Source organism: Leiobunum rupestre, chromosome 4 (genome assembly GCF_980474605.1).
Source record: "Leiobunum rupestre chromosome 4, qqLeiRupe1.1.hap1, whole genome shotgun sequence".
NCBI classification, from domain to species: domain Eukaryota; kingdom Metazoa; phylum Arthropoda; class Arachnida; order Opiliones; family Sclerosomatidae; genus Leiobunum; species Leiobunum rupestre.
Window position 1 is genome coordinate 10240685 of NC_143387.1, and position 72089 is coordinate 10312773.

At 36.3% G+C, this 72089-nt stretch overlaps 4 protein-coding genes and 1 non-coding gene across 5 annotated transcripts; 3 read left to right on the forward strand and 2 right to left on the reverse strand.

The window, feature by feature from the left end:
• Positions 1-13236: 13236 nt before the first annotated feature.
• LOC149946289 (uncharacterized) lies at positions 13237-14854 on the reverse strand. Its single transcript, XM_090170712.1, has 3 exons — positions 13980-14854; positions 13771-13893; positions 13237-13711 (listed from the first exon to the last, which is right to left on the reverse strand). The coding sequence occupies exons 1-3, from the start codon at positions 14012-14014 to the stop codon at positions 13237-13239; spliced, it is 633 nt and encodes a 210-aa protein (XP_090026838.1). The 5' UTR covers positions 14015-14854.
• Positions 14855-15102: 248 nt separating this feature from the next.
• LOC149946290 (cholinesterase-like) lies at positions 15103-18265 on the forward strand. The gene is made up of 2 exons (XM_090172166.1): positions 15103-16611; positions 17991-18265. The coding sequence occupies exons 1-2, from the start codon at positions 15143-15145 to the stop codon at positions 18193-18195; spliced, it is 1674 nt and encodes a 557-aa protein (XP_090028292.1). The 5' UTR covers positions 15103-15142; the 3' UTR covers positions 18196-18265.
• A 16154-nt stretch (positions 18266-34419) lies between these two features.
• Positions 34420-36393, reverse strand: O-fut2 (O-fucosyltransferase 2). Its single transcript, XM_090171547.1, has 2 exons — positions 36374-36393; positions 34420-36315 (listed from the first exon to the last, which is right to left on the reverse strand). The coding sequence occupies exon 2, from the start codon at positions 36264-36266 to the stop codon at positions 34917-34919; it is 1350 nt and encodes a 449-aa protein (XP_090027673.1). The 5' UTR covers positions 36267-36315; positions 36374-36393; the 3' UTR covers positions 34420-34916.
• A 1563-nt stretch (positions 36394-37956) lies between these two features.
• Positions 37957-59397, forward strand: LOC149946292 (aldehyde dehydrogenase, mitochondrial-like). The gene is made up of 11 exons (XM_090170697.1): positions 37957-38037; positions 41167-41322; positions 45873-45977; positions 46079-46219; positions 50275-50354; positions 51201-51312; positions 51378-51723; positions 53153-53337; positions 56518-56682; positions 57400-57672; positions 58818-59397. The coding sequence occupies exons 2-11, from the start codon at positions 41188-41190 to the stop codon at positions 58848-58850; spliced, it is 1575 nt and encodes a 524-aa protein (XP_090026823.1). The 5' UTR covers positions 37957-38037; positions 41167-41187; the 3' UTR covers positions 58851-59397.
• Positions 59398-62954: 3557 nt separating this feature from the next.
• TRNAH-GUG (transfer RNA histidin (anticodon GUG)) lies at positions 62955-63026 on the forward strand. The gene has a single exon. It is a non-coding gene; the product is annotated as a tRNA-His (tRNA).
• The last annotated feature ends 9063 nt before the right edge of the window (positions 63027-72089 follow it).

The window sequence follows — 72089 nt, forward strand, 5'->3', positions numbered from 1 at the left end:
CTTTAACAACAACGTCGGGAGTGAATGAATGAAATAATATTTATTTTATCTGTAAACATAAATATCTTTTATAACAGAGAGGATCTTTTATAACAGACAGGAACCCAATTATTGGGTCCACGAGAGTATTAACATTAGTATTAAACTATGAAAAAAAAACGTCTGCAACGCATCAGTTCATTCCCGAAATGAAAATACTATACAGGGTGTTTCAAAAGTTATGCCAAACTTTTAAGGAGTTGTAGGGGGTGAGTTGAGAAGTATGCCAGTTTTCTCTACGATGAGTTAAAAGAGCGCCAGAGAGCTTCAAAGTGTGGCCTACTCAGAGGTGGGCAAAAAGTAAGAGCGATCGTTTTTGAAAATCCTCTCGAAAAGAACGAGAGTTTCACATTCAAAGTTCTGCTGCTCTTTTGAGCAAAGCCTCCTCGTGGCGAGAGCCGGGCAACGTATGGCTAATAACCTGCGGCTGATTTGCACAGGTACACTGTTCCTATCCAGTGGTTTGATGGGGTCACTGGAGCTCTTTAGGGGCTCCACACCCGGCGTTCGGTGTCGCGGGGCTCTCGGGGGCGGTCCACACCCGGTTTTCTGGGTCACTGGAGTCCTCGAGGAGGTGTCTCGTGATCGGGGCGCTGGGTCACTGGAACCTCGGGGGTGTTCCATACTTGGCATTCAATATCCTACTGGGGAGGATTTGTGTGGTGGAAGAGGAAGTCACTCTAGTCCTCAGCTGTGCGAGGGTGGGAATTAGGGCAGCCCATGGTGTCGCCTTTTGTTGGGCCATGATGGGGGCGTTTGTTTGCCATATGTGAGCCTGCCTTTATGGCTGTCTCACTGGCCGAACGTTTGTTTCGCAAAGTGCATTTTTGTCCGGCATGACTCTTTGTCTTGTGTGCCGCCGTAGTGCCCAGCGGAACGGCGGGGTACAAATACATAACCTTATGCTCTTTTGAGCGAGAGAGGCAGACCAAAAAATTTTCTCAGTCGTCGATTGTTCACGGCGCTTTGAGCTAGAGCGACCTTTCGTCGGGTTGGTCTTCTCACTTTTAAGAAATATTTCCCCCAGCGACGGGGTAGTCGGCTCAGTAGTGAGAACTGACGGCGCGCTGAGAGAGATCGGGCCGAGCGACAAAATGTTTGTTCATTTTTGAGAATCGTTGGGTCCAGGATCATGTTCACGGTGAGCGACGGCATAGTTTGATGAGTAGAAAGCGCTCACGTTGCGCTGAGAAAAAGTATCCCGAGCGACTGAATGTTGGTTCATTTTTGAGAACTGGCGGGGCGCGGTTTTTGATCACGATGAGCGACGGGATAGTCTGTTCCCCGAAAATCGCTCACTGGACGGCGAAACAACTTTCATTGCTAATAAATACTTATATTTTTTGTCTAATATTTTCTCGTCATTGGCCTATTACTAACCTTTATAATAAAATATAGGACTAAATGATTGATATTATCTTTAATGCTTGTTTTAGACTGACATTAAATGGTTTTAGTCTCCTTTAACCACAGTTAATATTTATACTAAAATTTAAAAATAAATTATTTAGCTGTACTTTTTAATTAATTTAAACGTGCTAAGCCTTCAACTTGTCCAAACTCGATGGTTTTATATTTAACCACTTTAGTTCCAAGACCTGGTAACTCGCCTTTTTTAGCCTCTTCCTTTAGTATAGAGGAAAGAGGCTGTTATTTTCGCTCCTGATGTAAGTGTTGGTGGTGAAAGTAATGAATACAGTGGAAGCTGTAGGTCCGTATAGTCTTTAGCTCCGTATTGGTCCCCGGGAATCGACGAATTCTTTTCAATGGCACTCGCTACAAATTTATTTCAGGCGTCATTGGATTGGTGTTAGTTGTCTCTATCTACCTAGGCCATTGCTGAGCCCCGGTTTTAATCAACGGGGTAAAATCAAGAGTGCTAAGAGGATTAAGAGGCTACTATTGTGGCTGTGCCATATTGTTTGCTTTATTTTGATTTTTAAAATAGAATTTCAACGCTTCATTTATATGAAAATAAATAAATCTCAAAGCTAAAATATAATTATTAAAACCAATATTTTTTAATTAAATTGTCAGTTTATTGTACCTGATTTAGAGGTAGCGATTTGATATAAAAATCAAATAATGTATAGCAAGAAGTAATAAAGAAGTGTGACGAAGTGGCCAGAAGTAATAAATAAGTGTGACTGTTCTGAAAGGAAACATTTTGTTTGATGCCGGAGAAATATTGGTTTTAAATTGTCACGTAATTTAAAAAAACGAATTGCTTAACATATTTGTTATTGTTATTGTTAGCACTTTTATACTTTTTACCTCTCCGAGGGGACTATGTAACCTAGGAGGGGTATTACAATTACCGTGTCTGTCGGTGTGGGTGTGTGTGTGTGTCTGTCTCACTGCGACCACGTTCGCATTTTCGGAGCAAAGTGTAATCTTGAAATCACCGCGTTCGCAGATTCTTGGAATTATGGAAATGGTTTTTCCAAAAGAGCCCTCTTTTTGTCATTGGGTGTAGTATAAATTTCTTTTGCGAATTGCTATTGTACGTGATGAATTTATGACTTATGGGACGGACCGAGTGCTGAGGGTTACGGTAAACGTCTCAACGTCCAAATGGCAGGGTTTCCACCAAATGTTCACGGTAAGCGTCTTTTAATCATTTTGCGATCGCATGGGGCGGGTTTCGAACCCGAGCCCTCCTGCATGACAGAACAACCGATACTTGTTACGCTTAATTGAAAATTAAATATAAGCTCAGCTTAAGCGGAAGAGTATATTAATAGTTTTTAAAGTCTTACATTTTTTACGTATGAAATGTTAAAGGTCAAATCTCGTTTTAGCGTAGTCAGCAGAGATAAGGGGGTTAAAGGGTAGGACCCATGGGTGGTCCACTTAGTTAGTTTTTTGTCTATCGGTACTTTTGAACCGTTAGGGGCCATTTATTAATACAATTTGAAGTGGTAGACGACGCGCTTTTTTCGTTTTGCTTACTTTACTCGAAACTTCGTAATTTATTTTACGTATTTTCTTATCGGCTTTAAATGTGTGATACATAAGAGAGAGGAAATAAAATCGTCTGCCGCCGTCACTCGCTCACTTGAGAAAGGTAATTTGAGAATTGTGAGTGTTCACTTTGGAAGTGGTTAAATTGAGAATGCCCACCTCTGTGCTTACTAGCCCCTGGAAGCAAGCTGCACAAGCACAAAATCACTGGACCACGGGAGTATTTAAATAACTGGGCGAAACTCGAGAAATTGTAGTGACAAGAGCATTATGATTAATTCTGAGCCCCAGGATACCATCTTCGTCAATAATTACCTCGTTCACTCTTTCACATTCACTCATTACATATGGCAAAATCGATACTTAAACACTAGCATCTCGCTAGTTGCAACCTTTTAACGGGATAGATCCCTAACCCTTACTCCAAGTTTGTTATTCACAGAGGCGTGGGAAGATGGCGATAGAATCAAATTAATGAGAGGGAGTTAAATAAAAAGGAAAGGAAAGAGGAGAGATTTGAATTCCGATTGGAAACCCTTTGTTTTTAGTCAATCACAAGACCTTTATTCAATATAAACAAAACCTATAAAAGCATAAAAAGTGGGATGAAACAATTCTCTTAATTATTAGGACGGGTGGGCCGTCTCATTTACATTTATTACTTAACACTCTGTCTAGATTCGTTAATTAAAAGTTTTCTTTACGATGTTCAATCGGATCAGTCCCAGTATTGGTAAATTCGGGCATCTTAGACTCGAATGAAGCGTGGAGGGGGGCAAAAGAATTTAAACACTGACAATAAATGAAATATACTACAACTAAAAATACTACAATTTAACTGGTGACACTTAAATTCTTAAAATAATAAACGCCACTAACAAATGATAAATGGCGAGGGGAAAACGAACGAGAAAAATACGGTACTCCTAACAGTATGAGTATACGAAATGGAATGAGCTCTGGACCTCGATGGGGCTTGTCTTAACCTTTTCCACGGCCAAAAGCGAGGGATTATACCTTTTTTTTCCAAAGAACGCTTCTCTACGTTTTAACAGTTATTTCAGATTTTGACTCTACAAGGGGGGGGGGGTGAATGATTTCTACTTATCACTGGATTATCTTCGTAGCTGCTCTTCGGTTTACGGGATTCCGGATTCCGGGAGCTTCCGGTGTGCGGACTATGCGAGACACACGAACACGTGGTTTTTATGGAGGACGTCAACGGGGTTTCTTGTCTCGCGGTGACAGTTCATTTCGCATACGGCACGGATTCCCGGATTACGGTACGGAGGTCCGGATTACGACGAAGAACTTCTTCGACAAGCTTGGCGAGGCGTAGGTACTTCGGATTTCTACCTGGAACTTCTGGTTAGGCGAGGGAATCGATCTTTTTCATGTGGCATTCCTCCTCGGATGTGTGCGGTACTCGGTGTCCAACAAGACGATGTGGTTGCTTTCGTTAGAATCTTCCTGTTGAACATTGTGGATGGATATCATCTAGATGTTTAGCGAGGGATCGTCCGGTCGCAATATTGCGCGAGGTTCCGGCGACGGTTCGTTTCGCGGCACGAAAATCGGAATTCTTTACATGGTTTGTCAACGCAGTCGGAGAATCAGAAATCTAAACTTTTACATGGATAGCACATTCCGAATTCTCATTTTTGAACTCCGTGGTCTGGTTTTGTTCCGTGGATTATTAGGCGGAGTTGAAAATAAAAACAATAGGTGACCTCATATTAAATCGGGATCATTGGTTTCATTAAATCTTATGACCTGTGAGGTGGCGGATGGCATGGGCTGGATTATCGAAAGTCAATCTTGATTGGGTCCGCGTGGTTGCGGAGGGGTTAGAGAACCAGAAAATTACTTTTAGGTTCGTTTTCGAGTGGAGATTTCGGTTCTCACGCAGGACCTTGACATTGGGTACAAGAGGGGGAGAGCGCTGAAGCCGGTAGTATCTATTGTCTCTGCTAGAGACGTGGTCTACCTTGTAGAATGGGAAAATCGCGATTTTGGTTGTAGTCTCTTACCTGGTAGTTGGGATAAAGCCAGAAAATCCGATAAGGGTCCAATGGAAGAGTGCTGGTCAAGTATGGAAAGTTTTTTGGAGACTCTAGTATGGAAATGAGGGAAGGCGTATTGGCACGCGACTAGATGACGCATCGGGAAATACTTTTAATTCACCCATAGTGCGAGGGTAGCTTTGCGGAAGGCAGGGATTTTGTTTATAATTTATTATAGGAACAATGTTTAGTTAATTACCTTAATTACATATATTAAAGAGAGGGTAAGTCGAATTCTATTATCTGTATAGACTATATTTATTTGGTATGTAGTATTTAAAAGTTATTTAAGTTTTAAGTTAAGGTTAATCTTAATTATCTGTAACTGGCGGGGGATGATTATAAGGTATTAGATTTTAGCATTATAAGACTTTTGGTATCTTGAACGTTAGGAATGATCGAGAATAACTATAACAATTAGCGAAATTAATACAATATAGTGAGAGCGCATGGTGATAAATTGTTCGAAATTGGTATAAAGCTCTGAAAATTAATATACACGTGCTTTCAACAATACTCTCGACTACCTAAATCTTATTTTTCAAAAAAACCGACTGGAAAAACTTTTATAAGCAAAAAACGCCATTGTTGCCGAGGCCGCGCGCATCTTAGTTTAAATTTGTTTTTAAAGAAGGTTTTAAGAAGTACTGTGACACGTATCACCATAAAAAATTTCATAACTTTTCCACCTTTACCACCCGAGATACACGCGATTTACCATTTTTCCCTATGGAGAAAAATGAAAAATGGTAAAAAACGTCAAGTAAAAAATACCTCGATGTGGTTCCATATCAGATTTTAAGAAGCACTGTGACACGTATTACCATAAAAAAATTCATAACATTACCACCTTTACCACGCGAGCTACACGTGATTTACCATTTTTTATTCCTAAAGTTGCGGCGAAACGGTGCAACGTAGAACATATATTTTAAAAACACAATTAAACTAAGATGCGCGCGTCCTCGGCAACAAGGGCGTTTTTTTATTATAAAAGTTTTTCCAGTCGGTTGTTTTGAAAAATAAAATTTAGGTAGTCGAGAGTATTGTTCAAGGCAAGGCACGTGTATATTAATTTTCAGAGCTGTATACCAATTTCGAACAATTCGGGTATAATTTGTAACCATGCGCTCTCACTAAATATATACACATAACAATATGGTCAAGACCAGGTAGAGTGTAGTCTTCGAGGACGTCTAAATAAGCAGTCAAAGTGCGAGGGGAAGGTACGATAGTTGATTATAGACATATCTTGTCTGGAAGCCCAATCCTTGATGCTTCAAACTGTAGAATATTCCCATCCATATAAGTCGTGAAAATGGCCATTCAAGTCCTCAACAACATACTTAGGAGAAGTATTACCAGGATTCAAGAAGGCATGATCTTCCGAGAGACAGCGAAAGTATTCCATGCTTTTACGATTTAACCAGTAGCCATATACACGGCAGTTCCTCGACGTTCGAGAAGAAACATTCTTTAAAATAGTTTAAGCGCGCTTTCAGTTCACTGGCTAATCTAATCAAAGACGTTTGCAATCGAATTTTAACAAATTGTACAGCTTTCGCTAACCCAGGGTACACGAAGAATTAAAAATGTCTTTTAACCGTAGTACAACAGGCTTTATGTAAGGGTATGAGACTATGAGTGGTGTCCGGGTGTACCGGAAATGTCTCTCTTTGTGTACTCTTACTTATTTCGCCAAATTAGTATTAGTTCTACAAGGCCTAGGAGTATTTACATTCCAACAAATATTTAGGCTTTTTAACAAATCGGCGGCTAGATAAATAATAAGTTGTCATAACTCTGTCTCGATTTCTTGAGCTGGAAAATTTTAATTATCGGTATTTTTATTTTAACAGAATAAATATATTGCGATCTGTCACGTAAGCAAGATTCAAGATTATTTTAATGACATGTAACAGAAAAATACAGCCTTTTTGTAACAGGGCGGCTCACCTTTTTAGTTAGGGAGCTCAGTCAAGCAAGATATCATACAAGAGACATATAAAGTGTATTACACTATAAACAAATCTATATTATAAGGAGCGCTTGGTACGTTGGTCGTACGTCCCAGCTTTCAGGAATGTGTGCTTAGTCTGTCACAGAGCCGGACTGGCTAGTAGTTGGCCCCACCGGCTACGCAGTCGTGTTGGCTCCATTTCCCATTAATTCCAAGTTTTTCCTATTTGGCCCCCAATTTGAGTATGCCCCGATCTGACCGGCGATCGCCGGTTAGCCGCCCAGGCCAGTCCGGGCCTGGTCTGTCACGAAGCCAAAGGCGGGGCGGCGAGGAAAAAGCGACCTGCGGAACAGAGGGAAACCAAGACTGCCTTTGGCTTCGTTACTGAGGTGGTTCAACAATCTATTTTCTCAAAATCTGTCGCCCCTGAGAGTTGAGCCGTGTTTTTTGACTTCCGCTTTTGACGTCACGTTGATCCTCGGAGACTCAGCGGAAACATCGGCAGAGCGAGATGGTTTTTCCGTTGCTCATCGGTATAGTGACGTCATTCGACAAAGTTAAAGGAGGGGTAGCAGACGATATTACTACAACTTTTAGTTTTTCTCCGTTGATAGTTGTTGAACGCCGCCCGTGGCTCTCTCGGCGTACGTTAGTCCCGTGGCCTTTATGCATCAGCCATTGGATACCGGGTGTTTAAAGGGGTACAGGGGTGGGGGGGGGTTGGTACGACTGCGAGTTTGAGTTATTATTGCGGGGAAAAGAGTACCGTGGAAATTCTCGCGTTGGAAAGGGGGAGGGGAGTTCTACGGAAATTCTCGCATGGATAAAAGGGGGAGAGGGTACCACGGTAATTATCACACAGGGTGACCAAACTTCCTATATTTCCTATATTTTTAATGCCTTCCTATAAATTCCTTTATTTTCACCTATTTTCCTATATTTTCCTATAAGTTCACGATCTTTTGAAAATGAGATAATTTTTTAAGTACGTGTCATAGACCATGTAGTGAAAAACTGCCACTTTCGAACAAAATCTTGAAATCCACTAAGTGATCCAATAATGCAAGAAAGTAGTGTCCAAAAAATTATCAATATTCTAGGTGATTCGAGTCCAAGTAAACTGATATGCAGTAATTACCTTATTCCTATATTTTCCTATGTTTTCCTATAATTCGCTTATTTCTATTCCTATATTTTCCTATAATTCGCTTATTTCTATTCCTATATTTTCCTATAATTCGCTTATTTCTATTCCTATATTTTCCTATAATTCGCTTATTTCTATTCCTATATTTTCCTATAATTCTCCTCTAAAATTCCTATTTTTCCTATAAGTTTTCCCAGCCTTTCCCTGGTCACCCTGATCACATGGGAAAAGGGGGAGAGGGTACCACGGTAATTATCACATGGGAAACAGGGGGAGGTGGGTACCACGGTAATTATCACGTGGGGAAAAGGGGAAGGTGGGTACCACGGTAATAATCACATGTTGAAAGGGGGGGGAGCTGGGTACCACGGTAATTATCACATGGGAAAAGGGGGAGAGGGTACCACGGTAATTATCACATGGGAAAAAATGGGAGGTGGGTACCACGGTAATTATCACATGGGAAAAAGGGGAAGGTGGGTACCACGGTAATTATCACATGGGAAAAAGGGGGAGGTGGGTACCACGGTAATTATCCCATGGAAAAAAGGGGGAGGTGGGTACCACGGTAATTATCACCTGGGAAAACGGGGGAGGTGGGTACCACGGTAATTATCACATAGGGAAAAGGGGGAGGAAGGGACTTACTGGGATACCCCGGTAATTATCACATGGGGAAAAGGGGGAGGAAGGGCCTTACTGGGGGTACCCCGGTATTTATCACATGGGAAAAAGGGGAAGGTGGGTACCACGGTAATTATCACATGGGAAAAAGGGGGAGGTGGGTATCACGGTAATTATCCCATGGAAAAAAGGGGGAGGTGGGTACCACGGTAATTATCACCTGGGAAAACGGGGGAGGTGGGTACCACGGTAATTATCACATAGGAAAAAGGGGGAGGAAGGGACTTACTGGGATACCCCGGTAATTATCACATGGGAAAAAGGGGGAGGTGGGTACCCCGGTAATTATCACATTGGGGAAAAGGGGAGGAAGGGCCTTACTGGGGTGGTTCGACTATGGTGAAAAGGTTGCCACGGAAATTCTCGCATGGGTAAAAGGGGGAGGGTGCCTTACTGCGGTGGTTCGACTATGGAGAAAAGGGTGGCACGGAAATTATCCCATGGGGAAAAAAGGGTTGGGGGGGCGTACTGGGGTGGAGTGCCTCGAAACACACAACTAGCTGAGGGCCCGCCTGTAAGGAGAGGAAAAAAAGGTTAAAAGAGAAATGAAAGAAAAAATGAAGGGGATTTTTTTTTATTTCAAACGTGACCTTTATTGGCGTCGAAATATTACAAAGTAAAACAGACAGAGCAGTATTTTGCTTGTAAAAAATTAGTGGTTACACAATAGCCTGGATGAGAAAAATGGCTGCAAGTGACGAGCCGGGCGAATACAAAAATATATTAAATTATATGATAGACTTAACAAACATTGTGAATGAACGTAAGCAACTAGAATAATTGAGTACGCGAACAAGTTAATGAGAATATGGCCGGAGCAGACACAAAAAATCCAATGATTAATACAATTCTACTGTTGAATCGAAAGTTAAGGTCAGAAATTGTATATTAGGCAGCAAATGGCGAGCTGTAGAGCGAGTTGAGAAGATTGACAACCAACGAGAGAAAGGTGACAGGTAGGATGATTGCCTAAGAATCTTGAAGGTGGCTTGAGACAAGACAGCAGCTGTACTGGAAAACAAATGCTGCAACCGCACAAACGGTTCATGCCGCTGACCAATCACAAAGCACAAAGCACCGTCAAGTGAACCAAGCCGAACTGCATTTCCCAGAGTTAGTATAGGATGAAAAACAAGTGGCATATATTGCAGACTAATCATTGAGTGATTCAGGCGCCTATTTTAGTTTTATTTACGGTAAGGCTACGTTTTGATGAAACATCATATTTTCACAGTCGCTCGGCAGCGTTGCATACTTAATTCTTTTGTGACATAAGTGGTTCGCTACAGTTCAGTTTTCTAGGATCCCCTTCAAGTTCCCTGGCCATAAATCTTATCCAGCTATTCCACTCTCCTGAGAAATGTCGTTTTGAACTTCTGATGTCGGTCTGGTACATCGCTCTAAACAGAATATTCAGTAGCACGTTGGGTGGCATCAGCTTGAATTGACCTAGGTACTTCAACTTACTCATCACCTCACGTTTTCTCATTGAAATCCACCCCAATTCGCCTTAAATGACCGCAGTTTCCGAGAAGCTATTGCGCTGCGTCCTGCTTCTCTTTAGGCATAGTCTAGTGCTGTGAGAGTTGTGTGAGCCTAAGCTAGTACCTCATTGGCATATGTCAGTGTCAGCACAGCAACGGATTTCCGTAGGGTAAGGCCTACTGAGTTTTTCACGGTCCAACGGACCCTAGTGGCTTTTGAGATCAGCTTCCGCTCTTATCCATTAGAGTACCTTTCACCCTACGTAGAAAAAAGGATCCCGAGGTATGTGTACTCTGTGGCAATATCAATCCGGATGTTATGTAGAGTACAGTTTTCAATTTCTCCTCTGTCCAAAAAAGTACTTTCGATTTAACATTGCCAAAGCACCAAATGTCCATCGGGCTGTCTCAGCACTTCAGTCTCCAAGTTTGTTATATATTCTTGTATGTGGGAGGCCATTGCTTTTTCTTCAGAGAGAAGGACGCCAGATTTCCCTCGAAAGCCCCTCAAAATGGATGAAGTAGGTACGGTATGTACGGTATGGTTATTAGGATCGGCAACTTTATAGGAAATTTGACAGACTAAAATTTTTCGCTGCGACGACACGCCACCTGTTCGTCAGTTAGGGTACTATGAAATCAATTATTTTTTTTTATCATTTTACCGCCGGCTAGGAATTTTAAAAATGGACGGCGCTAGGAAGTGAAAATGGTTATTTCAGAAATTAGCTGCTTATTTTAATTTAACTTATATCTTCTCATAGAACCATTTATGGTAAATTACTATCATTATTAAATAATTTTTGTGTTTTTTTTACTAAAACAACTAGGCCTATGCGACTTTATAAAATAATGTGCCAAAGGTGAGTGGAGAATTCTGCAGAAAAATCATGTAGTAAAAAATACAACATATTCAGATAAATTATATTTATGAAAATAAAATGTTTACAATTAAAATCTTCGTTGATGAAATCTTTACAAATGTAGAACTTTTGACAGTTTACGATTTCTCCTTTCATCTCTGTCATTAGGTATATTAGTAGCTCTGCAATTTCTCTTGGCAGCTTTTTCTTCACTAAGTTCTTCATTATGAACTGTAAGCATTCGACGTATTTTACATTTTAAAAATAACTGTCGGGCTTTGGTTTGTATTTCTTGGCACATAGAATTTGGAAAAGGAATTTCGCTTATTTTATGATCTAGTTTCGTCAGCAGGTTAATTTTGTGCATAGTGAGACCAAAGAACTGATCGAAATACACATCAAACTTCATAATTGCTTCAGCAAATTCACGAGTTGGCATTTTCAACTTCCCGCATTCTTTCTCAGGATCATTAACATAAGATCTTAATACGATGAGCATTTCATTGTCACTGTCTATTTTGGTACTTTCTTTCAACATTGCTGTCGCACAGTTTTTACAATTTGAATGAATTTCAAGCATTTTTTTTCCTATGTATCCAGCGACATTAGTTTAAACATTTTTACGGGCAAGTTCTAGGTAGTTAATCGATGTAGGTGGTTGAGCATGACTTATATGTTCACAGAAGTCTATTTCTTTATCTAGTACAACACTTTCATTTAAATGAGTGCCGATAAGTTCAGTTAACTTCACTATATATGTCTCTTCAACATCCTTACAGTTGGATAAGTCTGATTTTGAAAAAAGTGATGAACACATTAGCTTGCGGAATGTAAAACGGAACTGTTGACAAGTCGGATTATCGTTGCTGCCACTCAAAGACCTAGCTTTGGAGAAGAAATTTTCGAGGACATCTTGGTTAAGATTAGAAGTCATGATATATTTCAACTGCTCATTTTCTAAAAGATCTGTACTTAATTCCAATAAACATGATATTGCAGTCCTCCAACCCTTCAAACATGGTGGTTCTCGTTTATATTCTAAAACTTTAATTTTTTTAAACCAAGCTTTCTTCTCCTTTAAAAATTCAATACTCGGACAGTTCTTCACTAGAGGTTTCCTCGAGTCCTTATCTGTTTTGAGATTACTTGAGTTAAATATGTCGAAAATTTTGTCTATTTCCTTCAAAAAATTAGCAGTAGCTAGGCATTCTTGGTCCATCTTCTTCATCATGGTATACATATAAATACCCAATATGTGACACGCACGTTTGACAGACATTTTTTGGAAATTGTTCGGATTAATGTCTTTAGGTGTTAATTTTGGTGCCATGCGAAATGATTCAACTGTGTCTAAGCCATAAAATTTTTCAATATGATCCAACGACACGGTTTCTCCAGCTACCTCAAAGTCATATTTTAATAACATATTACGAAGCGATTTAAGAAGGTGTGGTGGATCTGGCATGAAAAATATTTTTTGATTTTTGAATATGGCATATGGTGAGTCTTCGTTGATGTTAAGTCTTCTAAATAATGCCTGATTGTTTGAACCTTGATCACAAATTACCACTTTAACTACAAATACAATGTCAATTAAAATTTCCACCGTTTCGATTAGAATATTATTAAGAATATTTTGATTCATTGAGTTCCGGACGAAGTAATATGACAAAGGTTGTTTCCAAGAATGGGTCAAACTGGATAGCATAAAAACTGCGGCATGGTTGGCATATTCGGATGTTCTTGATTGGCCTAAGTCTTCAAAGCCATCAATTGTGTCAGATTTTGCATCATATTGTAGACATTCCTTTAATGCCATTTCATCTACAGTAAGTACTGTTAGCTTCTCTTGTTCTGACATATTTTTCACTCTTAACTTCAGCAAATCAATAAGTTCAGATGAAAATCCAGTTTTACATGGGACGTTTTCCAGCCAGGAGTTTAGTGTTCGAGGAGCCGGTAGATGAAACATTTTCCTTAACTGTTTATATGCTTTTGGTCCTTGGAAATGCAGCGCCAGGCACATTTGTTTTTAGAAATTCGTAAATCTTCTGCCTTTCGCAGCTTTATTATTCAGCCTTAACTGCATTTCAAGGAAGAGCTTCCCATTGGCTGGCAAGTTTGAAAAATAAGTCTCAATTGGATTAAATTTTTGAAGTTCTCGATTTAGTTTATCCACTTTCCTCGTGAGAGTTTGATTCTTATTGTATTGAACCTTCAGTAAGCGTTTAGCTTTTAATATTTTTCTCTCATTTTGTGTGTTATTAATATCAGTACAAGCATCTTCTTTGTTAGTTTCCGAGAGCTCTTCAGGTATTTCAATATTTTCAACATATGGTTCAAGATTTTCTTCTGGTTCATCCAGTTCTCTGGTGCTAGGAATGTTGGCCGCAGTTATATCAATTTGGCTGTATTCGTCTGCGTAGTCATTTGGCTCATCTTCAAATAGAGCTATTGCAGGAGGTTTTTTGAAAAGTGACGGTACAGCATTTTTCACCAACAGATTCCTATAAGGAAAATTAATATAATGAATGATTGACTTTCCCAAATCATTATTAAAACTCACTTTTTAAGAAAACAATGTGGTTCAAAATGATCAGGGCACGAAGAAATGGAAGATGATTTGTGTAATTCCACTTCACGTCCAAACAAATCCATCCTCCCACAATTCTCAATCCATTTTTTGCACCTATAAAGTGACATAGCTAGGCTTAGTGGTTTGAGTGGAATAAAACGCGTAGAAAATTATTTAGTCGTGAAATTATTAAGAATTACCTTAAATGATCTTTAGGGAAATGGAAAAAAGGCATTTCTGGCGTTTTAGTCCGCGAATTGTGGCATAAAAACGCCGCGCACTTGCGAAAACCGCTTTTTTTTTTCGCTAGAACCGTCCATCTTTCTTTCCTCGAGAAAACGATAAAAAAAATTCTTCTTAGTACCCTAACTGGCGGGCAGGTGGCGTGTCGTCTTGGCGAAAAATTCTACTCTGCTACTTCTAACATTAACGCTCCTATCCTAATAGCCATACCGTACACACTTCATCCATGCCCTCACTCTCTGACCGGTAGTAAAATATTTTAGACATGTTCTTCGAGAATTTACGCCCCATAGCCTTACCATCCATAAGCTTATTAACCAACTTGATTTTCTGTCCACCACTTCCTTCACTTATTTTTTCTTTTGAAGAAATACAGTCCATTAAAATCAAACAGCCTCCTCCCAGGTCTTCAATGCCGCTTCAATCTCTTTATCTTAGGGACAAATTCACGTTTGAGAGCCTTTGGCGGATCCTTTTGTTTTTCGGGTTCACCCCTAAATCTTTTTAATCACTGCCCCCATAAACTAACAATACGTGGATGTAGTTTCCCTGCCAGAGACCCACTCCTCCATCGCCATAGGATATCCTCTGATCATCGTCAAAGTTCCAGAACGTCTTCGACGTAGCACAACTGTGGTTAACAATATCAGTCTCCTCTTTCTGTTCTTGTATAGTCGTAGGATAAAACTGTATCTGCCAATTGTTTATTGAATCCTGTACCGCTTCAACTTGTAGATTAAACGCCTTCTTTGAGTTCATTTTGTTGCTTCTCCAGAGCATTGTAGCGTGCCTGACTTATCCTATCCCTTTTCTCTAGTTCGTTTAATAGCGTTGTAAGGCGATATAAGTTTCTTATTGATTTACGAGATATGACAATAATACGACACAAATTATCAAGGGGCGTTATGATAATTGTAAATTGTCAACCTAAGAGAACAATGGTATTTGTTAACTAACAATAGCACGATAAATAAAATATATCTGAGCTCATGAAAAGAAAAAGTATCCAGCCGATTCGGCCTTGGATATGTTTTTTTTTTAATTTATTACAAGAGTTAGTCTTAGGGACGCACCTAACTTTACAACTTCCTGTCGCAATATTTGAGCAAAACACGTAATTATGTGGGCATTCATTTTAATTTCTTGTTTGCTCTTTATCGGAAATTCTAGAGCATCGGTCATCCTCGAAGAAAGTGGCACAAAAACAGTAACTACAACTGAAGGCGATATTGTTGGAAAGACTTCGAGGATATTAGGTATCACGCCACGAGGGAGTGAAAACTTCGCTTTAAGTTATTTTTATGGAATTCCGTACGCTCAACCACCTGTTGGCAAATTACGCTTGAAAAAGACGGTGGAGCCACAACCGTGGGTTGGGAAGAGGATGGCGTTCGAACAGCCCAAAGCTTGTCTGCAATTAAATCCTACCGAACTGAACATTTCTAGTCTCGATAACGCAACTGTGTCGGAAGATTGCCTCTACTTGAATGTCTGGGTTCCGGAACCTGTTCCCAAAAACGCCGCTGTGATGGTTTGGATTCCAGGAGGCGGGTTTTCCTTCGGTTCCATGGCTTTGTACGACTTACGATTATTCGCCGCCAAGCAGAAGGTGATTGTCGTCGCGATGAACTACCGTGTGAGCTCTCTCGGCTTCTTGTATCTAGGTACCGACGACTGTCCGGGTAATATGGGACTGTGGGACCAGCAAATGGCCCTGAAGTGGGTCAACAAAAACATTGATAGATTCGGAGGCGATCCAAAAAAAGTGACAATTTTCGGTCAAAGTGCGGGGTCAGCTGCTACCGCGCACCATCTACTGAACCCGGACACTCAAAAGTACGTTAAAAGGGTGCTCTTGCAAAGCGGATCTCCTTACGGCCCCTTCGCTGCTGAGAGTAAAACTGTGGCTTTAAAGAAAGCCCATGAAGTAGCAAAACTGGTCGGCTGTTACGATACCAATAGCAACCAAGTTAGCAGTTGTTTGCACAATACTGATCCAATGAATTTGATAAAAGCTTCGGCCAAACTGTCTGGAGTACTTCCCGTGTATCACACGCCAGTGTTCGACAATCAATATGTTTTTGACAATAGACGAGAGACCTTAAGTTCTCTTCGAGATAAGCAGGTTCTGTTGGGGGTCAATAACCACGATGGCGCATTTCTAATATGGGCCTTGCTTGAATTGGCGAGAATTGAACCAGGAGATATATTTAAAGAGACTGTTAAGTGGTTTGTTGGAGACATAAGTGACGAAGTACTTAGATCTATACGGTACTTTTACAAAGACCACTGCGATCAGGTCAAAGAGTTCGCCGAAGAATTAGCTACGGCGAGGCTTTCGACTGATTTCTATTTTCTGTGCAGTACAACCGACTTCGCGAACGACTTATCAGACGTTGGAGTTAATACTTTTATGTATCAGTTCAATCATAGACCCATTAATTCACATTTTCCAAATTGGATAGAATGTGACCATGGATCGGAATTCCAGTTTCTTTTAGGTGTTAAATCACCTTCTGCTGTCTCAACCACTGAATACGAATTGTCCGACAGACTGATGAACTACTGGAGTAACTTCGCTAAAACTGGGTACGATATTTTTTCATGTTTTATTTTATTTGAAAGTTACGAATACAGATTGTATAATTTTTGAACCGAAAGTTTAAATAACATAACTTATTCTAATCTATAGAACGATATTGGGGTTGAGTTACTTGACCTTGGTAAACGATGAAAATGTCAGAGCTTATATTTTACTATAAGTTTATAACTATTTATAAGTCTATCAGTTCGCTATGTTCGGCGAGTGCCATGTATAGTTTATCTTTTTTGGTATGACGTCATTTTACTTCTAACTGACACAGATAATTGTAGATTTATGTTCTTACTAACGTCGTAAGTAAAGTAGGTGATTTCCGTATCGTCACCATGGTAAAGATATTTGGCACGGGTGCTACACGTCACTTCCAGGAACAATGCCTTCGTTGCCATATTTCCAGTTTTTTTTACTGAATTTTCCCTGATGGTTTCAGATTAATATAACCTTATACGAAACTATTTACCTGAAAATGCATAATAAATATTTTGAATTTCCCGCTCAGTCGATATCAATTAACATCGCATAATTGCTGTGATATTCTACTTATCCCTTTCAATTTATAAAAAAAATTGTTTAGTTAACTTTGCAAATTCTAAAAGCAGTAGGGATTAACTACCACTCGTTCACCCGGACCCCTAAGATTAAACCAGGGATAAATACCTTAGGATTTTACAGAATCGCTCGGAAAACTCTCAGAAATCAGACTGGTTTTTCACTCTTCTATCTATAATACACTGGAGCGCCATCTAGGCAACCTATTTATTAACTTTGTTAATTGCAGTGAGTAAAGATAACCATTATTTTAAATAAATATTTACTGAAAATATTTATTACAATCGTTAAAAAATATGAATTAATTCATAATTAATGGAAATCACCATTGTTTTCTTATTGTTACACGAGCTTCTATTTATCTATCATAGTGCTTACCTTCAACCAGGTGGTGGGAGAAGAAAGCCTGGCTTATTATGTGACATACTTTTCTATTCTGGCATAGCGTCGTAACCCCGCCTCTTAATGTTGAAAAAAAATCGGTTTGAGCTTGTTTATGAGCCGAACCCTTGCTCTAGCTTCGTATCGTCCACCACCCTATCTATTTTTTTCCATAAAATCCTCCCAAACTGTCCTCCTCTGACGAACAATAATTGCTGCCTGAACTTTGACAGCAGCTTTGGAAGTTTAAAGAAAAAAACCTGCAGTGAGGTATTTTATGGAAATATCTATTCCGGGCCCTTAGGATAGATACCTATTTTGAAGTTATACGAATTTCTGATTTAATGTAACGTTTATTTATTTTTATTTAACTATTCTAATATATTTTTTACATACGCAAAGGACATTTTTTTGATTTTCATTTATTTTTTCTCAGTGATCCTAATAATGCAATCTTGGAGTTAAGACGTTCCGAAAACAATACAACAACCATAGACAACTGGCCACCTTACGCCAAAGAAAACAAAGCACGGTTGGAAATCAACATTCATTCGTCTGTTCGGGCATTCGGAGAGATTCAGGAAGACCAATGCATATTCTGGAGGCATGACTTTCCCATCTTGTCGAAAGGAGGCTCATAAGAAATCGTTGTCCTACCATTTGTGATTAACAACATTTCAAAATAAAGATATCAATATTTTTTCCATATAAGTGTCATTTAATTGAAATGATATGTGAATTTAGATGGCAGAACCTGCTCAGATTTCACTGTGTTTTAGGCAGCGCCTAAAGTGAACTTTCTTTGAACTAGATCTTGCCAATTTTCACGTTTCGCCAGTGACACGGAGCAATTTGAGCAGATTTGGCCATTTATTTTTCCCCATCCACTTTAAAACTTAGAACATACAAGAAGGCCATGGTAGAAGTTCGCAGACTAATTTATTTCTGCATGCTGTAAAAGTATAACTTCATGGCGCCCAGCATTGACTTTTATAAAGTTTTTAGGTAATTAAACACTTTCTTAATATTATGTAAAGAATCTTAATATTATATAAAGAATCTTAATATTATATAAAGAATCTTAATATTATATAAAGAATCTTAATATTATGAAAATTATCTTAATATTATGAAAAGAATCTTAATATTATGTAAATAATCTTAATATTATATAAATAATCTTAATATTATGTAAAGAATCTTAATTTTATATAAATAAACTGAATATTATATAAATAATCTTAACATTATGTAAACAATCTTAATATATTATGTAAATCTTGAGAGATAAGATCAAATATAATATCATTCAAAATTTAGTTTAGTCATAATTAGTCGCGATTACAAACGATTATAACGTGATCAACTCAAAAATAAATGTAGCGAAACGAATAGCGACCTGCCCATTCAGCGTCAATGTCTGACCATCGGTTTTTAATAGTTGATTCATCATCTAAACCAAACGTTCATTAGTTTTTCATGGAAAAAGTAATTAACTTTTGTTTAGACATCAGCAGAATAATAAATTGGACTTGGTTACCAGAATTTTTGGATCCTTGTTTGCACTTTTCCAGGACAACAACCGAAATTATCTCTAAAATATTGGCCAAAGGCCATACAAGGGCATCCACCTCTGGGACCTTTATCATTTCTACCACCTTCGGTGATTACCGTCGCGGCTCAAGGACAAGAGTTTCGGCACTTACAAGGTTTTCAAGTAATTAACCGCTTGGCTAATTCTAGTGCAAGGTCCACTATTTCTTCCATTAAAACACTTAAATCTTGTTAATAAACCAACACAGCGATTTCTGCTTCTCTGACTCGTGAGTCAACGTTAGTCCAGGTTTTTCCCAGAATTAGCTGTAAATCTAAGAAATGTTAACTATTTAAAGTACAAATTTAAGTTTAAGTCATGTACATAATAAAGGTTGGTCCCCTATAGTCATTTTAAAGTATAAAGTCCCCAAAGAACTATGTGGCCTGAGTTCCCAGACGATAAATGTGAGATCCCCATTAAGTTTTAGTCAAATATTAAAGTTAAATGTAAAGTAATGTAGATTAAGCCTTGAAAAGTATAATAAAACTTCCAAAAACCGCCCTAGCATAAACAATGCTTTCGAGAGAGAAACTCCGCTTAACAACAAGTCAAGGACACCTCATGTGATCACAGACCCCAGAAACAACGTTATCGGAAACGACCTAGTCACGTAGACCCGAAAAAGCATGGCCGAAGGCGTAAGCCACCCCCATCCGTCCCAAATACCCAATGCCCAAGAAGAGCACCATCATTAAGTAATGATGGACAAGACCGTGGGCATAAAAGAAACCCGCACCCTCGAAACAGAATAAGAAAACAGAAGAGAAACCCGAAGAGACTTGCAGGCGGAAGCTCCGCTCCGTCATGGCCCGACCCTTCATTTAGAAACTTTAAACTTTAACCCAAACTTAGAAACTTTAGCGAAGTCTAAATGAAATTAAGAGAACCCCTAGCATTAAAACGTCAATCCCTGATGACATCCAGCGAGTCCCCTGACGTATCCAGCTATGAAAGTCAATGAGTCCAGAGAGAAAGCTAATCCCAATCCAAAGAGAGCCAGAGACGTAAATCAGATCCAGAGTCCGAGAATTCCGTTCAGGTCCGAAAGAGTTATCCCGACGAAGACTGCTGAGAGCCTACTTGCGTAATCCGGAAATCCCGTAACCCGGAACCCCGTAAACCGAAGAGGATACAGCAGAGTCGTCATATTCCAGAGAAAGAGTCCTCGCCTTCCATAGCAACTTCGGGTCAAGCGACGCATCGTGAATCAGGAGAGAAAGAGGGCTCTGGGAGCCACTACGATCTGCTGCCTGGATTCATCCCTTTCCGTTCGGGGAACGTGCAATCCTTTCCGCGTGTGTTTCGACGAAGTGTGGTGACTGTTCGCGTGAGCCCCCCCCCCCCCTAGCCCATATCGGACTGTCGGAACGAGACGGACCCGGATGTTTTTACCCCACCGTTTTGACCTCAGTTGTTTCGCCCCCGCCGTTTTGACCCGAGGCCAGTTCGGCCCCGACCCTATCGACCCCGACCACTTTGACCAAGTCCCCTAACCCTACGTAAAGTTCCATTTTACCTGTGAGTTTACTGGTTTGAATACACAATTTGATGATGTGCAGAAAGCTACATTGTTAACGGTGATGGGAACTGCTTGCTTCCGGGTTTACCGAGATCTACCTTTATCAGCCTTGCAAACAGCGTCAGTTACAACTATTATCACAGCAATGGACAGCCATTTTGCTTCACTACGAAATGTGATTTATGAACGTTATATCTTTCATACAGCATTTCAACAACCTGCAGAAACCATCCAACGTCTGCGAAAACTTGTAAAGACTTGTGATTACGTAACTCCACCAACTGGCCCTGCAGCACAAGCTACCGCAGCTCGAATAACTTCCTCGCAGATTGATGACTTCGTACGGGATCATTTCGTCCTTGAAATGTTAGATTCCCGATTTCAAACTCAACTACTAAACAAACCAAACTTAACGTTGGCCAAAGCTTTAGAAATGTGCCGCACTAAATGAACTCACTTGCAGACAAGTTCAACAACTCGGGAACCCTGATAAGAAGGATGAAACTAAATCCATCCATCACTTGAACAATCACTTAAACAACAATCATCAAAAGGTACACCTAAAAAATAGAAATGCTTGCCCAGCTTTTGGCAAGACTTGTTGTAGCAAGTGTAAACAATTCAACCATTTTGCAAAATGTTGTAAATCTACCTCGAATAAGGGCAATTATGCAAAGACTTCCTATAAGAAGAAAAATAGAAAACAAATCCATATTGTTGACGAAGCTAATCCACCGAACTCTGACGATTCGTGCTACTCTCTGGATTATGTTGCAGTTTCCAAAACTACAAATGGAAAGTACTTTACTACACTGATCTTAGGAAATTTCAACTTGATTGTGGTTCGACATGCAACGTTATTGGTAAGAAACTCTACGATTCCTTACCCATTCACAAGAAGACCTTGGAAGTACACAACTCTCGACTTAATTGCTATAACGACTCCATTATTAAACCTATTGGAATTGCAATTATACGTTGTAAATACAAGAATAGAGAATACGATATTGAATTCCAAGTAGTCAAGAGTGACAAGACTCCTCTGCTCTCACGAGAAACCTGTGAAAAACTAGGTTTAATTAAGATCAACACTAAAACCCCAGATTCTACCTTAGAAACTTCGTCTTCCGAAATGACCAAAAATAAAATCGAACCTATCACACTATTCAGTCCCTTAACTAAACAAAAATACTTGAAGACTGCTCTGACGTTTTTGAAGGCCTTGGTTGCAGTAGCGTAGCCAGGATTTTGTTTCGGGGGGGGGCACACCATTGAAAAGAAGTAAAAAAATAAAAATATTTGTACGTACGACCATACGTTTCGGGGGGGGCATGTGCCCCCTGTGCCCCCCCCCCCTGGCTACGCCACTGCTTGGTTGTCTTCCAGCATACTGTCACTTGGAAGTTGACAAAGATGTTACTCCAGTACAACATCGTCCAAGAATGGTTCCGGTGGCACTGAAAGACGCTCTTAAATCTCGTATTGCTGAACTAGAACAACAAGACGTCCTTGAAAAAGTGACCGAACCAACGGACTGGATCTCAAGTATGGTGGTCGTACGAAAACCCTCGAAGACAATGCGAATCTGTATAGACCCTCTTGATCTCAACGGCGCACTTTAACGACCAAAGTATCCGTTACCAACCATCAAAGAAGTATTACCACGACTCGCTAAAGCAAAGGTATTCTCCGTCCTTGACGCAAAAAATGGGTTTTGGCAAGTTCGTTTGGACGAGGAAAGTACCAACTATACGACTTTCTGGACTCCTTTCGGCAGATACAAGTGGAAACGGCTACCATTTGGCTTGTCAGTATCACCCGAAGAATATCAACGATGATTGAACGAGGTGCTAGAAGGTTTATCAGGAATTGAAAATATAACTGATGATATAATTTGCATTGGTTGTGGCAACACTATTGAAGACGCAATTCAAGACCATGATAAAAACCTCATAGCACTCCTTGAAAGCTCCAGAAAATGTAACTTGAAGCTTAACAAGTCTAAAATGAGACTGCGAATACCTGAAGTACAATACGTTGGCCACCTCTTAACTTCACAAGGCGTTTGTCCCGACCCTGAAAAAGTCCGGGCAATAAAAGATATGCCTCTCCCTCACAACGTACAGTCGCTGCAAAGCTTCATTGGTTTCATTACGTATCTCGCAAAATTTCTCCCCAAGTTATCAGACTATACGGAACCTCTACGACAAATCATACGAAAAGAGACTCCTTGGGTTTGGGAGCAGATACATTCCGCTGCTTTTGAGGCAGTCAAGAACCTAGCATGTACAGTCCCGGTTCTTCGATACTACAATGTTGAAGACGAAGTCACAATCCAATGTGACTCCACCGAGTTTGTATTAGGTGCTACTTTGCTTCAGAACGGACAGCCCGTTGCCTTTGCTTCCAAGTCGCTAACAGACACTGAGCGCAGAAACGCTCAGATAGAGAAAGAGTGTCTGGCAATTGTATTCAACTGTCAGCGATTTTATCAATACCTGTGTGGTAGAGACAAAATCACAGTGGAAACAGACCATAAACCTTTAGAAAATATTTGGAAGAAACCACTACTGACAGCACCAAAATGTTTACAAAGCATGCTACTTAAACTTAAAAATTTTAATCTCTCAGTCTGCTACAAAAAGGGCTCGGAGATATACATTGCTGACTGCCTCTCCAGAGTTCCTTTACCCTTGGATAAATCATCTAGCACTCAAAAAGATAACCTCATATTTCACCTCGACTATTTTGAGGATATCAAACACGAAGACTAGTTACGCGTCTCCGTTGACCGATTGGCTAAAATTCGCAACTTTTGGAATTTCCGCGATTAATTAACAGTTGATGATGAACTTATTTACAAAGACTCTCGAGTTCTAATTCCCCGAGCCATGCAACAAGAAATGATCACAATCTTACACTCAAGTCACTGCGGTGTCCAAGCTTGTCTCCGCAAGGCACGTGAAGGGGTCTATTGGCCTGGAATTACCGATCAGATTAAACAAGCACTTAGACAATGCACTATCTGCAACGAATTTAGCGTGGCTCAAGCTAAAGAACCTTTATTATCCGTCCCTCTTGCTTCGCTTCCTTGACAAAATACTTAGTTATGGTCGATATATATTCCGACTATTGGGAGGTTGACCCCTTACCAGACTCTACCGGTGCAACAGTTGTCGAATGCTGCAAACGCCACTTCAGCTGTTTTGGCATTCCCGAAGTGGTCATATCGGACAACGGCCCTCCTTTTAATGGCCGTACTTTTCAAGAGTTCGCTAGAAACTTCGTCACCTTATCATTCACAAGGGAATGGAAAGGCGGAATCAGCCGTAAAAATTGCGAAAACTATGTTGCAAAAGTATGAACGCTCCAAAGAAGACCTACACATGGCTTTGCTTGATTGGCGAAACTCTCCAAGAGAAGGCGTTAATTCTAGTCCTGCCTTCGCTCCCGATTACTTTTCACGGATCGCCAACTTAAACCACAAGTGGTAAAGGACGTTATAAAACAACAAGAAAAGAAACGACTTAAAAGTAAAGCGCAATTCGATTAACACACTACACCTTTACGAGACTTACAACCTGGTGAACTCGTATGGGTTAAGCCGAATCCCAACTTAACACAGAGATTATGGAAGGAAGGCGTGGTACTCAAAAGGATTTCTGAACGTTCCTACATGGTACGCATTGATGAAAAAGACTATAGGCCCAACCGAATTGTTCTCATGACCCAAAAATGTGAACAGCACCAATTATCAATGAGCCCTTACAACGTTCTATGCCTTTGATACCACATCCTGTACCTTAAACGGTACAAAGCTCCAACCAACTTCAATCACCAACTGTACAATCTGAACAAACTACTAGCAGCAATATTCCTTCAGCTGCAGTAACAGAAAAGAAACAAACCACCTCTGACACTTCCGCTTGAGGCTATACCACAATCAACAAATAGTACTCCAGTTAGAGAGTCACTATCTCGAACGAAAATCAGAAAGTTACCAGCTATTCCTGCCACTCCTAAGTCAACGCGCACACCAACCTCACTGCCGCGCCAAGTTACTCGTACAAGAAGTGGCAGACAAGTGAACACCCCAACTAAGTTCAAAGAATATGTCCGACAGTGATACATTCGGTATAGTATAGTATTACCCATTTAAATGTGTTCCTTTGATGTACAATATCTCACAATATTCTTAAATCTTATATAACTTAACAACCTAAATAACATTCAATTAAAAAAGGGATGTTTCATATTCAGATTTTCATAGTTACCGCCTGTTGTGTCGTGAGTTGTAATAAAGCTCTGATGGTTGTTATAAACTAAATACTTTTTATTAACAAATAGTGAATAAATGAACTTATCTACATTCTTCTCTCCTAACTCTGATCTCTCTTGTTTTTGTTATATATTTTTGTTGTAGTGACCCTAACTCCCTCTATTTACCAAAATAGGAACTACTTATATTTACGTGGGAATATTTGAATGGGTATTACAACAGATGATTATTTACATGACTACATAACACCGCCTTACCTTTCAAATCTCCCGCTTTAAAGGGGCTTCAAAGTTCGGTGGCAAAATGTGTGTAAAGTCAGTACAGTGCGAAATTTATGGTTGACTCTGCCCGCCTCTGCCAAGGCCGAGTGAGGGGTTGGGGGGAATGAAAAGCATGCTCAATTTTCTTTTTTTTGCCACCGATTTTTAGAGCCCCTTTAAAGTATTAACACTCTAGTCCCTAAAATTCAACCAAATAAAGCCAGATGTTATTTTTGTATAAACTTTCACTGTTTGTTAATTTACTTTAGAAAGATAAAACAAATACGAAACATCTATCACCTTGAGTTTTCAACGACTACGATATATCTGCGTGATTATTTTGCTTTTTGCCGACGATTCGAAGCTTTCCCACAAAATTAGATCGCGTTCTGATTCTCTCGTGTTGCGGAAGGACTTGGATGCGGTGGTTGGCTGGGCTGATTGTCACGGGCTCTCCTTCGACAATACTAAATGCTCTGTTCTTCATTTGGATCGCAATAATCCTAATTTTTTTTTACACTACAATGGTACTCCCATTAATTCCACGCTCTCCGAGCGTGATCTGGGGGTCATTGTTGACCCTCACCTTAAATTTTCCGCTCATACCAACAAGGTTGCAAAACGGGTTCATTCGGTGGCGGGGTTGATTCGTCGTAATTTAAATTTTCGGAACCCTAAACATATTAAACAGCTTTACAATTCTCTCACTCTCCCCATCATTGATTTTTGTTTCCCTGTTGGGACTCCGCATTTATCCACAGATCTTACGAATTTGCAAAAGGCGCAAAATCAGTTTACTAAATTGGTTACCAATTTTGATAAGCTCCCTGCTCCCTCCCGGTTAAAAGCCCTCGCTATTCATTGTACTCCTATTCGACACAAAATTAATAATTTAAGTCTTTTGCACAAATTTTTTTATAATGACTTAGTACTTAATTTTTCCGATTATTTTTCTTTAAGCGAAGAGTCCAGAACCCGTGGTCACTCGCCCAAAACTAAAACTTCCGTCCGTTTTAATTTCTTTTCGAGTAGTGTCATTAATGTATGGAATTCGCTCCCAAATGAAATCGTAACTGAAAAAACGTTATTCTGTTTTCCGCTCAAAATTAATAGCCTTCTTTGATTTAGAGAATTGATTGATTGATTTTATTTTTCGCTTTGTGGTTTTCTATATTTTGATCTTTTATTCCTATCCTTGTATTATGTTTTTCTGCGTACAAGTCAGTTTTGGCTTTGCAGATATTGTTTGTTGTATAATTAAATAAATAAATAAATAAATAAATAAATATACTATAAGCATTCCTCCGCTGCAGCTTTTCTCGACGGACCATGGCTTCGTACTATAGGTGAAATTTCAGACTGATTTTGACTATACAGTCTCAAATTCTCGCCTCTTCTTTTGGGAAGGCGCTACCTTACGGTATAAGAAAATTGTGAAAATTCAGACTAGGTTATCCGTCCTAAATTGGGTGATAATGTACCTTTAAGAGGCTTCTTTAAGTAGAGTATGGTCGGAAATTGAACAGAAATATTAAAATGACATATTGGACATTGAAATGCCACAAAAGCGATTAAACTTAAGTGATTTTCGGCCAACTCGTAAAGCTGGTTGAAATTATGTTTATAAATAATTTCTTAATTAATTAGCAGAATATCATTTATTAGTTAAAATTTTTACAGGGCTAGGCTAAAAGGAAGCAAAAAGTAAATGTTTTATAGTGCATTAACGAATTTCACGTTTTTGCCGTTAGGGGCGCTCTTGACTTTTACTTATAGAGTAAAAGTTCTGTAAGAATATTATCAAGATAAAATAGGGGAGAGTGTAGCTCTTCGCCGAACGCGCGCGTCACCTTGTTTGAGGGGAACAAATCCTCAAGAGTAGTTGTCGCCCCCCCCCCCTCCCGCAGAAGCCTCTTCACATTTTCATGAGTATCTCGTTTTTTTTGTTACCAAAAAAAAAGTTCGTTTTTAATTTTAATTTAAAACCGAGCTAACGGTTTTTTTACGATATATTTATGTTACATTATATTTATAAACAAAAGGCGTGTTAAAAGTAAATTTATATTTTCAATTACGAAATTTAGATCAATGGGATATTTCGTCACGTCTGCTAAGCTTTGTAGTAGTCTGCCTGCCTAAAGTTTTACAGTTTATGTCAAGTCAAAATGGCAACGCGAGGAATCATATTAAACCCAGTCAACTCATTTTGATATATAATTTTGTGTTACAGGAGCATAATAGAAAACTACAAAACAGTGGTGCGTTAAAAAAACTTTGTAACATTTTGTGCATTATATATTAAGTTCGTAAATATTAAAAGCCATGAAACCAAGGGTTAAATTTCTGACATTTTAGCGCGCTTTTCGTAGAAAACGAGATATAAACGTATCCCAGAGTACCTCGGCCAGCACTATATTCCCGAGAAGAATGACGTTGGGGTCCCATGACTTAAGCGCGTCTTTATTGCTTCTCGCTCGCGGGAGGGGGGAGTTTGAAAACATTGAGCCTGTCCAACAGGTTGTATACTATTGGACCGAATCCCGTTTGACCAAATCCCATTGAACCGAAAAGTATTTTCGTTTATAGCCCAACATGGCGGGATTCAGTTGAATGGGAAATTTAAATCTGGTTTGTTTTCACTTCGGGTAGGTTAGTTCAGGTTGGGTTAGGTTAGGTTAGGTTAGTTCATGTTGGGTTGGGTTGGGTTAGGTTAGGCTAGGTTAGGTTAGGTTAGGTTGGGTTGGGTTAGATATGGTAGGCAACTATTTCACATCGGGTCTTATCAAGGTTATTTTCCAAAATTAAACCCGGAAAATATCAAATTTCAAGGTAAAAAGGTCTAAAAATACACGTCGGTACGAAATAATAAATATTTAAGACATAGTTTAGCCCAAATTAGATATACTATCGTCACGTAACCTACGATATATAAATATGTATCATTAACGGTATATTGAATGAAAACCGCGCAAAACGCGGTTTTCGGTCGATTGGAATTCGGTTGAATGGTACATTCGGACGAATGGAATTTCGGTCCAATGGTCTACAATCCTCCAACAAGGTAGCAAGCGAAGGGAAAGGTCATTTTTGTTTTAAGAGCTACACTCTCCCCTATTTCTCTTGATATTATTCGTTCAAACGGATTTTGCAACACCACTCACTGCGTAAACTTAAGGAAAACTGTGATCATAACATGCTTATTTCTTATAGACCGATTCCAAATGACAGTGAATTAAAACTTTGATCCCCTTCTACGTCATAACGTCGTCTCATCTTCGTCTACCAAGCTTAAAGGAAGGCGACGGCACAGACGACGTCATGACGTAGAGGAAGCGCTAATGAGTCTCTACAAGTCGGAGGAAGCAGAATTTTAACTTAATTAAGGGCCAAACAACCGTTTTAATAAATATGGGTTAAAATCAAGTAGCTCCTCTCCTTGATAGCTGATCCGGGCCATTAAATTCTGCTATTTTTCTAAAACCAATTCCGGAGTTCGCGTCGGAAACTAGGAAAATCATATGCAACATAACATCCATAAGCAGTGGCGTAGCCAGGGTGCACATGCCCCCCCGAAACGTATGGTCGTACGTACTATTATTTTAGTTTGTATACCTTTTTTTTTCAATGGTGTGCCCTCCCCCCCGAAACAAAATCCTGGCTACGCCACTGTCAATAAGTATGACAATTAGCAATAATTATCACCGAACTAATTATCAGAGTTATTGCGTAATAAATATTTAGTTCAGCACAGAGTATCCTAATGTGTAAATATGACGGTGAAATATACTACTACCAACGACAATAATAAGCTACTCAGTTCGGTTGCTAGTTTAAGTCCAAGCTGGGTGAGAGGGTCGGTGTTGAAAAATGTTCAATAAAAAAATAAGCAATAAAGCAATACGAAAGTGTCATATTTAATGTTATTATGTTACTTATGGTAAAATTAAAGGGCCACATCGGCGTTTAACAAATTCAGCCCGAAAGTAACACATGGTAGCATATACGACCGATTCTACTCTAGAAACCAGTGCATTAAAGGGGCTCCAAAGTTCGGTGGCAAAATGTGTGTAAAGTCAGTAAAGTGCGAAATTTACGGTTGACTCTGCCCGCCTCTGCCAAGGTCGAGTGAGCGGTTGGGGGAATGAAAAGCATGCTCAATTTTTTTTTTGCCACCAAATGTCGCTGTGGCCCTTTAACTGCTTTTTTGAATAAAAGTGACTGTACAGGTTGTGTTTTTAACTACAAATATTTAATTTCTACGATTACACAAATTTTCATAAGTCCCTGAATTTTCCCCTGACGTTGTAGGCCTGCTCTTTGAAGTAAATAATGGAATTCACCCAAAGATGGGCAAAAAATCATTTGGCGAATAACGAATAAATTACTAAATAACAAAATATCTGATCATATTTATTCGTCGATTGACAGGGCTAAATATTTTAGGTATAGTTATTTAGCAATTAAACAAATATTTTGTCGTGGTCTTATTTGGTAAATAATTTAAAAAATAATATTTTCGACTATTATCTGGAAAATAATATTTTACGAGTATTTCATGAACATTCATTTGCTAAATTGTTTTTAACAAAATATTTTCCGTCATTTATTTCGCGGAATAAAAAAATTGAAATATTTTCTTAAATTTAAATAACGAATAAGGATTAAGGTGACCTTTGTTCTTTTCGTTTTAGTTAATCGAGTAAACGCAAGGTTCGTAAAAAATGCTTATCGCACTATATGGAGTAAACTGTGGCGGGATATTTGACTTCTTGATAATGGCAACGTTTAACGCTAATGCCACCGACAAAGCGCCTCCAGTTTGAAGCTTTGGACGCAGTGGCGTAATGACAAATTTCGAGCCCCTCGCAGGATATCAAAAGGCCCCTTTGTAAAAGAAATGTATTTGATATAAATTATTAGTAGTGTCGTATTTAATGGAATGCAATATATTATATGTCTATTTAAATTAAAAACCGCAAATTTCATTTACTGAAATTTGAAAATTAAAATATTATATTCAAAAGCTTCCTTTAGATATTTTTTGCGATTTCTACCGTAGGATATTGAGTCAGATTGAATTTTAGTATTGTTTAAAGGCTGTCTTTTATTCGTCCCGTAACCCATTTTTCTCCATTTTTACAAGTTTTCCTTGTTAAAATACTTAAAACGAAAGGGCCCCCTAGTTTGTGAAAATAAAAAGCCCCCCCCCCGCGTTCGCGGGGTCTGCAGGTCCTTAGTTACGCCACTGTTTGGACGATGCTACGTTAATTATGGGGTCGGCAGTATTAGATTAATGTTTTTATTAATTTACTGCCCTTCCGTAATTTTTGCCTTGGGTAAACGATACCCCTAGCTAAACTGGAACCCGGGGCGGTCAGTCCTTCCCCCATTTTCCGCCACGGCTACAATTCTTTTCTCGTGATCTACCATTTCAATCTTGGAATGTCATATTATCGCGTAAAAAAAAATTCACGTATCTTCGTAAGGTTTGTGTATATAGTAAAGGTAAATGATGCTTTCAAGTAAAAATTAGTAGCATTAATTAAATAATTAATTTTTAGCTACAGTGGTGTAGCTATAGGGCCGGCGCTAGAACAGGCGAGCGAGGCGAGCGTCTAGGGCCTCGCACTAAGCGACACGTTTTGTGGTCCCCACACCTAAGGGCACTTTTGGGAGTCCCCTTACTTAGCGGCACTTATTTGGACCCCTCATTTATTCCATCGCAAAACATGTGTGTTGTGAGAAGGGGCCTCACTCACATGTCGCTGCCTCCCCTCCGACAGGTCTGCTGTGCCTTCGCTGTGACATTAAATAGTGACCACCATTGCTGGGTAATATTGATACTCTTTGTTAAAATAAAAATGGTGTCGAAAATTGTAAAGTCTTTGGAATTTGTATTGTATTTTCTTACAAATTGGCCATATATTCAGTTATTTTCCTTGAGTCTAGCTGTTTCAAATAATTCGTTATGTACTAAATAAAAAATAAACGGAAGCTATTTTTGACGATCTATTTGTAAACCACGCCAACCCGAAATATCTGATGACAAAATAGTTCAGTCTTCTTTATTTGCAAAATACATTTATTTCAAATGATTTATTAAAACAGATATTTTGGCCTTTTTATTTATAAACTTATTTTATTAAAAAACATTTTCCTATATTTATTTAAAATATTTTTCTCTAAATAAATTAATTGTAACGTTATTTATAAATAACAACTGACACGAAAAAAATTTATTCGTTATTCGCCAAATGATTTTTTGCCCATCTCTGAATTCACCATATATTAATATTTTACACGTTTTTGTAAATACAAAAAATATTTATTTGTCATTTCAAAATATAACTATACAAAATATCCCAAATAAATAAGTTGATACAGTGTATATCAAATCCGGTATTTTATCGACTATGGTCACAGTTAAAAATATGCTAATATTAAGTTCTAAAACAAATTCAGCAGTAACATAAAATTTTAATTTTACTTTCAGTATTTCAATTTTTCGGTATAATTTAAACAGCTTAAACGGTTTGAAAAATCGGTGTGAAAATAGAGTAGCTTCTCGTCTTTCGTACCTCAGTGCAGTTGAGGATAATCATATTCTTGAATTTTTCGAGCCCTATTTACGGAGCTCGCGCAGGAAACTGGCAAAATTCACACTCCATAGCCGCGACCCTTTCAAAACTCACAGAACCTTTGAATTTAGAGGGTAGGACTAAAGCTTCACAAGACGGAAAGAAAGAAGCTACCTGAATTCAACCCGAATTTTTCGAAGTATGCCTATCCTTCGAGCCATCTACTTTAATGCCTGTCAACTTAATGTGTGAAGAAATAGCAGACAACTTTTGAATAGGAATGTTCTTTTATAGCGTTTTCCATTTGATTGCTCAAGATTCGCTCAGAATCTGTCTCTGACGTCATAGATCTCGCCCCAATCGACTAGAGTAAAACCGCAAATAGAACATTCCATGGACATATTCCCGCGCTTTGTTGTTTTTCGTCTGCTAGTAATTAGAATTTTCGCGTCTTGGTCTGCCATTTTGCCAAAAAATCTAAAAGGAACACGCGAAAATTTGCTCCGATCTCGATCCGTTGATCTGTCGAAATCGGCAGATCGGTTTTGGGCGATCTCGGAGCACCCGAGAACACGCGAAACTAATTGATCGGAGCAGATCCGAGCACGCTAATGGAACATAAAATGTTGATCAGAGCGATCTAGAGTGCTCGAGAGCAGTCAAATGGAAAACGCTATAACTGAAGTGTTCATCCTTTACATCAGAGATAATTTTGAACGAGCAGACAGCTTTCACACATTCGATTTAAAACTCAGTCGGTAGGCGGCGATACTTCTGACCAAAGTTTAAACTACGCACGAAGCTTATAGAAAATGCATAGGAATGTACACGTAGAATTTTTTTTATTCAAAGAAGAAAGGGCTGATGTGAGTCTGAGAAGACCGCGAGCCCGGCGAAGACACCATATGATTAATCAGGGCGAGATATGTGGGACGGCCACGCTAACGGGGGGATACGTTGGGACAGGGGTGGGGACACCCGTGGCGGAAGTATTCCGACCACCCGTTGGGGGATTGGTGGTCCTCCCCACACGGCCATCCACAAACTCTGCCTCCCAGACGCCTGGGATTACAGGAGTGAGCCACTACTCCCGGCTACACGTAGAATTATTTCTCACAGACTGAATGTTTTCTAGCGCTGGCATAAACATTGAGTTCTGCTGTGGCTGGGGTCTTGAAGAACACAGTCTTAAAATCAAGTATTAACCGAAACAGCTATCATTATGCGTTGGCGACACCTATCTATCAAAGAAAATATAATTTTTCTTTTAAATGTCGTCTGTTTATACTTGTTTCACGCAAGTGGTACATAGCGCCACTGGCTTAAATTATTAACATCGGTAAATTGCGGTAGATGACGCCACCGACAAATGATAACTGTTTTGCTTCCTTTATGCACCCAGCCATCAAATTTTGGGCTATAGGCGCTTATATTAAAAGGTGGCTAAAAATGCAGACCCGTCAACCAAAATTTGAATTTATATTAAAGACCAATAAGAAATTGCTACTTCGTTATTAAAAGTTAAAATACCTAAAAAATAGCTCTTTCTATAAAATAATATATACGCATACATGTATAAAAAGTGTTATTTTTTGGAGCGCGAACTTCCTAATATTGCCGTGTAGGGTCTCGTGCGTTTTCGCGCGACCTCAACAAAAACAAAAATATACGTGCGCTCTCTAATAGCGTTTTCCATTGGAGCTGCTCCGAAGTGCTTCAGAATTGCCTTCTGACGTCATTGCTCCACGTCAGAAGTGTTCGGAGGAACGAATCTCCCACTTCCCAAAGAAATACGAAGCGTTTTACGGTGCAGAATGTTTCGCGCTTTATTCCAAATAATTTAAACGAGATCTCACGTTTAGCCTGTGTTTATCAAAATGGCTAATGATCAGGTGGTTTTAGACTCCTTTTATCTTCAATCAACAATTTCAAAGAAATGAAAATGAGGAAATCTATTGTTTCGTTTTTATAAATAGTGAGTTCATTTATTTACAATGTATTTTGAACTATCTGAGGAGGAAGATTCAAGAAATAAATGCGCAGCTGCCATTTCATTAACAGCGGCCATGTTTAAGACCCCAATGGAAAACGCTAGAAGTGATAAACTATTGCTCTATTTGGCTGCTCTGTCTCTTGAGTTGGAGCAGCTCGGAGCACTCCGGGAGGGGGCAAAAGAGTCAATGGAAGACGTACTTCTCTTTCGGAGATGCTCTTTTTATCCCAATGGAAAACGTCTTTTTTTGGAGCACTTGAGAAGTGCTAGGAAGACCCCAATGGAAAACGCTATAACTTTCACCAAGAATGTATTGAAGTTACTAAGAATATTGGACTACAGGATTCTGATTCCCATCCTCGCAGCCTTTGGAGCTTAAATTCGTCTGCTTTCCCATTCAAGTTTGCTATACGGTATGACCTTGAATGCGCCTTAAATGCAGACGAACTTTCTCCACAAAAGCTGCGAGGATGGTACCAGGGGTTAATGCTATGCTGAAATATTCTTAGTAACTTCAATACATTCTTGCTTTCACTGCTAGATGAATCTAACGTAATCACGTGACTTCTCGTATTTTATATAAAGAGCTATTACTTGGTTTCAATGAAAATCCTATTTTCCGGAAGTTAAAATTACTAATAATAATAATCAGCTAGGCTAATTCGCCAGGCACTACCTTAGGCCCAAGTCATGATAGTCATCTAGTGACTTTTAAAAGTGTACTAGGAAAAATTACTTCATATAGTCAAGAATGTATTGAAGTTACTTACATTCTTGATATAGTTAATAAATACATTTTCAAAAAAGATTCAAGAAATATTTTCGTAAAATATTAAGTAAAAACCATGTTTTCCTGATCACTTATTGCTCTATGCAACCATGTGTCTATTAATTTAAATTCGATTCGTAAATGGAGTTGCTGGGCCCACACAACATGTTCTTAGGGAGGGCTTGAAATAACTTGGTAAAAGCCTATGGATGAATTCTTTAACTCAGGTGGTATCATTGTTGAAGTTAGACCCTCCTCAACCCCTCGGACTTAAATTCGAGGCCACATAATTTATAGAAAATAGTATTGGTCACTCTTCTCACAAAATTTTTACACCTAAATTTAGATGATAATTAAGAAATTCGCTTTAATATGTAATTTTCCATTTAGCAGGTTGTGTACAAGTCATTTCATCATCTCCACAAAGCCTATTAAAAGTCGTTGATGGAAGAAATCCCAGAATTTCTCTCTCCTCTTGAATACGGAAAGAAAATGTTGATTCGTATGTTCCTATAAAATGCTTTGAATGTGCACAAATCCACTGATCAATAATGGCAACTGATCCAGCAAATGCGTCTGAAAATTCTTTATTATTGGGAGTATATTTAATCATTCCAGGAAGATTGTTTTCTAATTCAACTATTTCATCATTAGTTGCGTCACTTGCCACAAATATCTTAGTTAAATTAAGATTCTTTTGTAACGCTTTAAGCTGTTTTACAGCATGATGTAAACTAGGAACATTTTTACTTCTACTTTGAGCGAAATCTCCTCTTCTTAAATGAACAGCTAGGTATGGACCACCTTTAGCGTGGCCATGTTTTGGTTTCATTTCTCTCCAATCTGAAAGGACAATAGTTTCATCTTTTACATCTGTAGAATCGAGGAACTTTCTCCTAAAACCATCTCCAATAGCACGTAAATGAGTGGAAAACCGCATACTACGCCTTGCTGCCCAGTAATCAGAATCACCGAAACTATCGTGCAACACCACTTCAGCCCTGTCTATCATTACAGAAGCATAATTTCCTTCAACAAATTTTTCCAGAGAACTTGCATAACCTTGAGCAGTTACGCAATGAAAATCTTTGGCACGAACTTCTTTATAGCCCCAGAACTGCCCACTAAAACCATCTTTCGTTTTATAGTAAGGTGTTTCTGATTTGCAGTCCTCTATTGCAAATTTCTCTTTCCACTCTTCATCTTCATTCCACTCTTCTTGTTGAAGATAAAATACAACATCAATTGAAGGTCCTTGTTCTTTCAAGTACTCGGTGAATTCCATAACAGGCACATAAAAACTCAAACTTTCAATATCAAAGAAAGAACTCCAAGAGAGTTTCATTTGACGCTTTGGTGAGCCTCTGTGATTAATTTCCCAGTGATAGAGAGGCCCCCAAGGGGGCAGAACCAAAACCCATTGCAATGACGGTTTTCCTCTTATCAGTTTTCTAACCATACCAGCTATTCTCATATAAACATCTCTCCTCAAGTTAAATCCCTCGCCTGGATTAACATTGTACAAAATATACTTCTTTTTTTGCTTATTAAAAAAAGAATTCGGCTGCCCATTAATATCAGATTCACAGTCCTTGTTGTCATCTTTAGCGTTGCCCAAAAAACAAGACTGATCAAGCTCTTGTGAATAACATAAGATTATAGAGAAAATAACTGCAATAGAAGCAGTAATTCTCAAATTTTGTGACCTTCTCCGCATACTGAAAGTAGTATATCCACATTAAACTTTTACATATGCAAAATCAAGCCTGAAATTTAAATTAAAGTTTAACAAATTAAAATAAATAAGATGTTTTATAACATTACATTTTCATCGTGAATCGTGAATCGTGATAGACCAAGTAAAGTGATATGTTAAGCTTTACGGCTTGTATCAAATTTCAACTCTTATTATATTTAAAGCTAGACATTCAAGCAGACGAAATCACGAAAATATTAAGTTTCTGGAAGGTGTGAAATAAGGGATTTGATATTACAATAAATCGGCAACCGCTGGACTTGTTATCACTACATAACTTTTTGTAATTTTTTCATATTCCTCGTGCCCACGTCAGGTTTCTTAAATTTTTACTCAAAATGAGATAAAATTTAGGTGGAAACGTGATATCGTTATCCAGGCTCAAGCACGCCCACCACACGAGCTCTGAGACCCTTAAAGAACGTGCAGAGGAAGCCATGGGAGCAAAATCCTCAGGGCCCTTTGAAAAACGGGTCCAGAGGTATGCTATATAGAGAACCTGGTACGATATGGGCCCTTCGCTTTGCCCTTTACCAGAACCGACTATGAAAATTTTAGTTAGGAGGACCCGCGGTGACATAATTTGCCCCGGAGCCAGAAATGTCTCTGCACGGCCCTGGACGACTATCACCTAAGTGGCGCGTAGTAAAAACCAAATACCAAATTACAAGTTCCTCCTGGGAATAGTAAATAGACGCTTCTTATAAATAAACACTATTATTGTCCATGGAAGCGATATAATTTTAAATCAGCTAAACCAAAAGTGTATAATATTTTTACATAAGTGTGACACTTCCTATTCTTCACATTCAAAAGTTCACACCGTTTTGCGTCCGCTTGCTACCCCGTCACACGTAGCCTTGACAGCACCTCGCTAGGAGGAGATTTTCTTCTTGTGGTGCCGTCACTTCGTTACAAGCTCTAAGTAAAATATTCCCCAAAGTGACAATCTTATGGAACAATATTATAGACTTATGGCTAAACTATTATATATTATAAATTATATATATTCACGCCGTGAAGTGCAAATAGTCCCGATTCCGATGATGCAGCATTGGCGGCTGTTAATCCATATGTAAAACCAAAATCTCCACCCGATCGCTACTCCTCCACTGTTTTTCAAACATGGCCACCCTTTTGTGCAGTCGCAGCTTTCCCTATTTTATCCTATAGAGTGAAAAGAACGATAGTGTTTCGTTCTTGCTAAAGACATTCAGTGGCAACTAGGAGCAACAAACACAGCACCCCACACAAGGAGAACGCAACCCGTCAAAAGTCGTGTATTTTCTTGTGTACAGTTTTCATTGGTTAGACGCTTTAGCGCCTCCTGCCGTCGGAAGGGGAAAATTCAGAAATTGTCTTCTTCCCCGCCCGTAAAACGTTCAGCGTAAAGGTTCGTCCAATGAAATTTGTACACAAAACTGCGTTAGCGTGTTTAAAGGCTAGCTGCGTTATCCTTGTGTTTGTTGTTCCTAGGTGGCAACGAATCTCTAGTTCAAGGGAGAACCATTTAAAAAACTTATGTCCAAGACGGTTTTACAACGTGTGACTAAACGTAGCAGCGATTACCAGTTTTTTATTATTTCAAAATTATCTCACAAACGATATCCATCAAATAGGGATCCCTGCTACGTTTAGTCACCTATGTTTGGCAAACGGTGCACCGGCACGTGTAACAAAGTAGTCACGCGGACTCACTAGTCACTTAAGTTCGCTGTCGTAATTGTTACAAGTAAGTTTCATAAATTTTTGCTATAAAAATGTCCATAAATAATTAGATGCGCAAAAAATATACTTACAGAAAATAGTTTTAAAGTGAATGTCCTTTGGTCAAAGTGCCAACCGCTGGTTATTGCTGCTAGTCGAGCAAAGAATATTCTTCGCGTCGAGTCACTGACATTATGAGTGACAGACAGTAAACAGTGGAATTTTAAAATTGTCCAAAAAAATCCGGCAAATAAATTTTTGAAAAATGTATTAAAAATACATAACTAACATTTTTCAAGATTTTACCTCAAAACATAAATTTAATCTATAAAAATGGACAAGGAAATTTGGCAATTTAGTCAGAGAAAACCTGGAAATGTCAGGGAATTTAATTCCGGAAATTTTGTACGAACCCCGTGATAGTAATTGGTGTATAGAATTTTAGGAAGTGGCTAGCCCCTCAATGTCAATATATTGAAAAACATGCACTTTTTAGCTTATTTCGGCCCACAACTAGAAGAAATCAAGTCACCCCAGTATCTCATTGGTTACCTAAATGCTATGTTTTCTGACGAGGATTGAAGTGCATGCCAGTTTTCCCATACCTCAGGCGCCTCCGCCCTCCTTATAATTGCTCCCCAGGAAAATTCAGCTTAATATATTCATTCTCCCTATGTATAAACATTTTCACTGATTAAGGATCCATTGCCACCATGCTACGAAAGAGGCTCGAGAAACGGGTGCTGCTTAGACTGCGCCACATATCAGAGATAATGTGTTTTTAAAATTCGTTGGATAGATGTTGTTACAATGAAGCTGCACTGCTCAAAGAAAATGAAGGATACTCTCAAAAACTTAAGAAACCCCAATTAGCTGATATACTGAATGTTTCTGACAGTACCACGTATTCTGTATCCATGGTCGATAATGACTGATGTTTTATTGAATGCCATGTGCATCCTACAACCTTCTTTTATGTAGGTTTCTGAAACTCCTCTCTTTTTCAATGTGTCAACTTCGTTTTTCATGGCTTCCCCGCATTGCTCAGATTGAGGGGATGAGACATTTTCCTTATAGATCTTAAGAATCTGCACGTCTGTGCAGTAAACTTCGATTTTATCACCAGTCGCACCTTGTTATTGACTTGGCTGAAATGGTTTGTCCTGATCTGCTATGAGATATGAGATAGGAAAGTATTGACACAGTAATGGACTTTCTAGAAAAATAAAATAACGATCTGTCATCCGTCAAATCATTGCCATAAAAATACGTTTCCAGAGACTTCCAAGAATGGAATTTTCCTCCATCAGGGGTGTAGTAGTATACGTCACCAACTCCTTTGGAAGCTCCAGTTAGATATATGCAAACTTCCCAATTCCAGCCCTGAGGTAAAGCGTTGGCTACTGGCTGCGCTATTACCTCTTGAAGGCTTTCTCCTTCATTAGAGGATCATTTGAAAGTAACTAAATCTTCATCGGACAAGTCATGGTTGATATGATTGATTCCGGCCTTACTTTCATCGCCTCGTACATGTTGACTCTCAACTACAGAATTGCTATCTGGATACCAACCTCTGTAACCTTTAGTTCGGGTTGCATAGCCGACAATAACTCCCATATTGGCTCGCTGTTGTGGGATATGAAAGTAAGCCAGACTCACAATACGTCTGAAGTGACTGGAACTTGGTTTTTGTCCCATCCAAACTTCCAACGGTATTTCGTTCCCAAGTTTGGCATGTCTGGAGTAATTCCTGGTGACCAACTTCATCCACAGATTAGTCGGTAAGCAAGAATCCTCTAGGAAAGTTGGTTATATATTTAGGAGAGTTGTTGATTCTTTCAGCAACCCCATTCATGGCAGGCAAATAGGTGTTTGTCTGCTCGTGCTTCAAACCTGCCTTGTCACAGTGGTCGTTAAACAGCTTTGAACAATATTCCAGTCCATTGTTGGTACGGATAACCTTGATGATGTTACCAGTCTGCTTCTCAACGCACCTTCTATATTTGTCAAAACACGACAATGCATCACTTTTACATACCATTGGATATACCCTCAGGTATCGACTCTTATTGTCAATTAAAGTGGCAAAGTACCTGGCTCGCCCTAGAGAAACTACATGTAGCTGATTACTCTGGATATTTTAGTAGTCAAAATCAGTGACTATTGCCTTATGTCCAACCCTGAAGTGAGCTGTCACTGACTTTCAACAGTTAGGTAAAGTAGAACCTACGTTTTGTGGATTGGGTCAGACTTAATTTTGACTTTGAGAACACTCTTCTTGCATATTTTGCCGCATACCCTTGAAGAATTTGCGAGTTGATTTAAGTTGCAGTACAAACAATGTTTGGAAAATTTCACGCAAATATAGGTACCATATCCATACAAAACTAAGCTTCACCAAGAACGGATTGATTGGGATTTTCCAAAAAGCTATGACTGCTCAATGCGATGAACAACGATTCTAAATTTCCGTGCCATGCTCTCTACACCGACAAATGTTCCTTTTCAAGAGATGGACGTTTCAACCATCAAAATAATCACCTATGGCAGGGCGAAAACCCTCAATGGGGATTCAAACCTCATCACCAAGTTATATTCCAGCCGTTAATTATTATTATTAATGAGTGGGGAGAAGGGCGAGAGATATGCCCATTTGTGCACTTCGACCAGTGGTCTATTGTGCGCTTTAATTTTTGGTTGGACTTAAAGGAAATCATTTGATTTGTCCAGTGTTCTTGCCCCAAAATCTCAATGGCCGGAACTATTTGAGTGTTTTACAGAACGAGCTTGCAGATGCAATTGACGAGCTTCCTTTCAATTTCAAATTTCTACCTTAAGTAGTTTTCATAAAAAATAACATGTCTGAACAAATAAACACCCTGTATATTGAGGTGTCTCAATTTCTTCTAATTTGGAGTATCTGGTAGTATTTTGACCATCTACAAAAGTGAAATTTCATCAATCAATGTTCCCCAGTGGCCCGGTGTATTAATGTAAGGTAGTAATTTTAAGTTTTGAAGGTTAAGTAGTTTTAGTAAAAAATTCTTTGTCGGAACAGTAATCATAGTTTCCTGGTATAAAAAAATACTGTTCTTGCCTCAACTTTAAGTAAAGTTATGTTATATTTTAATGCCTGTTCTTTTTTATTTTCCAGTAACTTTAAATAAATCCAAAAATGATTGGAAGGAAGGTTTTTTACTCTACAAAGTCTATTAAAAATATGAAGAATGCTTCAAATGTCTTTTCTATGAGAAGTTTATCAGCTGCACTTCCTCAACCCTTGAAACAGCCAAATGTTCAATGCACTAAAGTAAGACTGCTGTATTATTGTCTAGTTACAGTATAATTCATTGTTAAAAACCAAACCTTCCTTGAAAAGGTTAGGGTTTGTCTGAAAAAGTTTCAGAAATGCTTGCTTTCCTCTATTGTGAAAAGCTGAGGTGCTGTCCCAACTGGATAGAGAATACATGAATGGTAAAATAGCTGCGGTGTCTCAAAGTTTTGTTTTTAAGTAGAAAATGTCAGTGACTTTTTGGATTACCCAACTTCCCTGTCACTTTTCATAGTGATTCCAGCTAGCAAGGATAAATTAGTGTGCCTTAACTGTCATAGCCCTCAATTAGATCTTCTCCTTCATTGTAAGTGTTATGTTTCTTTCTTAGTTGATTAATAGTTGTGTTGTAGGAGCCACATTAAACACACTGCCTTTCAGTTCAACAATTTGGATAACTAGTGTAGATAACTTTATTAAAAAAATGGGCCACTAGTTAGTAGTAACAAATTCTAGGGTGAGACACCTGGCGACGAACTCTAGAATTACAAGAGTAAACAAACATAGGCTCACCAATTATATGTAAATAGATATTATGTTTTTTCTACTTATATTAACAGTAAGCTAGACCTTCTTTAAGCGATATTTCCTCGAATGTCATACATTGAGCTTTTTCTCCAAAACTTCCCAAAATTCTTTCACTATTCCTGTTTTAGAAGTTGTTTTTTCAACCACAGTTTTAAGGAGCTCGAATTAGGAAGAATAAACATTTTCTTAAGTAGGAAATAGGACTTAAATTTGGTGCAGCGTTAGACAAAGTTGTTTTTCTTTCGCAGACCATCTTCTACCCTTAGCTTTCGAATAACCTGTCTTTTACTGAATTTCAAAAGGATTTTGCTCCCTCCTTCGGAAGATATTTCCTGATTTAAATTATCAAAATCTCTTTAACAACTAATTCGTGGTTTTTTAAATTCATTTTGCTCGTGAAAATATGCTGACATGTTCGGGTATAAAAGCAGATAAATAAGTCTGCTATACCTCGTAATGTAAAGGTATTGTCGTGTGTGAAAACCTAATTTTAAAATTGGTCAAATAAAACCTTTAATCCACCTTTGAAAACGCCAACTCAACCATCCTATAACAATTAAGTAATAAAGGCTCTAATTGCTCATTAATAGTGGTGTGCGAGTACTCGAAAATTGCGAGTACTCGTTATCGGACTCTGAATACGTAATTTTATTACTCGCACGGGTACCCGATTCCCACGAAAAGGGTACATAATTACTCGAAGCGGACTCGAGTAAATAGATAATTTGAAAATTAGCCGGCGAGTCTAATATTACTCGGCGAGTCCATTATTACTCGGCGAGTCCATTATTACCCGGCGAGTCCATTATTACCCGGCGAGTCCATTATTACTCGGCGAGTCCATTATTACTCGGCGAGTCCATTATTACTCGGCGAGTCCATTATTATTGGGCAAGATTATTTAAACAGCGGCAAATAAATTTCAGACGAATTGGCCACGATAACTTAGGACTCGAATTGAACTCGATAAAAATTAGGACTCGAATTGGACTCGTTAAAAACATTCCGGACTCGTATTGGACTCGAAAGCTTTAATCCTAATTCTTAAGGACTCGAGGACTCGATCAAGTCCTTAATATTTGGACTCGAGGACTCGTGAGTCCAAGTTTCTAAGACTCGAGACTCGACTCGAATTTCAAAAAACAGAACTCGCACACCCTTACTCATTAACGCTATCCACTAAATAAGGCGCGATGTATTTCCGTGTTAATATAGGATATCTAGAAAATTTTATGAAGATTTTTTATCAAATTATATCTACTATCAAAGGATTATTTGAGAAACACAATATTACATTTAAAGGTAACTATTGCAGTTGTCTATTTTATTATAAGACCAAGTACATGCATTTTATTTGAAGTGCATGACCTGGTATTAGAAGCCACTGGTCACTTAATCTTGAGTCTCAAACACAATTGAAATTATTTAATAAAAAATTATAAATTTATATACACACTGAAACAATCATAGAGTTGGATAAGCCTAAAATTATTTTTCTTTCGCAGGGAAACTCAAGAAACCACGAAATAATTATAAATAATGAAACAGATAAAAAGATAAAAAAAACTATAGTCACTGCTTCTTAATTCGTGGCAATTACATTTAAAGCACTATTGTGAGTAAAGTGTTGCAGTTTAAACAATTCGCTGCCTTTTTTTGGCCGCAACGGCTTATTTTATTTTTTTATTTTTTTTTATTTTCTCTTTTTCGGGCCTTTTCACCCTTACCAAAAATAAGTTGCTTTTTAGTTGGTATTTAGTTGGTATTCACATTTAAGTTGATATTAAGTTGGTTTTAAGTGGTCAACATATTTCAGTAAACTAGTTAGGTTGGTAATAAGTTGGTGGGAAAATGGCTTTTTCTTTAAGTTGGTATTTTGTTGGTTTTTAGTGGTCAGAAAATTACATTATTTTTTAAGTTGGTTTTAAGTTGGCTTTAAGTGGTTTTTATTAAGTAACATTTTAAGTAAGTTTTTAGTTGGTTTTAAGTTGGTGTTAAGTTGTTTTTAAGTAGGTTTTTAGTTGGTATTTAGTTGGTATTTATCTCAAATACAAACTTAAAACCAACTTAAATAGTTCCTAGACCACTTATTTTTTGGTAAGGGCACGATTTTTGATATTATTTTCGTCGTGTGTTCGCCGACACTTGCAGTTTCGGTAGCCGTGTTGTTCACTACAAATATTTTCTACGTGATATTGCGCTACGTTCTGGTTGTTATTTGCGTTTATGATTCGCATTATCTCAACGTGACATTCCACGAGTTGCTAAGAATCTATTATGTCTTAAGGCAACAGTGAATCGAGTGATGATCCAACAGATTCCAGTCTCTTACCCCACTTTGCCCCTGGCCCTGTAATATAAGAGTCGCACGCCCCCAGCACGTTCGCTACGCTCTCGTCCTTTACCAAAAAATAAGTTGGCTAAAAACCACTTACGACAACTTGTTTTTCAACTTGGTTTTCAGTTTGTATTTGGGACAAATGCCTACTTAAAAATAACTTAAATCCTCTTAAATAATCAACTTATTTCCAACTAAACCAGAATCAACATTTACCTTTAACTACTTAAAAGCAACTTAAATCCTACTTGGGAAACATCTAAAATCCAACTTAAAAATATTATGTAACTTCCTGACTACTAAAAACCAACTAATTATAAACTTAGCAAAAGCAGTATTTTCCTACCAACTGAATAACAACTTATTAACCCTTTAATAGTAACTTGAAATATGCTGACAACTTAAGCCTACTTAATACCAACTCAATATCAACTAATAATGTGTATACAAACTAAATACAAACTGAAATCCAACTTATTTTTTGATAAGGGGTGCGGCGCCGTTAGGCGCCAATACTTATACTATTACGAAAAACTGTTCTTTAGCAATCTCTTAAAACAGCCTGGTGTCGGCGAACACACGATAAAAATAATAACCAAAACAAAATTTTAAAATACAAAAACAAAAAGAAGTTCAATTAATTAAATAAAAATTAAATAATCATTTGCGCCAAAATAAAATTACCCACGCTATCTACTTGACAAACTCTATCGTATCCGCCTAAAAAAATTATAAAACAAGATGAGGTTGCTGTAGTTAACTTTTGCCAAAAAATATTTGCATAACAGTAACAAAATTCAAATTTTGGGAAACCACTTTTCGGCAACATTTTTTCTTGGTTTGTCTTCTTTTATTATGAACTTCCATGTAATGTCTCACTTTGAAATGTATTCAAATTACATGACATGTGATTGAATCACAAGCACATTTCTTTATCTACAAAATTCCAAAATACCTTTATTTTCCATCTATTCTGGCTGCACTAGCAGATAGTCTCCAGTCCTTTAGCTTTGACCATTACAAGATTCAAAGAACCAGCCTTACTAATAATTACCCATACATAATTATTTGATCCTTAAGTTTCCATAAAAGTAAAATTGTGACTGATCATTATATTGCCACTATGATCTGGAATCTATATTGTTTACAACTGAGACTTATATAAAGTATGCCAAGCCAGTTTTCACTTTGCTCTGTCTGACCACTTTTCATTCAATTTATTTAAACACTGACCTCTAATTGGATAAGGGTGAAATGGAATACCATTTAAACTCAACAAAAGCCAAAAAATAACGTTTCAGGTTTCAAAATCAACGAAGGCATTTTCTGACCCTCTTAGGCTTATTTCCAAAAAAACCTAAAATCGTAACTTAAGTTATACTTGGAATGTTTTGAGACAGTCTTTTTTTGTTAGATGTAAAATGAATTGCAGTATCAAAATATTTTGGGAACTTCCACCTCCCTACAATAAACAACTTCTATACCCGTGACTAGCAGAGATGACATTCCCTTTGAGATTTGCTTGCCTCTAATAAATTATCTAGCTCGGCTTGATTGTATTAGAATGATAAGTGTCAACACAATCTTCCTTATGCATTATGAAATTATATGTATATAATTTCTTGGTGTAAACTCATACATAACATGGAGAATATCTTTCTAGATTCTCATAAACAATGAATGGCATGATTCAACTTCTGGTAAAGTTTTTCCAACTATAAATCCTGCAAATGGTGAAGTTATTGCTCAAGTACAAGAAGGTGGTCAGGTGTGTATGATTTTAATTGGGAAAATTACAATCTTATTAAGCCTATTAATATTTCATGGTTAATTTTTGTCTGAGGATTTTATTTATTCTTACTACATTAGGCAGACATTAATAAAGCTGTAGCAGCAGCCAAAGATGCGTTCAAACTTGGTTCAACATGGAGGAGAATTGATGCATCTGCCCGTGGTAGATTGATCAACAGACTTGCTGATTTAATGGAGAGAGATAGAAACTATCTAGCAGTAAGACATGGTTTTTTCATATTATTTTGGGAGAGTGGGGTTTCCATTGGGGAAATCAAAGCAGTTTGGCGGAAGATTTGCATCTTACATTGTCGATTTCTCTTGTCCATTAATCACTTTGCTTCATCCCAAAAGACCAAGCAACACTTTCTTATTGCTGCTTGTATTTGCCCTTAATGGGCCAAGGTGTGCAATAACTGGTAGCCTTACAACCAAACTCGCATGCTTTCGTGGAGCTCGAGCTGTGATGTTATTATTATTATTATATTATTATTAATGAAGGGGTGAAGGGCTAAGTACATGCCTGTTCGTGCACGTCGACCAGAGGTCCATTGTGCAAACCCGAACCTTAAGACTTCAAAAGTGTTGAGGGTTGGAAAATAAAGCACTAATATTTGCTTTAAACGAACATAGTTTATTTTGTTAAATCATAGTAAAAACTCATATATTTACAAGCTATGTACAATAAGTTAGGGAAAACATAATTTACTAAGTTATCACTAGAAGAGCTAGTCCAGAACTGACTGATTAGAAAAATAGATAAACGGCATGATGACGCCCCCTAGTGGTGGTAGGTCAAAGTGACCAAACGTTTTCACATCACAAAAAGCCCAATATCCGACTCAAAACGGAGAATCCTTTTTTCCGCCATATTATTGAAATCAGAAGTTTCCAGCTGATGCATACCAAGATCCTCGAATCTTTGGGCCGCATAGTAATCGCACCTACAAAGCACATGAGAGGCGGTTTCCTCCTTATCCTGACACGCCCTACAGATTGGATCATCACTGATTCCAATCAGATAAAGATGTTTGTTATGGAGACAATGACCTGTTAGTAGGCCAACGACCAACCTGATATTAGATTTGGAAAGCGAGAGCAGCTCCTTAGCTCTCTGTCTAGAGGGACCCGAGATAAACTCTTTAGCCTGCTTTTGGCCATCCATCTCAAGCCAAAGCTTGAGTTGACGGTAAGTCATGGAGTTGCAGATAAGGCCGCAACCTATGCTAGAGGGGATAGGAACGGCAGGTTCAGGACCAAAGAACCCAGCCTCTGCCCTCTCATTACCATAGTACCCCCGATGGCCAGGAACCCAATAGAGCTGAACTTGATTGTTGGTGCCTAGCTCCGAGAGGAGATTCAAACAGCTGTAAACCAGTTTAGAAGAGACCTGAAACTGGTTGAGAGCTTTGAGGGCTGCTTGCCTATCCGAATAAATTTGGATAACCTTGCCATGAAGCTTCTTATTAAGACAATTAAAAAGTCAACACAGAAGCAGATAGTGGCAATTTCCGCCTGAAAAACACTAGCATAGACACCAAGGCTTTCAGAGAAGCCGAGTGTGCTAGTAAGACAATACATCCCCGAACCAGAGCCAGAGCAGGTCTTAGACCCATCGGTAAACCAGACGATTTCTCCTCGGGCCCCCCGAGGGTACTATGATTGGCCCACTCTGTACGGCTTGGAAAATAAGTATTGAAAGACTTACTAAAATGTAGCTTCGTAGTCATCATATCAGAACCCATTAGGTAGACAGGTAACTGACTTGAAATTTCCCGAAAGATCTTGGTGTGGCTATTTTCCCAAGTATTCGCCTTCCACCAACCATTCTGGTTGAGACTATAGGCTCCCATAGCAGCAGCTTCCTCTATGAAAAGATGAAGAGGAAGAATGTTCAGGAGAATTTCTAGAGAAGCACTTGGGGCTGTTCTCATAGCTCCTGTGATTATTATTATTATTATTGAGTGGGGTGGCAAGCCAAACACTTCGACCTGAGGTCCATTGTGCATCCCCAAACTGGGTGACTTAAATAAGTCCTGTTGCCGACATAAAGCTTAAAATCTGCCCGGTCATGATATTAGAGACGTCATACGTCTCCAACCGATGCATACCCAAATGCTCAAACCTCTGGGCTGCATAGTAATCGCAGCTACAGAGCTCCTGTGATGCTGACGCAAGCCAGCCTTTGTAGGGTGCGCAGATCGCTCTGCACAGTCTTAGTTCGGACTCTTGGCCACCAGACCACTGCAGCATAAGACCCCCCCCCCCTTGGGCCTACCTTTGACTGTACTAAATTTCCACCCTCTTTTTGACCCCTTCTTAACATTCACATACTTTGACCCCCTTGACGAATTTCTGGCTACGTCACTGTTCCCCTCAATATTTACTTTTGATTTAACTTATTGGATCTATTGGGAACTCACATGCTTTCACGGAGCTCGAGCTGTGATGTTAGTCTAGAGGAATGGAAAACTGTTATTAGAGAAGCTTTAAAGAAAAAAAGTGATCCTTTGCGTTAGCCAATGTTTAACTTTTACTGGTCCATAGTATTACAAAAATCCAATTAATTTACTCAAATTGAATTAAAGTGAAAGCTATAGCTAGTAGTAGCAGAGTATATAGACAATATGAAAACTTAATTTTATGGCATAAAAAATTTTAATCATGGCTAGTGATGTACTGTACATTTATAATTTTATTTTAAAGCATGCATCTTTTGGAAATGTTTTACTGAGAACTGTATACAGAGTGTAACAATAATTTACAAATATACTTTTATTACTTTAAGAATGCCCCCCTTAGTAAATTAATTCATGCTCTGGTCATTTCCCGCCTCTGGTCTTCCCCAACACGTCATCAGCATCGCGCTTGCCTTGGAACCAGTTCGCACCAGTCTTCCCCATCTAGAAGCTTCGCGCTGCGTTGCGCCTTCTCCGTGGACGAACTGTTTGAGGCCCCATAGCTCGTAGTGCCCACCTAGTGCATAAAAAGGCCGGACACACGTGTCTCTCCCCTCTCTTGTTGTTGTTCTTCTATTGAACCTTCAACATTCTTGGCATCGCTAGTAGAAGCCTCTTCAAGATGCTCCCGCCTTGAGCCTGCTGGACTTCGCCCACCTCGCCGGTTTCGTTAAGCCGCTGGAGCTGCACCGATGGCCACTCGCCGTAAAGTTTTGCCCTCAAGCAATCTACCTTTCGGGCACCGAGTAGTGAACCGTTTTCGTCCATAGTGCAAGTTCTTCAAGAGCATCCACTCAACTCGTAAGATATGCATAACCTTAATCATATATGAAACTATTGGGTAGACCAGAGCAAAACCAAACTCCCCCTCGTACGTATTAGTACTATGTTTTTTAATTACAATGTATTATGTGGTAAACTAATTAACTGTTTAATTGATCTATTAAACTTATTTTGATTTCTTAAGTCATTACTTTCGACCTCTTTATTTTATATCTAATGTTGACACTTAATTAATCAATTCCCTAGACAAAAACTACGTACCAATTATCAATAAAATAACCTTAAATGCTAAAAGTGTCACAAGAGGGTTAAGTAATTAAATTAGGTTTTGTGAAAGGATACTTAATTGAGGCATGAAAAATTGCTTATTCAAAATGGTGACTAAGATTTATTGTTTTGAATAGCAATCGGTAAAAATTTTGGATGTGGAGAATAGGTAGTGTCATACTTATGGAATATTATAGATTTAGGGTGATAATTTTTCTGAAATAGGTTTGGCAAGGAAGGCTATCACCTGAAAGAAAGAACTGTATAGCACATTCTTAAGGCTACTTTTAATTGTGCAATTATTTAATTCAAATCTTAAATATTGATAAAGATTAAATTATTTATTATAACAATCAATGTAATATCCACAACACCTATTTTTGGTAGTGCCTAACAACTACTTAACAGTTAAAGTGGCGACACAAGTTGCATGATTTTCTGTGCCACTTTGAGGTAATTTACTTCACAAGGATATGGAAAAGCACTGAAATAACAAGTCAGACTTTTTGTATGAAGTCTTATCCACATTATCTATTAGGCTTGCGTCCAGCAACTGAAATGTCAGGGAGTTCTAGATTTGCTAGCAGTGCTTTTTTCTCTATTCACATTTTTCTTTCCCAGTGATTCATTGTTTCTTAGCCTCACTTCTCCGCACCTACCAGTAGAACAAATAATTTATAGTCAGCCTCAAATTTCCCTTGTGAACTAAACAAAGAATATACTTTTCATAAAATGCACTTCAATTTCTCAAATCTTTTTCTGTAGAGTCTTGAAACACTAGATAATGGAAAACCATTCAGAGATGCTTTTACTCTTGATTTGCAAATGTCTATAGACTGTTACAGGTAATTCATATTATGCATTATAAATTGTGTGTTTAGTTTTGTCCTGTTTGAACTTTGTGCAGGGTTTATAATTTAAATTCAAGACATAATCCAAGAAATATATTTTAAGCCTTGGTTCACACCATCTTACTTACATCATTTAAAGGTGAACCTGGTTAATATTGAGACAAGCATTTTCTGGTGTGTTATTTTATAAGCCTACGTTAACTTTTATTTTTGAGAGTAGCAGCTGCAGCTGAATGAAATTCACATTCTCTGAATATATAGTTAATTAAAATCTAGAGCTTTGATGTTACAGAGTTTTACATCATTTAGATGTAGTCAATGTATTCAAAGCCAAGGAAGATATTTGTTTGATTTATTAAAAAAAGTTAAAGTAAATTTCTTTAATAAAGATAAATTAATTGACCGTGCTTGCATAATAAAGTTATGAAACTTGTAGAAATCAAAATGACTTTTGAAGATATTTATTCAGTTTAACTTAGCAACATTGAAGATCTATTTGGGGTACCATTGACCCATATATTATTTGTATTTAATTTCTTGAAGCATAGTTTATTAATTAGATAATTATAATGTGTTATGATTTTGTTAAATTGTTTTCAAACATATATGGGTACATTCAGTATTGAAAATCAGTTGGGAATTGCATGTGTGTTCTTAATTTTTGTTAGATAAGGTTGTGATGTCACATGTTTTCGAACCAGTGCGTCCGAAACTAGTCCGGTTGTAAATATTTATACATTCTTAAACAAAATATTTTTGTGCACTTGAAATAACGTTGTATACCTACCTTTTTATGAAGTATGGCTATTTTGTGATATTTAAATCTGGTCTTTTCTATAGGTACTATGCAGGATTTGCTGATAAAATCCATGGAAAAACAATTCCAGTTGATGGGAGTTATTTTGCTTACACCAGACATGAACCAGTTGGAGTTTGTGGTCAGATTATTCCTGTATGTTAAATCTTTTCTTATATCTCTCTACGTATGTTAATATTTTTACTTTTGAAATTATGTAGTGGAATTTTCCACTGCTTATGCAAGCTTGGAAGCTAGCACCAGCTTTAGCAACAGGAAATGTTTGTATTCTGAAACCAGCTGAGCAGACGCCATTGACGGCCCTTTACGTGGGTCAACTCATTGTTGAAGCTGGTTTTCCACCCGGAGTAGTTAATATTGTGCCAGGCTATGGACCTACAGCAGGAGGTGCATTGACCAACCATCCTGACGTAGATAAAATTGCTTTTACTGGATCTACAGCAATAGGCCAATTGGTTATGGCAAATGCAGCCACTAGCAATTTAAAGAGAGTTACCCTGGAACTTGGTGGAAAGAGTCCTCTTATTGTACTAAAAGACGCTGATCGTAAGTTTTTAAATGAATTTTCTCATCACTTTTATGCAACCTAACAATCAAGCAGGACTAACTGTACCGTGTAAAACTATTGAAATGTAAAATTTTGCAGCATAGTTTTAGTAGTTTTATTTTAAAAGTAACAAAAAAAATTTATCGCAATTTAAGAAAATACTGAGCATCATGAATTTATAAGTAAACTATTTAGAATTTTTTCAGTTTCAGTTTGCATTATTTTAGCTATGGTTATTTAATTTTATGTTTGATGGTTTTATTAATTAGGGTCATTGCTATTTGAATTTGATCTGATGAAATTTTCCTAGATTTAAGTTAATTATGATATTTTTTCTACCACATACTTAATTTTGTACTTCTAATTATTTGCTGGTTTAAAAATTGTTTTAGATATTTGGCAGCTTTTTTAAGTTTTTATTTAATCAAAAATCTTAAAAATGTGAAAATAGGGAAATTTTCTTTAGTCAGTTTTACATTAAATTACCTTACAGAAAAACATAACCTCCAAAAAGGGTGTATTATTTCATCCACAGCTAATACTTTTACTAAAATTTTAAAATTAAATGTGCATGTATTAATTTTTGAAATGATATGGAAATAAATCGCACATGATCTCTCGGCCATTCTACACTCTTTAAACACTGATACAGACAATCCGAGGCCCAACTCTATTACTAAAACAAACTTGTAGGAATTTTACTTTGACAATGTAAGGCAGTGAAAATGAAGCCAAAGTCAAGAGTCTAATAAACGTGTAATATTTTTAGGCCCACTTTTTATGCAGAACTTGAACATTGAATATAAAAAATATAGTGGGAAATATACTTTGTCTATGTTCTGCTGTGATATACAGAAGGTTTACTGACTGAATATGGAGGCTCAAATGAAGCTGACAACTAAGTTTATATTATATAGATGAATGTAATTTTCTTTTTATAACTGAAAAACAGTGAATTAGTCTCATATAAGTTCTTTTTTGTATAGACCTGTTTTATGGACTGGTTGCAGTTTGTAATTTTAAGTGCAATTATTGCGTGAATGAATTTGAAATATGGAGGCTCAAATGAAGCTGACAACTAGGTTTATATTATATAGATGAATGTCATTTTCTTTTTATAACTGAAAAACAGTGAATTAGTCTCATAAGTTCTTTTTTGTATAGACCTGTTTTATAGACTGGTTGCAGTTTGTAATTTTAAATTCAATTATTGCGTGAATGAATTTGAAATATGGAGGCTCAAATGAAGCTGACAACTAGGTTTATATTATATAGATGAATGTCATTTTCTTTTTATAACTGAAAAACAGTGAATTAGTCTCATAAGTTCTTTTTTGTATAGACCTGTTTTATAGACTGGTTGCAGTTTGTAATTTTAAATGCAATTATTGCGTGAATGAATTTGAAATATTTTTTTTTCAAATATAGTGGAGTATGCAATTGCTATGGCACACTTTGGATTGTTTTTCAATCAAGGACAATGCTGTTGTGCTGGATCCCGTATATTTGTTGAGTCTAGTATCTATGATGAGTTTGTTGCTAAAAGTGTTGAGAAGGCAAAATCAAAAGTTCTAGGAAACCCTTTTGATACTAAAGTGGAACAAGGTCCTCAAGTATGAACTTCATGCAATTTTTCTTGTATTTCAATAATAGATCAGGGTTGAAGCCATGAACGTTTATTTGGTGTACAACATTACTTAATGGGAAGGTAAAATCAGCACTCCCCACCTAGACATTTGTGGAATCAATTTTAAGTTTCTAAAATTTCGTTTTAAAATGTGATGTTTCTTTTAAATATATTTTATAAATACTTTTAGTATATGGTAAAATTAAGGCTCCCTCTAAAATTTCAATGATCAACTTTGGGCTTTTTTTTAATTTAAGCTTTTTTTAAGCCCTTGGAAATGTCGAGTAAGCTGCATCCTTAATGCATGACCATCACGAGTATATAGTTTTTTGTAACTTTGTGTAATGTTTATTTGTGTTGGCTCAAAAAACGTTGGAGGGACCCATTTCCAAATTTATTTACACTTGAGTCATTCCAGGTCAAATCAACAAGGTCCAAACCACCTAAGTTTAAGATTTTGATGAAATTTGGCGAAAGGATGAAGTTATGCATAAAATTAATCCCTGTTAAGGGAAAGTGTTAAAAAAAATTTTTGGCCAAACCAAAATCTGTTGTATCTAACACCAAAATTGACTCTAACTTTGGTTCTATTCATAATAGAGGTGTGTGTTCTATGGCTCATTTTGAAGGCCAAAACCATAGCATCTCGTTTCAATTGAGGAAAAAAAAAGATTTTTTACTTATATTAACTTACCTGGTCCTTATACATACTGTGTATAAAGATTTTCTTGTATATTTGATTTGTGACCAAGTTACAAGCAAATTTACTAAATCCCCACCGCTGCCGATTTTGACCATTTTCTCAAATTATCTTTTTCTCTGTTAATCGAAATTTTCTATAGATTTTAATTTTATAGACTTCTCTGTTTGTTATTTATTACTCATGGAAGTATAAAAATTTAAAGTAGTGATAGTTGAATTTAATAAGGAAATAGTAAAAAGTGTATTAAATACAACCATACAAATAACTTCAGTTTGACAAACTATCCAAAACTATTAGTCCTGTAGTCTATACCTTGTTTCTAAAGAACAAGCAAACTATTTGCCACAAAGAAAAGCCACCTTAGTGCCTGGATGGCAAAGGGCTATGAGATGGCCTGGGAGCTAGGCTGTGTAAAAAAGATTAACAATTATAGATAGCTTAAACAACACAATCATTTTAAGTCCAAAGCAACTATTCTCGTGGGCAAAAGCTAAGTGGGTAACGAATGAAGGAAATCTACTTAGTATAAATTTTGAATTTGTAAGTAAGGAAGAACTAGACGAAAATCATAGCAAATTAAAACCACGGTATGAGAGTGCACTCCGGGTTAAAGGAATAAGATCTTTCCATTTATTTGCGCCCTTATCTAAAACAGAATTGGGTACCAGAAGATTATCTTCCTCAAATCTATGTCAAACTATTACAATTGGTAAAGAACTTGGCGTACCCTGGTCCTCTATCCGTGATTTTATTGCCGTAAAGCGAGAAAAGAAATGGTGGTTGGCATGCATTTTGAAAAAGTTGCATTTCCAACCGGAACTAGACCTATGTTTTCCCTACCCCCATGAGCTAGCTGCTTCTTTTCGGTATCCAAGCAAAGAAGACACAGGGTGGTTCTCTCTTAGTGATTCAATGGCAATATTGAAGCCGACAACAACTGGTATATAGATTATGGATATTACCAGATGATGAATCAAAGTATGTCTAAGAAATTCTCAAAAGAAGAAATATTTTGGAGGTATAGACTACAGGACTAATAGTTTTGGATAGTTTGTCAAACTGAAGTTATTTGTATGGTTGTATTTAATATCCTTTTTACTATTTATCTATTAAATTAAACTATCACTACTTTCATTTTTATACTTAACCATGAGTCATAAATAACAGAGAAGTCTATAAAATTAAAAAAAACTACAGAAAATTTCGATTAACAGAGAGAAAGATAATTTGAGAAAATGGTCAAAATCGGTAGCGGTGGGGATTTAGTAAATTTGCTCGAAACTTGGTTACAAATCAAATATACAAGAAAATCTTTTTACACAGTACATATGAGGACCAGGTTAGTTAATAAAAGTAAAAAAAAAATGTTGCCTTCCAAATGAGCTATAGAACGCATCTCTATCATTAATAGAACCAAAGTTATAGTCAATTTTGGTATTATAGGTACAACTGATTTTGGAAAAGTAGCCAAATTTTGGTTTGGCTTATAACTTTGCCAAAAATGTTTTTTGAACGATTTCCCTTTACAGAGATTAATTTTATGCATAACTTCATCCCTTCGCCAAATTTCATCAAAATCTGAACCTTGAGTGGTTTGGACCTTGTTGATTTGACCTGGAATGACTCACTTCAAATTATTTCAATTATAATTTTTGTATAAAAACCCAATTATAGAGTGGTACCTTTCGCTAGCATTTTGGTGGTGGTTTTTGTTTAATACATTGTACTCACAATATTTTATCAGTTTATTTATAGTACCATAAGTATGGCACTGAACGAATTTGGTTAATGATAGTCTGTTGTGGAGTGATTGCGGGCATCCTCCAAATAATAGGAGTGGATCGCGGAGATTTGTCAGTCCGTTTGTATGTAATGGTTTACATGGTCATAGGCGAAACAGAATATCATAAAAAATTTGCATTGGGGGAATAGGAAGTGTCATACTTATCAGGGCCGTGCTTAGAGGTCTCGTGGCACAGGCGAAATGCATGGGCGAAACTGACAATTGTGATTTTAGCGGCCCTCCAGTATATACATCCCTATAGGAAAATTTTAGCGGCCCTGGGCGACTGCCCGGCTCCCCACCCCCTAAGCACGGCCCTGATACTTATGAATAATATTTTTAATTGGAATCTTCACTTTTCCTTTTTATTTTTCCTTTTATGGTGATTACATTTTATATAAGCTTCTGCCCATTTGGGTTCATTATGTCATCTTCTCAACTCAATAACTCGGGGTTCATATACAACATGAAAAATCTAGAAAAATCTGGGAATTTTAAAATGGCCTTAAAAAGTCAAGGAGTATTTCCAAAAAGTCTAAGAGAGTTAAGTTAGGCGGGTAGCTCATCTTCCGTTGTATTATAAATACATTAAATATTTGGCAATATTTAACTCAAAATTTTCATTTATTGTATTAATTGTGAAATTTCTGTAACTTATCGATTCTACTTCTACTTTTAAGATTGATGAAGAGCAAATGGGAAAGATCCTTAATCTCATTGATGCTGGAAAGAAAGAAGGAGCTAAACTTTTATGTGGTGGTGGCAGATTTGGTGATAGAGGCTTTTTTGTTGAACCAACAGTTTTTGCTGACGTTAAAGACAACATGCGTATTGCTAAGGAAGAAGTAAGATCATTATCAATTGATATATGTTGAGTCACTATGTATGTTATGTCAAGTAGAATTTTTAATTTTGATATAGCTCCTTACACCAAACAGAAAAATGCATGGGACATTGGGTTGAATATTTATTTATTTTTAGCTGAAGTTAGTGAACAAATTTGCGCAAGGATAATGTCAATGGCAAGTTGGTCCCACAGTGAAATGTTCCACACCTCAAATGCACATATTCTGGAATCATTTTACTAGTGGGGATTCTAACAATGATCACATGATAGAAGTAAATCCTATACACTTGAGATGGTCTATAAATTAGAACCTATTGGATAACTTTGGTTCATCAACTTCATTTTTAGTATATACAATACATGCTTGCTCAGTTCAATAGTTTTATCGAAAAGCCAACAATTTCAATCAATTAATATTTCATTCAAGTGATGAAGATTTATACTTGGCACTAAACCATATTATGGGGCTTTCCCACTTCTATTTAATAACACGTGACACCAGACATATGCGTCACACATTGTTATTAAATAGAACTAAGAAAGCCATGTAATATTGTGTAGGGCCATGATGATCAGCATTATCTTCCTTCTATCTATTCCTGTAACTATGATAAAATTTATTTTATAATTAATTAAAACATGGTTTTTCTATTAATATAATGATAACATTACCAGATTTTAGAAATATAGTGCTAGTAAAGAATTCTACTTACAGATATTTGGACCAGTGATGCAAATACTTAAATTTGATTCGGAAAAGGAAGTGTTGGAAAGAGCTAATAACAGTGAATATGGCTTAGCTGCCAGTGTGTTTACTCGAGATCTGGATAGAGCTCTGTATTTTAGTAATAGTCTAAGAGCGGGCACTGTATGGGTGAATTGCTACGATGCCATTATTTCTCAAATACCATTTGGTGGTTATCGTATGTCTGGAATTGGAAGAGAGTTAGGGGAGTATGGATTACAAGCTTACACAGAAGTCAAATCAGTAAGTTCCAAATTCATATAATAATACTCATAAATATAAATAGGGGTGCACTATTGTTCAAATCTTTGAGGACTGCTAAAAAAAATTTAATTGATCACTTATGAAATTTAAAAAATATAGAAATGGAAGTAATTTAAAATGCATTGAGGTACCATTTCAATTTAGTGTACAATAAACTTATTATGTCACTGAGAATGCACAAGTATACTTTGTATGAAATGATAACATACCAGAAACCCTCCATTTTCCCAATTGGAAAGCTCCATCTACTAGTGGCTTATAAGAACATTTTCTTTATTTTTTTTAGAGTTCTTAAAATCTTTTTGAGAACTTTGATTTAAATATTAATTTGATTTAATTTATCATGAAAAGAAAAGTAGTTGGTAGTTTCAGGCCCTTAGCCAGAATTTTTCAGTTGAGGGGGCCCAGCAAATTACAAAAGACTAATGAGGCTAAGACTGCTTTAAAATGAGCTTAAGGGTCGTCATGGGCCACACTGGCGCTTGGCATTGGAACATTTGGTTTAAATAAATATAAATTTTATTTATATAAAACGTAAATCGAAGTTTAATTTCTAATCACCTTAGTTGGTCTTTATTTCTTTTGGTTTTTACCACAAATTTATCCATACTTGGACTTACTATGATATGATTAATCTCATACAAGTTGATACCAAAACTAAAATGGTGTATTGGGCGTTATTCCTATTTCCCTCAAGCAGGAATTTTTCGTTTTAAATTAATTTCGTATTGATAATGTATGGCAGCCCTGTTTTCCAGCTACTTATTAACAGGTGTGCTATTCATTTTATAGTTTCAATTAGTGATTGTCATGAAAAATTAAGTTAAAACGTTTTTAGAAAAAAGCACTCAATAAATAAAAAAATAATGCATTGCTTAATTTCAAGTTCAAACTCGCTTTGTTTCATTGTTTTTGTAATCCCAGAAACCACTACAAATCTCATTGAAATTTGGACGTTTTCCCAATGCTTTTACCATGGGAGAGGGGAGGGACTAGTTCTCTAAAAGCCTAGATAGTCAATGAATAGTTATAACAATATTTAAGTCTTTTACCAGGTTCTTGTGTTTGTTTCTTCTAGGAAACTCAAAAATAGTACCATAATTTTTTATTTTTTTTTGTTTCAGGTTATTGCAAAGATATCCAAGAAAAATAGCTAAAAAATATAATTTAAACTATTATGAAAGCAACTATACCAAAGATTTTGAAAATTCATTAATATTTTTTTTATTATTATTGGCATACTGGAAGCCTAATGCAAAATATAACAAATATTCAAATACTCTAGAATTGTAATTTTACTTGTCAGCGAGGTAGTGGCGGTACCAGAATTTTAAGAGGCTAATATTTTTTTACAAAAGTGGCCCATCTCTTAGGCTTTTTACAGAAGTTAAATGACCTTGCTTGTTGCCCCACAAATTAACTGGAGGAGGCTCTTCCAGGGCCCATTAAATCTGATATGCCACCACTGCATTATGTTTGTGTTACTATAGATTTGATCTGAAATAGGTTCAGTACTCAATAATTGAAGTACTTATAATCTTAATTTAGAAATTGTCTTGGTTACTAAATAATTTAGTTTAATATTTGCTTTTACTTAAATTAACAGTAGTACTTAATACGTTTTTGTTCACTTGTTTATGTATGGTAATTGTACTTACAGCATATTTTTATAAAATATACATAGAAAAATATTTTTTTTAACTTCTTTTGAGTGCATTTCTTTAATTTTACTTTAGGGCTTTGTATAAATTGAAAATCCCTAAGTTTTCCAAAAAAAGATTAGCAAACAACCCTTGGAATTAGATAAGGTTTAAATTTTTTTATGGATAATAGCGATTCATATCAAACTCTCAATTTAAGGGGAAACCTTAGGAATGTTTAACGTTTTCTGCCACCTGATCAGGTAAGGACTCCCTCAGCATCGTACGTACTGTATTATTAGAACAGGGTTATTCAACTTAAGCAGGTTGAATTATGGTAGCATTGACTGTCGCTTATAAGTCAGACTGGCTTTCTTCAAATTAATCTTTTATCATGATTATACATTAGTACAATTTTGGTTATTTATTCTGAGTAAAGATAGCCTTAATTTGAAGAATTTACTGGAAAAATTAATTTTTTGTTATAAAAGTAAATAAATTATTTTCATTAGGTGACCACTGACCCTATCATTTTCTCTTTCACAGGAGCTTCTATTTATCAGCAATAGAGAAAGCTGTTAATTAATATCACATATAATCCCTAAGTGGGGAGGGGGGAGCAAATGACTTATTGTGGGACACTCGATTGTTGCTGTTACTCAGTTCTAGCAAGTTGGGGATACCCGGGTTGTTAAATTTTTTAGTCTGGTTTTCAAAATCCAAACCAAAATTGCAAAAACACCCGAGCGAGTACATATTTACAACTAAAGTGGGGAAGGAGTGGGAAAGCCAGCCTATTCTCTCAGCAACTTCTCTCGTTCGAAGGTCGCTTCACAGGAAAACGATGCAATAAGCAGTTTTTCTAAGCTATCGTGTACGTCTTATAGTAAATGTGAAGGTGGCGTTAATTGTAAAAATAAATACTCATTTAACCCAGTGGTTGTAAAATTTGACGAAAATTAATAAAAATGTCATTTGAATAAAATTTGATACTTCTATGATTTGTTTTTCCTGCTTACGTTGAATTTTAACCTATAACAGCTTCTCCTAGTGGAATATATCAATAATATATGGATTTTGTAGTATTGTGACGACGAAGGGATCGCGAAATTCTTTAAAATGAGATATTGCAAGCCTATATCTTGTTTATAAGAATAACCTTTAGGGCTTAAAAAGGGTGAAGTAGCGTAGAGCAACCTCATCTTGTTTTTTAATTATTTTAGGCGGATACGATAGTTTGTCACGTAGATAGCATGGGTATTTTTTATTTTGGCCGCAAATGAGTATTTATTTTTTTTTTGGGTATTTCCACGTTTTTTATCTTGTTTTTTAATTATTTTAGTCGGATACGATAGAGTTTGTCACGTAGATAGCGTGGGTATCTTTTATTTTGGCCGCAAATGATTATTTATTTTTTTAATTTAATTTAAAAATTTATTTTTTTTTGGGTATTTTCACGTTTTTATCTTGTTTTTTAATTATTTTAGTCGGATACGATATAGTTTGTCACGTAGATAGCGTGAGTATTTTTTATTTTGGCCGCAAATGATTATTTAATTGTTTAATTTAATTTTAAAAATTGAACCTCTTTGGGTATTTTACATTTTCGTCTTGTGTTCGACGACACTACCGGTTTTTCAGCCCTTGGTATTCCGGTAGTTTGTTAAAACAAATTATTTCCAAGTGGTATGCCGGTATTTTGAAAAAAATAATAATACCACGTGGTATTCCGGTTGTTTGTTCAATAAATTACAAGTTTTCTTAATTTTGGGCTATTTCTAGCTGTGCTGCCTTTTTATGGCCGCAACCCCACTTTGCCCTTGGTCTTGCGATATACGCTCCATTTTTTTTTCACGCCCGACAATACTTGGTAGGGTATGCCTAGGTACTGTCCTCTAGGTTGCGTTATAGAAGGCCCATCGTTTTTTTTAGCACGAGAGCGTAGCTAACGTGCGGCGCCGTCAGGCGCCAATACTTATACGAACACACGACGAAAATAATAACAAAAATCGTGAAAAGGCCCAAGCAGTTGCGCCCATGAAAAGGCAGCACAGCTAGAAATAGCCCAAAATTCCCAAAATTAAGAAAACTTGTAATTTATTGAACTAACAACCGGAATACCACATGGAATTTTTTTCTTCAAACTACCGGCGTTCCAATTGGAAATACTTTGTTTTAACAACCTACCGGAATACCAAGGGCTGAAAAACACGTGGTGTCGTCGAACACAAGACGAAAATAATAACCACAAAAAAATGTAAAATACCCAAAGAGTTTCAATTTTTTAAATTAAATTAAAAAATTAAATAATCATTTGCGGCCAAAATAAAAATACCCGCGCTATTTACGTGACAAACTATCATATCCGCCTAAAATAATTTAAAAAACAAGATAAAAAACCTGAAAATACCCAAAAAAAATTAATTTTTTAATTAAATTAAAAAATTAAATAATCATTTGCGGCCAAAATAAAAAATAACCACTCTATCGTATCCGCCTAAAATAATTAAAAAACAAGATGAGGTTGCTGTACCCTACTTTTGCCCTTAAAAGCGCCTCCTAATGACAGATATTAATATTTTATGTAGTTGGTAGTATCGTAATGACGAAGGGGTCGTGAAATGTTTTTAAATAAGTTATAACAAGTCTATATTATTTGCAAGAATTACTACTGAGTTTCATGGGAATATCGTTCGTGATAAAAACCAATGTGAGAAAAATCTCTCGAAGAGCAATATTTAAGATATACGAAATCTATTCCTTGGACCGTATTTTCGCACGCATCGCCATAATGGCAGGTCAAACCAGTTTCAAAAATTCCACCAAAGTTTCTGTAACGTATGCTATTTCTGTTTAAGCCCGTAAGTGCTGTCTCCATATAGAACGATAGATGGCGCCTTACATCAAATTTTACCATACAACTTTAATTGTATGGCGCGATATGGTCGTTTATTTGGTGTAAGGCTGGGTTTCCACTAGAATTTGAAAAGGTGCGTCATTCAACTTTGCGACGTACAAACGTTTTAACAAGCATAAAGTAAAATCCGTTATGACCCACGCTAGTGGAAACCCAGTTAACAAACATCCGTTGAGTAATGGCGACTAAATATCAACAAACATCCATGTTTAGAAAAATAACTGGCGTCAAACCCCGGATTAGGTAGTCGAAAGTCCCATTGCGTATCTGGCTCAAGGACTATAATGCCACTAGATAAAAAAGAGACTTATATATGAAAGTTAAGGAAGCTGTTTGACACGTTTGGAGCTATTTATTTTTGGCAGTAGCGAGGATTTTGTATCGAGAAGAAAAATACGAAATAATGTCCTTGATCAGTACGCCATGGATTAATTAACTAGTTAATTAATCCATGAATACGCCAAGCATCTTTAACGACGTTATCAGACCATGACGTCGTCTTAAGCCTAGTTCACACGCGAGCAATTTTCTGTATTTTTCTCATTTCGTGCCCGGTCTTTTGAAATGCCGTCTTTATAAGGGAAATCACAGAAAATGGAAACTTGCTCCCGTGTGAACAAGACTTAACAATGGTCGCGCTTCAATTTTTATTCAGTTTTATTTCTTGAGACAAATTTGAAGCACTTTTATCCATGAAGGGGATAGCCGTGATCGTATAGTGGTTAGTACCTTGCGTTGTGGCCGCAATAACCCAGGTTCGAATCCTGGTCACGGCATATGTACCCCATTTTTTTAATTATCTTAAAGCTTCTTTCGGGCAGTAGGGTAGTCTAAAATAGCTACAAAATTCACTATACTGGGTGTTTTGAATTGCTCTGACTGGGCATTTGTTTCAGAAACTGCAAGAGATAGCGTTTCGAAATTTTCAGGGTATTATTCCTAGTGTGGGATCGCTTTAAATCCTAAAAATCGAAAATAATTTCGGGTTTTTGTAAAAAAAATATTTTTTCACGGGTAGGTGCTAGAAAAAACGTTTCCTCGAGAAAGTTGTAGAGTGCTGTCGAAAATGTTCAAAGAATTTGTTACCCCTGTGGAGCCATATGGCGAGAGAAAAAAAAGTTTTTTTGGTTTATATATTTGTTTATTATTTGAAACTTTTCGTTTTGTGTATCCCATTTATGAATATTAATAGAATTAAGACTGTTTTTCATTTGTGTGCCCCATAATCCTACCTTTAATAATTTCCCATGGTATAACTCAAGTTTAATCAAAAATCCCCAATTGATTAAAAATCCTTTAATAAACTTAATTAACCCCTACGATACTTGGTATGTCATGCGTGGTATGGTTAGAAAGCCCCAGAAAAATCCCAGAAAATAGATATAATTTTAAACTTCTAAATATTAAAATTAAATTAAAAAACCCCATAAAACGGAAAAGTTTATTTTAAACCCATAATTTAGCGAATCTATTCTATTCATTGTCCCACCTTAGTGTTACTTTCCCCAAGATTGACAATCTGGCGCCCAGAAAAATAGAAAATCCACCCAGAAGGTCAAATTGCACCATGAATCGACAGTTCGAACAGGAAAGAGCGTCCGAATTTGTCCCCCTTTTCCATGCAAACTATATAGCGGCCGACCTAACCCCTGCCTTACAGTGTGAAAGGTCATATTCGGCTCTGGAAAAATCCCTCAAATTTAGTTGCCAAGGACGAAAAATAGAAAGTCATCCAAAAGACCCCTCCGATATAATAACCACGCCTTCCAAACCCCGAGAAAGTATAACCGCAAGTAAATACCACTACCAAGCCTACACTTCCGACACCCGACTTTTTCACCCCCCTAGACGGAAGAACAACAAAACCAGAGAACGCAAAGGAAACAACAAGACTTTGAAAGGAAGAGTTCGAACAGAATCGGAACTAGAAGAGATCCACAACCCAGTCCGGGCTTAGGCCCCGATATCCCAAGAACGTAGTCCCCGATGTCCCAATAAAAGATGCATAATGCACAACCCAAAAGAGGCGAAATTCCCATCGCGTTTAATTTCAAATGAATCCCAAAATCCAAGAACGTTTTTTCCCGTGATGGAAAAACTATCAGCAGATCAAGTCAACTAAAAGCACCCCTCCCAATCCACTTGTCGTCGAAGTATCATATGCGTGTGCGTGTGTCTTACGTAACCCGGAACCCTGTAACCCGGAATCCCGTCAATCGAAGAGCAGCCACGAAGAACCAGATATTCGAGACACCAAGAAACAGAGCCAGCGAAAAGAAGACAAAATCCCATGACAGCGAAACCGTAACGTTGAAAATTTCCTTGAAAACCCACCCTTACTATTCCCTAAGACGAAAAAACTACGTTTAAGAATATACGCTAATCCGAGGGGCTGATCACTCCGCGTAATCGGTGTACAGAGCCGTACCTTTGACTGTACTTATGGGACTACGCGTAATCTTTGAAGTCCCTGCCTTTGGCAGTGGTAATCGAAGTGTAGTCCGGTGTACAGACTTTCTAAGAGTGGTTAGCCCCTCGCGCTAATCCCAGACAGGTTAAAAGATTGAGTCTAGAACCCCTAAAACCATGTTAAACCGATGCTCCCCAATAATTCCTTTAATACCAAATTAGAGTGTTTTGTCAATTTCCTGTCCCAAGAGCGAGAAAAGCCCCGTGTCAAGAGCCCCGAACAATACCCCTTTATTCCAACCCGTATAAAAACCAAGCCACCAACCCAAAAAAGTATCTTAACAGATTTTTACTTTGCCACGCCAGTCATAAGTTTAGAGCTACTCTCCCCAATAATTTTATTAAATATCTTAAGTAAATTTAAGCGCTTAACGCAAGTTTTTCTATCTTTCTTTATTTTCTTTATCGCCCCCATTTTTTAAGTATTATTACCATTATCATGCTGCCAGGTATCCCGAGGATACATCCGATTTATGTAAGAGATCCCATTTTTAATTTATCATTTATTGTTCATTTTTGTGTTATTTTTCAATAAAGACATTTCAATCGAGAATTTCATTGAGTATCCTAATTACTGTCCGTTATCATCATCTTTCTTTTACTTATTGCCATCAACGCACTGCTACGTATCGTAAATAATATCGATATACGCGCGGGAGCGAAGGGGTAATAAATTTGGTTTCATTGGAAAAGAACACTTTTTCACGAAGATTTGAGCTGATGAAAAAAAAACTAGCTGTCCATAGTGGCCAATAGCCTTCGCATTTTTGTACGTGAATGAAAGAAATGTCTGAGAGATTTAATTGAACATTTTATTCGAATAAACATAAGAATTTTACAAGTGAGGTTCTATGATACCTCCGTTTTCCGCGATATATGTTTGGGCACGATGAAGCATGTTTTGAAACGAGCGTCAGTAGAAGGAAAGTGAGGGTGTGGCATCGATCCCGGGGTCGGGGTCAGGTTCGGGATCGGGGTCCGGGATTTAAGGGGTGAAATGGGGGTTAAATCGTCGAAAAGTCAATGTATTTAGGGTATTTCTCGCGACGATTTGTTTTCTCATATATCAACATATTATGTCCAGGCCAACTTGTTTATTTATATCTGCTTATCGCGAAAGACACTTGAATGTATATCTTATCAAGTTTTATCGTACGGAATAAGTTGAAATGATGTAAAAATTGATAACCTAGGCGACGCGTGCGCAGATTACCCCGGGGGACGCGGTTAATTTGAATTTAAGAGTGTTTTGACGTCATGGAATATTCGTTGTTAAAGTAGAATGGAAATATTTTTAAACTTCATTTTAATATCATTGTAGTACTTAAATATGCTTGACACTTGAACCAATCTCACGAGTATTTCTTAAAACGAATATCTCGATCGCGTTTTATCGTACGAAATAAGTGGAAATTATGTAAGTTGTATGATACTTGATAACCTAGGCAGGAAGATAGCGCGCGCGTGCGAGGATTAGCTGGGAGGCGCGGATTGCCCGGGCGCGCGGTTAATTTGAATTTAAAACATGGATTCCCTCTCCGAAATAATTCATGTACCCAAAATTGGACCGCAAGTTTTTTTCTTTTAGGGGAATCTCTATGGGAGTTTAACATTACAATAAAGCTAATAGGTCCAGTTTGGGGTACTTTTGGTCCGAAATGGGGTACATAGGGCCGAAAATGGTGACTTTGGTCGTTTTAAGGGTACTTTTGGTCTATTTTGGTCCATTTTTGGGTACATCAGAAAAGCAGTTGGAAAAACGAAGAGCCTTATTTTTTTTTTTCCACCCATCTCCAAACTCCAAAAATTTATTGCTATAATTTATTTATCCCTTTCAATTCGCTTTTATTACTATTTAAATACGGTAAAATATAATTCTTATACACAAATATAGTCAGAAAGATACTATAAAACACTAAAATTAAAATTAAATTAAATTTGTGTGGATAAGATTTGTAAATATCATTTTGAAACTAATAACTTTCACGCTTTATTTAAGTCAAGCCAATAAAAACAATTACCTATATTTTAAATACGGTAAAATATAAATACATTTCCGATATGTAAATAGGTAGAATAACACTATGAAAAGTTCCTTTTTCTTCTTTTAATACGACAACACACAACTCTGATACGCAAATATATAAAGAAAATATAAAAAAAATTTACTCTACGTTCGATACGTTAAAATACATTTCCGATACACAAATATAGATAAAGAAATACTATAAAATGTAAAAAGGTAGAAAAATACTACACATTAACCATTATGAATTTAAGCTTACAACATCCTTCACGTATAGAGCATAACATATATGTTCAGAGTTAACTTGTTTCCTCGTTATCTTTATCGCATGTGTTTTAAATAGCGTATGGAATAAGTTAAGAATGTACTGAAATGGTGTATGTTTAAACCTCGTAGAATAAAGAGTAAAACATATGTTCAGAGTCGGCTTGATTACTAAAGCGAATAACACAGAGACGTTTCCGGTGTAGTCACGTAGGAAGAAAAATACTACAACACTCTCTATACTCTACATTCAACACGTTAAAATATACTTCCGAAATGCCAATATAGGTAGTAAAATACTACAAAATCTCTATACTTTACCTTCAATACGTTAAATTATATTCCAATATGTAAATATAGGAGGAAAAATACTACAAAAGCCTCTTTTCTTGGCGTTCAATATGTTAAAATAGATTTCTGAAATGCAAATGTAGGTAGTAAATACTACAAAATCGCTATACTCTACCTTCAATACGTTAAATTACATTCCAATATGTAAATATAGGTAGTAAATACTACAAAAGCCTCTTTTCTTGGCGTTCAATATGTTAAAATAGATTTCTGAAATGCAAATATAGGTAGTAAATACTACAAAAGCCTCTTTTCTTGGCGTTCAATATGTTAAAATAGATTTCTGAAATGCAAATATAGGTAGTAATTACTACAAAAGCCTCTTACTCTACGTTCAATACGTTAAATTAATGATATGCCTCCGATCGAATCGTTCATTTTTTCCTATTTAAATATACGCATTTAAATTAGAATTGCTTCTAGTGTTCGGCAGTCGATTAATTTTTATCCACAAATTTTCCGATTTATTTAAAAAACGTTGGTAAAAAGAATATCATTTTAACTTATTTAATTGTGTTTTTTACCCAACCAAGCATTTATTTGAATAAAAGTGGTATTTATTTAAATAACCAATAGTTAAATAAAAATTGTTAAATGTTTAAATAATCGAAAGTGAACAAGCCTATTTTTTAAATAAAACAAACAGACTTAGAGTTGATAAGATTTGTAAATATCATTTGAAACTAATAATTTTCACGCTTTATTTAAGTCAAGCAATTACATTTTTAAAAATGAAAGAAGTTAAACAATATAAAAATTTGTAAATATTGTAAATATTTTTAGGTAATAAAGAAATTAAGAAATGTTTTAATTAAAATATCTTTCATTTTCTACTACATTTTTAAAAATGAAAGAAGTTTAACAATATAATTATTCTAATATAATTTCAAAATCAGGTATTATTTAAAGTACAAATGCATAATTTAGTGAAGCAATTCTTAGTTAAACACTTTTATTTAATTAATTTGTGTATCTGAAATGTATTTATTGAAAAATAAGTGGGTTTTACTATTTATCACGGTTTTATATATATATATATATATATATATATATATATTGGAATTGTTACAAAAGGTTCTTTTAAACGTTACTTAGTACATTAATTTATTTTGGAAGTTCAAAACGTATTAAGAGCCCTTCAGAGTACTATAAAAGGATTTCATTTACAAACTAAATTAATATTTTCTTCAAACTTTCAATTCGTTATAATTTGAATTTAAATGAAAACATCATGGATTATAGATGCGTAATCTACTATTAGACCGAACGGATTAAAAAATACTTAAAGTAAGTGGTTTTACTGATAAACTAAAGGAATTTAACTTTAAAGGGTATCTTAGATTATTGTTTTTAATATTATTCAAGTTCAAAACGTATAAAGAGTCCTTCAAAGTAATTTAAAATAATTTTATTTACGAACTAAATCCATATTTTAGAAGTTAGTTTGTATGAAATACTTACTAATACCTGAAAAATGGACTTTAGAGTTGATAAGATTTGTAAATATCATTTGAAACTAATAATTTTCACGCTTTATTTAAGTCAAGCAATTACATTTTTAAAAATGAAAGAAGTTAAACAATATAAAAATTTGTAAATATTGTAAATATTTTTAGGTAATAAAGAAATTAAGAAATGTTTTAATTAAAATATCTTTCATTTTCCACTACATTTTTAAAAATGAAAGAAGTTTAACAATATAATTATTCTAATATAATTTCAAAATCAGGTATTATTTAAAGTACAAATGCATAATTTAGTGAAGCAATTCTTATTTAAATACTTTTATTTAATTAATTTGTGTATCTGAAATGTATTAATTGAAAAATAAGTGGGTTTTACTATTTATCACGGTTTTTTATATATATATATATATATATTGCAATTGTTACAAAAGGTTCTTTTAAACGTAACTTAGTTCATTAATTTATTTTGGAAGTTCAAAACGTATTAAGAGCCCTTCAGAGTACTATAAAAGGATTTCATTTACAAACTAAATTAATATTATCTTCAAACTTTCAATTCGTTATAATTTGAATTTAAATGAAAACATCATGGATTATAGGTGCGTAATCACATTTCAGACGTCGACGGAGGCTCGGGGCACCATCAGGGCGAGGGCGCGGACGCTGGGGCACGGGCGTCACCCGCGTCTCAATGTCTGACTATCATCTCGCAGTTCCATACTGGGCTATTTGACCATCAAAATGACCAAATACACGTTTATTTGAACATTTCCTTGACTACATGACTGAAAAATTGTTTAAAGCTCCATCTACTTGGTTACAAAATTTGCTAAATACTTGGCTTTAAGGCCATCTAAATTAAAGTTAGAAGAAGCTAGACAAAGAGAAATTGTTCTGAAAAATAAAATTAAAGATATAAAAACTAACCAATAGTATTTCGAATACCAAATAATTCGACGTATTTGTTTTTGAAATAACTAAATAGTTTGCATATTTTTCAAAAAAAAACTAAAAAAGTAATTGAAATTACTATTAATTTTACTTGCGATAGTAAAATACTAAACCAAATGTATAATTTATATTTTATTTTATTTAATAAATTTAAACTATAAAACTAAACTTTTTCAAAAAAAACTTTTACAAACAAAATTTAAAATACACATTTTTAAAATTTAACTACACCAGCTCCAAGTCAGCTAGCGACTTTTTTTTTAAGTAACTACTAACTACAATTAAAATCAAAGGATCTGCTATATTTTTCATGCTTTAAAATCTCGAGTTTTTAAATATATTTAAAACACGAAGGAGCAGATCTTTTATCACAAATTTTCAAAAATTATATTTAATTTAGTTTATAATAATATAGGGAACTCAAAAATTAAAAAACGAAAAATCAAAAAAAATTACTTACTTCAACCTTTCTCCCAGTTATTAGTTTCGTTTTAAACTTGGTTTACGTTTTAGTTTTACTTTGCTATTCTAGAAAATTCCAAAATTCCTTTAGAGTTTATCAGTAAAACCACTTACTTTAAGTATTTTTTTTAATTAGTTCGGTCGAATAGTAGATTACGCACCTATAATCCATGATGTTTTCATTTAAATTCAAATTATAACGAATTGAAAGTTTGAAGAAAATATTAATTTAGTTTGTAAATGAAATCCTTTTATAGTACTCTGAAGGGCTCTTAATACGTTTTGAACTTCCAAAATAAATTAATGTACTAAGTTACGTTTAAAAGAACCTTTTGTAACAATTCCAATATATATATATATATATATAAAAAACCGTGATAAATAGTAAAACCCACTTATTTTTCAATTAATACATTTCAGATACACAAATTAATTAAATAAAAGTATTTAAATAAGAATTGCTTCACTAAATTATGCATTTGTACTTTAAATAATACCTGATTTTGAAATTATATTAGAATAATTATATTGTTAAACTTCTTTCATTTTTAAAAATGTAGTGGAAAATGAAAGATATTATAATTAAAACATTTCTTAATTTCTTTATTACCTAAAAATATTTACAATATTTACAAATTTTTATATTGTTTAACTTCTTTCATTTTTAAAAATGTAATTGCTTGACTTAAATAAAGCGTGAAAATTATTAGTTTCAAATGATATTTACAAATCTTATCAACTCTAAAGTCCATTTTTCAGGTATTAGTAAGTATTTCATACAAACTAACTTCTAAAATATGGATTTAGTTCGTAAATAAAATTCTTTTAAATTACTTTGAAGGACTCTTTATACGTTTTGAACTTGAATAATATTAAAAACAATAATCTAAGATACCCTTTAAAGTTAAATTCCTTTAGTTTATCAGTAAAACCACTTACTTTAAGTATTTTTTAATCCGTTCGGTCTAATAGTAGATTACGCATCTATAATCCATGATGTTTTCATTTAAATTCAAATTATAACGAATTGAAAGTTTGAAGAAAATATTAATTTAGTTTGTAAATGAAATCCTTTTATAGTACTCTGAAGGGCTCTTAATACGTTTTGAACTTCCAAAATAAATTAATGTACTAAGTTACGTTTAAAAGAACCTTTTGTAACAATTCCAATACATATATATATATATAAAAAACCGTGATAAATAGTAAAACCCACTTATTTTTCAATTAATACATTTCAGATACACAAATTAATTAAATAAAAGTATTTAAATAAGAATTGCTTCACTAAATTATGCATTTGTACTTTAAATAATACCTGATTTTGAAATTATATTAGAATAATTATATTGTTAAACTTCTTTCATTTTTAAAAATGTAGTGGAAAATGAAAGATATTTTAATTAAAACATTTCTTAATTTCTTTATTACCTAAAAATATTTACAATACTTACAAATTTTTATATTGTTTAACTTCTTTCATTTTTAAAAATGTAATTGCTTGACTTAAATAAAGCGTGAAAATTATTAGTTTCAAATGATATTTACAAATCTTATCAACTCTAAAGTCCATTTTTCAGGTATTAGTAAGTATTTCATACAAACTAACTTCTAAAATATGGATTTAGTTCGTAAATAAAATTCTTTTAAATTACTTTGAAGGACTCTTTATACGTTTTGAACTTGAATAATATTAAAAACAATAATCTAAGATACCCTTTAAAGTTAAATTCCTTTAGTTTATCAGTAAAACCACTTACTTTAAGTATTTTTTAATCCGTTCGGTCTAATAGTAGATTACGCATCTATAATCCATGATGTTTTCATTTAAATTCAAATTATAACGAATT

Excerpts from the sequence above, each read along its gene's own strand:
- LOC149946290 (XM_090172166.1), top strand. The coding sequence starts at position 15,143 with ATGTGGGCATTCATTTTAATTTCTTGTTTGCTCTTTATCGGAAATTCT. Across the intron at positions 16,612-17,990 it reads AGTAACTTCGCTAAAACTGG|TGATCCTAATAATGCAATCT; the intron begins GTACGATATTTT and ends ATTTTTTCTCAG.
- LOC149946292 (XM_090170697.1), top strand. The coding sequence starts at position 41,188 with ATGATTGGAAGGAAGGTTTTTTACTCTACAAAGTCTATTAAAAATATG. Across the intron at positions 45,978-46,078 it reads AAGTACAAGAAGGTGGTCAG|GCAGACATTAATAAAGCTGT; the intron begins GTGTGTATGATT and ends TTACTACATTAG. Across the intron at positions 51,313-51,377 it reads TTTGTGGTCAGATTATTCCT|TGGAATTTTCCACTGCTTAT; the intron begins GTATGTTAAATC and ends GAAATTATGTAG.
- LOC149946289 (XM_090170712.1), bottom strand. The coding sequence starts at position 14,014 with ATGCCTTTTTTCCATTTCCCTAAAGATCATTTAAG. Across the intron at positions 13,894-13,979 it reads TTCCCTAAAGATCATTTAAG|GTGCAAAAAATGGATTGAGA; the intron begins GTAATTCTTAAT and ends GTCACTTTATAG. Across the intron at positions 13,712-13,770 it reads CCACATTGTTTTCTTAAAAA|GAATCTGTTGGTGAAAAATG; the intron begins GTGAGTTTTAAT and ends TTTTCCTTATAG.
- O-fut2 (XM_090171547.1), bottom strand. The coding sequence starts at position 36,266 with ATGCGGAGAAGGTCACAAAATTTGAGAATTACTGCTTCTATTGCAGTT.